The 63,433-nt window shown below is 36.8% G+C and overlaps 10 protein-coding genes and 1 long non-coding RNA gene across 22 annotated transcripts; 5 read left to right on the plus strand and 6 right to left on the minus strand.

Annotated features, from left to right (window-relative positions):
* Positions 1 to 1,149: 1,149 nt before the first annotated feature.
* On the plus strand, positions 1,150 to 2,978 carry LOC106346990 (protein ASPARTIC PROTEASE IN GUARD CELL 1). The gene has a single exon (XM_013786477.3). It carries the CDS (start codon positions 1,330 to 1,332, stop codon positions 2,827 to 2,829), a length of 1,500 nt encoding a protein of 499 aa, XP_013641931.1. The 5' UTR covers positions 1,150 to 1,329; the 3' UTR covers positions 2,830 to 2,978.
* A 7,977-nt stretch (positions 2,979 to 10,955) lies between these two features.
* Positions 10,956 to 15,665, minus strand: LOC106346998 (protein CASP). The gene is made up of 19 exons (XM_013786489.3): positions 15,404 to 15,665; positions 15,082 to 15,192; positions 14,815 to 14,993; positions 14,593 to 14,742; positions 14,316 to 14,404; positions 14,127 to 14,236; positions 13,868 to 13,962; positions 13,709 to 13,764; positions 13,433 to 13,598; positions 13,220 to 13,312; positions 12,954 to 13,082; positions 12,737 to 12,856; positions 12,478 to 12,558; positions 12,026 to 12,133; positions 11,785 to 11,928; positions 11,601 to 11,702; positions 11,441 to 11,520; positions 11,270 to 11,362; positions 10,956 to 11,181 (listed from the first exon to the last, which is right to left on the minus strand). The coding sequence occupies exons 1-19, from the start codon at positions 15,507 to 15,509 to the stop codon at positions 11,121 to 11,123; spliced, it is 2,073 nt and encodes a 690-aa protein (XP_013641943.1). The 5' UTR covers positions 15,510 to 15,665; the 3' UTR covers positions 10,956 to 11,120.
* Positions 15,666 to 16,698: 1,033 nt separating this feature from the next.
* On the minus strand, positions 16,699 to 19,712 carry LOC106347007 (aluminum-activated malate transporter 9). The gene is made up of 6 exons (XM_013786499.3): positions 19,147 to 19,712; positions 18,487 to 18,624; positions 18,133 to 18,402; positions 17,919 to 18,055; positions 17,694 to 17,840; positions 16,699 to 17,549 (listed from the first exon to the last, which is right to left on the minus strand). The coding sequence occupies exons 1-6, from the start codon at positions 19,532 to 19,534 to the stop codon at positions 16,851 to 16,853; spliced, it is 1,779 nt and encodes a 592-aa protein (XP_013641953.1). The 5' UTR covers positions 19,535 to 19,712; the 3' UTR covers positions 16,699 to 16,850.
* Positions 19,713 to 22,385: 2,673 nt separating this feature from the next.
* On the minus strand, positions 22,386 to 27,132 carry LOC106347018 (NADH dehydrogenase [ubiquinone] 1 beta subcomplex subunit 10-B). Its single transcript, XM_013786508.3, has 3 exons — positions 26,780 to 27,132; positions 26,664 to 26,708; positions 22,386 to 22,590 (listed from the first exon to the last, which is right to left on the minus strand). Exons 1-2 carry the CDS (start codon positions 27,066 to 27,068, stop codon positions 26,677 to 26,679), a joined length of 321 nt encoding a protein of 106 aa, XP_013641962.1. The 5' UTR covers positions 27,069 to 27,132; the 3' UTR covers positions 22,386 to 22,590; positions 26,664 to 26,676.
* Positions 27,133 to 31,730: 4,598 nt separating this feature from the next.
* LOC125577198 lies at positions 31,731 to 33,868 on the plus strand. 4 transcript variants are annotated; one of them, XR_007315564.1, is made up of 7 exons: positions 31,731 to 32,191; positions 32,289 to 32,350; positions 32,558 to 32,633; positions 32,760 to 33,070; positions 33,170 to 33,252; positions 33,416 to 33,492; positions 33,591 to 33,868. It is a non-coding gene; the product is annotated as an uncharacterized LOC125577198 (long non-coding RNA). The 4 variants fall into 4 exon arrangements; XR_007315562.1 differs by having other exon boundaries at positions 32,760 to 33,492; XR_007315566.1 differs by having other exon boundaries at positions 32,760 to 33,492; positions 33,601 to 33,868.
* A 647-nt stretch (positions 33,869 to 34,515) lies between these two features.
* LOC106379983 (NAC domain-containing protein 100-like) lies at positions 34,516 to 37,770 on the plus strand. Its single transcript, XM_013819823.3, has 3 exons — positions 34,516 to 35,644; positions 36,308 to 36,573; positions 37,045 to 37,770. Exons 1-3 carry the CDS (start codon positions 35,491 to 35,493, stop codon positions 37,531 to 37,533), a joined length of 909 nt encoding a protein of 302 aa, XP_013675277.2. The 5' UTR covers positions 34,516 to 35,490; the 3' UTR covers positions 37,534 to 37,770.
* A 413-nt stretch (positions 37,771 to 38,183) lies between these two features.
* Positions 38,184 to 42,306, minus strand: LOC106347029 (CRM-domain containing factor CFM3, chloroplastic/mitochondrial). Its single transcript, XM_013786518.3, has 8 exons — positions 41,383 to 42,306; positions 40,596 to 41,064; positions 40,376 to 40,506; positions 39,563 to 39,907; positions 39,318 to 39,474; positions 38,908 to 39,200; positions 38,752 to 38,811; positions 38,184 to 38,648 (listed from the first exon to the last, which is right to left on the minus strand). The coding sequence occupies exons 1-8, from the start codon at positions 42,289 to 42,291 to the stop codon at positions 38,496 to 38,498; spliced, it is 2,517 nt and encodes an 838-aa protein (XP_013641972.3). The 5' UTR covers positions 42,292 to 42,306; the 3' UTR covers positions 38,184 to 38,495.
* Positions 42,307 to 42,402: 96 nt separating this feature from the next.
* On the plus strand, positions 42,403 to 44,850 carry LOC106347039 (protein SAWADEE HOMEODOMAIN HOMOLOG 2). Of its 4 annotated transcripts, none has more exons than XM_013786527.3 (9): positions 42,403 to 42,609; positions 43,015 to 43,100; positions 43,193 to 43,238; positions 43,350 to 43,545; positions 43,653 to 43,728; positions 43,821 to 43,872; positions 43,965 to 44,108; positions 44,197 to 44,316; positions 44,398 to 44,850. In XM_013786527.3, the coding sequence occupies exons 1-9, from the start codon at positions 42,556 to 42,558 to the stop codon at positions 44,653 to 44,655; spliced, it is 1,032 nt and encodes a 343-aa protein (XP_013641981.1). In that variant the 5' UTR covers positions 42,403 to 42,555; the 3' UTR covers positions 44,656 to 44,850. The 4 variants fall into 4 exon arrangements, with proteins under 4 accessions (XP_013641981.1, XP_013641987.1, XP_013641996.1 ...); XM_013786533.3 differs by having other exon boundaries at positions 44,401 to 44,850; XM_013786542.2 differs by having other exon boundaries at positions 43,659 to 43,728.
* A 668-nt stretch (positions 44,851 to 45,518) lies between these two features.
* Positions 45,519 to 47,849, plus strand: LOC106366771 (VQ motif-containing protein 20-like). Its single transcript, XM_013806434.3, has one exon. It carries the CDS (start codon positions 45,860 to 45,862, stop codon positions 46,721 to 46,723), a length of 864 nt encoding a protein of 287 aa, XP_013661888.3. The 5' UTR covers positions 45,519 to 45,859; the 3' UTR covers positions 46,724 to 47,849.
* On the minus strand, positions 47,601 to 51,643 carry LOC106347077. 3 transcript variants are annotated; one of them, XM_048738354.1, is made up of 7 exons: positions 51,437 to 51,643; positions 50,858 to 51,086; positions 50,348 to 50,752; positions 49,948 to 50,265; positions 49,531 to 49,868; positions 48,691 to 48,944; positions 47,601 to 48,368 (listed from the first exon to the last, which is right to left on the minus strand). In XM_048738354.1, exons 2-7 carry the CDS (start codon positions 51,046 to 51,048, stop codon positions 47,778 to 47,780), a joined length of 2,097 nt encoding a protein of 698 aa, XP_048594311.1. In that variant the 5' UTR covers positions 51,049 to 51,086; positions 51,437 to 51,643; the 3' UTR covers positions 47,601 to 47,777. The 3 variants fall into 3 exon arrangements, with proteins under 3 accessions (XP_048594311.1, XP_048594313.1, XP_048594308.1); XM_048738356.1 differs by having other exon boundaries at positions 48,691 to 48,941; positions 51,437 to 51,609; XM_048738351.1 differs by having other exon boundaries at positions 50,858 to 51,098; positions 51,321 to 51,551.
* LOC106379991 lies at positions 51,420 to 60,567 on the minus strand. 4 transcript variants are annotated; one of them, XR_007315569.1, is made up of 5 exons: positions 60,349 to 60,567; positions 53,098 to 53,568; positions 52,927 to 53,013; positions 52,481 to 52,592; positions 51,420 to 52,247 (listed from the first exon to the last, which is right to left on the minus strand). XR_007315569.1 is itself a non-coding variant. In XM_048738377.1 (4 exons), the coding sequence occupies exons 2-3, from the start codon at positions 53,560 to 53,562 to the stop codon at positions 52,933 to 52,935; spliced, it is 546 nt and encodes a 181-aa protein (XP_048594334.1). In that variant the 5' UTR covers positions 53,563 to 53,568; positions 60,349 to 60,567; the 3' UTR covers positions 51,420 to 52,592; positions 52,927 to 52,932. The 4 variants fall into 4 exon arrangements, 2 of the variants coding, with proteins under 2 accessions (XP_048594334.1, XP_048594335.1); XR_007315570.1 differs by having other exon boundaries at positions 52,481 to 52,612; XM_048738377.1 differs by having other exon boundaries at positions 51,420 to 52,592.
* Between the last annotated feature and the right edge of the window lie 2,866 nt (positions 60,568 to 63,433).

Consider the following 63,433-nt stretch of genomic DNA (forward strand, 5'->3'; position numbering starts at 1 on the left):
TAGTTTAATTTTTTTTAAATTATAGAAAATATTTTTATCTTAAAATTTTATAATATTAATTAAGATATATTTTAGTATTTTATAATTCCAACTTAATTTTTTATTGAATACTTTTATTTTTGTATTTATATGGTTTAAAAAAAAAGAAAAAAATTATCCTCGTTCTAGCTTTTGAATTTATGAGGTTTATAGCAGTTTATAGCGGTTTAAAGTAGTTTATAGCAGTTTGAGTGATTGTTACAAAACAACAACAACCCTACCAACCGCAAAAGCTGTGTTTGCGGGTGGTAGCGGAAAAATTAGTCATACTCTAAAACCATTGTAGTCAAGATTCTCCAAATATTTTGTAAAATCAAAGAAGTTATTCAATCAACCAAACATGTCAAAACTGGAACAAACAAACAAAATCTAGTAGAAACGGAAGTTTTGTTAAAATTAGATTTACTATCTTACTAATTTCTCTTCGCATGCCTAGTAATGGCACAGTCGCCCTAACTGAAGCATCAATTATATTGTCTGTTCGTTTCTTTTCTTTGCAACCTTGCCTTTGACAAAGGGAAACTTTTATTATTGCGTCTTCATTATAATGTTCTTAAAGTTGTATAGAACTTAAAAGTGATTCCATATCATATATAAGTATATAATAAATCGTTACTGATTTTACTGCATTAATCTTGTTTAGGGATAAAGTAAAGTGAATAAAGAAAATGGATATAATAAGATGAAACCAGAGATATAAATGAAACGCAACAACCAAGGCCAAAAGGGTGCGTTACCATTAATTCAGGGAAAGCGAAATAAACCCAACTCTCGTCTAACGAAGTAAACAACTTACCCACTTCTCTCATTGACTACCATTTCAACCTAATCCAGAGTCCAGAGAGATCAAAGCCATTGATGGCTAATAGTATAAAGATACCCCAATGTTTAGTCGAAGTTATGTACAAATAAATAATTATTAATTGCAAGTAGTCACACATCTCTAGGACAGGTCCAATCCCTATCAACTACCACCTACTACACATGTCCGTACACTTATCTGCTGTAATTTACTAATTTGTGTTTAAATTCTACCCAGTACAATTATACTCAACTATGCAGTATTGTATCAGTATTAATGTTAGTATTTATGATTTTTAAAATTATATAAAAAGTGATAATGTGAATCCCAAATAGTTACATAGATTTATTGACGTTAGCTTTTATAGCCACAGCAATTCTGGCGTGACTCCCTCCGCAACTTTTATTTTAATTTTTCTCCTATAAGTATTATTAACATTTCTTTCTCTTTTCAGTCTTCCACTTTAACTCATTACTTCGCCGGAAACAATGGCTTTCACTCCATTGTTCTCTCTCCTCTCCGTCATCACTCTCTCTCTCCTCATCACCACCGATGCTTCCTCTCGCTCTCTACTACCTTCACACGAAACCACCGTCCTCGACGTTGTCTCATCTCTCCAGCAAACCCAACACATCCTCTCACTCGACCCGACCCTTACCTCACTCACCACCACCACCTCCATACCCGGATCCGACCCGGTTTTCCTCAACTCATCTTCCCCACTATCTCTCGAGCTTCACTCCCGCGACACTCTCGTCGCATCACAGCACAAGGACTACAAAAGCCTAGTACTGAGCCGACTCGAGCGAGACTCATCCCGAGTCGCCGGAATCACCGCCAAGATCCGATTCGCCGTCGAGGGCATCGACAGATCCGATCTCAAACCCGTTTACAACGACGAGACCTCATACCAACCCGAGGATCTAACGACCCCCGTCGTCTCCGGAGCTAGCCAAGGAAGCGGCGAGTATTTCTCCCGCATCGGAGTCGGAACTCCGGCGAAGGAGATGTTCATGGTGCTCGACACCGGAAGCGACATAAACTGGATCCAGTGCCAGCCTTGCTCCGACTGCTACCAACAATCCGACCCGGTTTTCGACCCGGCTTCGTCCTCCACGTTCAAGTCTCTCTCTTGCTCGGCCCCACAGTGCGGTTCTCTAGAAGTCTCCGCTTGTCGCTCGGACAAGTGTCTCTACCAAGTTAGTTACGGAGACGGATCTTTCACCGTTGGAGATTACGCTACCGATACGGTGACGTTTGGAACCAACGGTAAAGTAAACGACGTCGCTTTGGGGTGTGGTCACGATAACGAAGGCCTCTTCACTGGAGCAGCCGGTTTACTCGGTTTAGGAGGTGGAGCTTTGTCTATGACTAATCAGATCAAAGCGACGTCGTTCTCCTACTGCCTCGTTGATCGTGACTCGGGGAAGTCCTCGAGCCTCGACTTCAACTCGGTCCAAGCCGGAACCGGAGACGCGACGGCTCCGCTCCTCCGCAACAGCAAGATCGACACTTTCTACTACGTCGGGCTCAGCGGGTTCAGCGTCGGCGGTCAGCAAGTCTCCATCCCTTCGTCGGTGTTCGCCGTCGACGCTTCGGGAGCCGGAGGAGTGATCTTGGACTGCGGAACCGCCGTGACTCGTCTCCAGACTCAGGCCTACAACTCGCTGCGCGACGCGTTCGTTAAACTCACCGCGAATCTCAAGAAGGGGACGTCGAGCATCTCGCTCTTCGACACTTGCTACGACTTCTCGTCTCTCTCCACCGTGAAAGTCCCGACGGTGGCGTTTCATTTCACCGGTGGTAAGTCGATTGATTTGCCGGCGAAGAATTACTTGATCCCTGTGGATGACGCCGGAACGTTCTGCTTTGCTTTTGCTCCGACGTCGTCGTCGTTGTCGATCATCGGGAACGTGCAGCAGCAAGGGACACGTATCACTTACGATCTGGCGAATAATCTTATCGGATTGTCAGCGAATCAATGCTAAAAGCAGTGGATGATGATGATTAATAGGTTTTACAGTTCTATCAGTAAAACTCTTATTAGTTCTTGTTTCTTTAATATGGATTACAAAATCTTAAGTGTGAATGTTTCCTTTATCTTTTTTTTTAATTAATCAGTAGTTATTTTCGGCTATTTATCGATTAATAAATAGGATTTAGTTATTATAAGTTTGAAAATGCTGTCTGAGGGAGAAGCTTTTAGTTATTGTTTGATAGTTTCTTGTCTTTGTGAGAAAGAGCATGTCAATTAGTTAAGTTTATATAAAAGCAGGGTCTTATTGTAACAAAAAAAAAGTCTTTAAAACACTTTTGTTGTGGCCCCTATCTTTTAGTATATTTTAAACTGTTGTCTGAATCTACCAACTGTATGAAATAGTCAATGTGAAAGTAAAGCTCTCTTTTTTCTGGCTCGAATGTGAAAAGTTAAGCAATGCTAGTATTTAAAGTTACATGGAACTGTGAGTGAATCAGAAAATCTATCCATTCACTGACTGATTATCGATTAAATAGTGAGGACAACTTATCCACAAAAAGACAAACTTATATTATTGTCTACGATAATTTAATTTTTATTTTGGTTCACATTAACTACGTAAGAAATTAAACAAATTTTGGGAAAATTATGACATTATGTGTGCGTAAGATCACATGCAGAAAGCCACGTCTTGGTACGATAGACAAGGGTGGACTTTTAGGATTTATTTTGCTTAGCCATTTTAGCGACTATAGAGTGAGACATGTGCATATATGAAGTCACGGGTGAGTTAGTTGGCTCGCTTCTAGTTTCGTCATTAAAGTTATGGTGCTGTTTGTTTGCTTACCCGAGTGATCGATCTGGATAAAAATGTGATTCGAAAAATCGGAAACACACATTTTTCCGCCAATCAAAAAATACATTTTCCTGTCAAAACCGAAAAAATGTATTTTTCCGCCAAAACCGAAAAAACGCATTTTCCGTCAAAATCAGAAAACTGCAGAAACCGAAAAACACATTTTTCCGCCAAAACCGGAAAAACGCATTTTTCCGCCAAAACCGGAAAAACGCATTTTCCCGCCAAAACCGAAAAAAATGCATTTTCCCGCCAAAACCGAAAAATGCATTTTCCCGCCAAAACCGAAAAATGCATTTTCCCGCCAAAACCTAAAAACACATTTCCCACCAAAACCGCAAAAAATATTTTCCGCCAAAAACGCGAAAATGTACATTTCCCGTAAAACCGCAAAATATATTTTCCTGCCAAAATCGCGAAAACAAAACTTTTCGTGTCAAATCCGCAAAACGCACTTTTTCGTCAAAAACACATTTTCCGCTTAAACCTCAAAACGTATTTTTTTCCGCCAAAACCGCAAAAAACATATTTTCTGCCAAATCCAGAATTACGTATTTTCTGCCAAAACCGTAAAAATACTATTTTTCGCCAAAACATAAAAAAAAAAAATATTTTAGTCATTTTATTAACAAGTCCACTTATATATAGATGCAAGTTAAAAAAAACAAACATAGCTGCATTCAGATGATTCATCTAGTTGCACGGACGAAATGAAGAAACGAACAACACCCAGATAAAGCATCTGGATAAAACATCTAGATAGACCATCTGGATACATCTTCCAGATGTACAAACGAACATGACCATATCCTTATGACCTTTGTTTTTATTTTTTCTTTATTTCTTCTTCGAGATTTTTTTCTGCAAATATCCTTTTTTGTCAACGTGTAAATATCCATTTTCCTTAAAGAGTGATTCACATTTTACAGTGGTGGAAAATACGGTTCACTACTACACTATATGCGGTGGTATCTGTCAATACCAGCCCTAACTACAAGAAGAAAAATATTGGCTTCCGGCAGCCACAATAATAAATATTTTATCGGCCACAAAATTATTAAAGCTCTGTTCGTTTAACGAACGCGGAACAGAGACGCGGCGTCATAGATTTGTTCATAAGTTTTCCGGTGTTGCCGCTGAAGAGAGACGCGGCGTCAGAATAAAAGAAGCTTTCCGGTGTTGCCGCTAACGCCAAAAAAAGTAGCGACCATTATTCCTCATTTCTCGCTCCTCTGTGCGACTGAAAACAAAAGATTTATTCCTCTGTTCTTCTCTCTTTCCCTTTGGATACTCCTTTTTTCATTCTGAATTTTGAACTCTAGCCGCTGCCGCAGCGTTCGTTTAACGAACAGGGCTTAAATGAACTTATTAGGTGTGATTGGTAGTGGCTGTAGGTGCTGTCGACAGTCCCATTTATTTTTAGAGCACTAAATTCACAGCAATCAAGCTTTAATAAAAACTTCAAAATCATAACTTTTGAAATAATATACAACTGTACAAGTGTTCTATAGAGTCAAAAATCTAGAGCACTTTTTTGGAGTATTCCATAAATTTATATAGCAATAAAATATAAAACCACAGCAAAAAGTCTATAGATTTTTTTCTATAACAAATTTTTCAAAGTTACAGTATTACCAATCGGACCTATTATTTGTTGTTGGCAGGGCCGGTCCGTGGGGGAAGCAAAGTAAACTGTGGATTAGAGCACAAAAAATATTTTATTTTTTACAGCTAATTTTTCCATTAATTTTTCTTTTTTAATTCATCCACCTCATTGATGTACATAGTTTTGTTTCGATTAGAGCATCCATCAGGCCTGGACCGGTGCTGGTTGTTAGAGATGCTGGGTTCATTTTTTCTTGACCTCTGTATCTGATATAAGCTAAATTCTGAGTTTGACAAAAAAATTATAGTAACATTTTAACAACTTCAACAAAGCCAGATCGTATTTAAAATTAGATGACGTGAACGGTACCAGTGACGGTATAATATTCTTGGACTAATCATCGTATTTAACTTAATATTTGCATGTGTATGTTAGATCGATCACTTTATATGTATGCCAGTGCCGTGTCTAGGTGTTTGGGGACCTAAGACTAGAATAAAAAAAATTCATAATTAGTAATAAATATATGTTACATAAAATTTTACAAAAAATTATGTATTTAATATTTATAGATTCATATAAAAAATTGAACATATTATTTCTTAAAAAAATACAAAATACATAGTTTATTAAACTAAAAATGCAAGATTTCAAATTATCTATGAAGATTTTATAATTATTTAACTAAATATGTGCTTATTTAGATATGTTAAACGGTAAGCTTATAAATGTATTTAGTAAAAATAAAATCATACAAGCTAAAATTATAATTTAAAGTCTAAAAATTAAATAAATAAAGTAATAGTTTTATGAAGATAGATGATAAATTAAATCTAAAAGTCTAAAATAAGTCTAAATAAATTATTGTTTAAATCCAGAACTAAGAAAAGTTTATATATACAATATAACCAATTTAAAGTGAAATTAAAATGGAACTCTTAAAACGTGTGATACAAGTTGGGGCCTAAGGCAATTGCCTTTCTCATAACAAGGTAAACTCGCCTCTGATGTATGCTAGCTATATAATACGTACTAGATTAGGTTAATGTTGAAATTTCACAAACATGTTGGAAAAAATTCCCCAACGCTTTTGCTAATGAAAGTTTCATGGTAATTACTAATTAAATTGTAAGACTGTTTTTATTTGTTTTTATCAAAAAAAAAGTTGTAACTGTTCTTTAAGTATACCAACTATATTAATGTTCTAGCTAGTCATCCATACCCATTTTAAAAAGTTTACCAATAGACATAGTGTCGTTATGGGCATTGAGAGAGCTGAGTTAATTAATATTCATATGAAATGCTGCCTGCATAATTTCTATGAATCTTAATTAACTCACCTCTCTCAAAGCCCATTTCATTATGCCATATGAATGCTGTCTACACCATTTATGTCTTTAATATTAAAATCTAATCATATTAAGGTTAATTATAAAGCCCAAAGAAGTAAAATAGTAGCTACATCCTATGAAAATTTATAATAATGATCATTTTTTTTCTCAACGTCAACTTTCATTTACCAACAAAGTGAATACATATTGCAACCACAAGATTAAAACCCAACATACAAACGACGAAATCTAGTAACATCCATAATCATTTAAATAGATTTTATGCTACCTAATCTAACCCGGTGCTGTATTTTCCACCACAATGAGCCGAGTACGACCGGCTCTTAAGCCCTAAAAATTTGACCCCACATTACGAAGATGGAATGAGAACTATCGGAAAGTGAAACCTGGATCGGATCCAATAATGATCTGCCTCGTAGTATCCTTAGAATTTGATTTCAGTCCTTGTAGTAGTAAATTTTTGCCGAAGGCGCATTCCAACCAAAAATTCAATCCTTCAAGCTATTACATCACGACTCTAAGCCAAGAACTGAACAAGACAGTCTGGACTGAAAGGCGAGCTTGACTTCAGCTAACGAAAGAGGAGTACCAAATCGCAGTATCGAAAAGTGCAAAGCTCGTACCACAGGTCCAACCCTGGGCTGACACCAGCGCTTGGATGTACGGCTCCACCGCGCTCACCGGCAAGGTCCTCTCCTCCGGTTTGACAACGCCATTGTCAAGTTCACTGCCACGCGACAACTTCGGAAACCGAAAAACCTCTTTTTGCTGCCTGTTTCATCCCTTCTCCTACAGCCTCACCGCCGCCAGGGACGATTATCCATGTTGGAGAAGCCTTCATCACGCGCCGAACGTCGAGAAGCTTAACCGAAGATCTCAAAAATTGAAAATTGGATATGTCAGAAGCTTCAACCCTAAACGCCGACTCTCGCCTCCACCGTGGCGCCTTGGGTCTCACCGCTCCTCCATAAGAAGCCTGGAGCCGACTCCATTTGTCGTGAAAATTTTCATAGGCGGCCGCGACAACACATAACAACAAGTATATTAACCGAGGAACATGAGGAAAAGGAAAGCAAAGAGAAAATGAGAGAGAGAGAGAGAGAGATAGGAGGTGTCGCCTCCGGTTATGATACCCGACCGCCAGAGCTAGGGTTTGTGCTCCTTCGGTGTCTTCAGTCGCGAAGGGAAGAGAGCGTTCTTATTCTTTGCGTTTTTCGCCAAGTTTCTTCTCGAATAATGAATATTTAGTCTCAAGGAAAATATTTAAGTTTTTTGTTTTTGAAATTTTTAGTGTTATACTAAAATTGTACACCAACATAGCACAATTTAATAAAGCGGATCATTTACAAAGATTTACTGAATGTTCAAGGTTTTCTTGGCTTAAAATCAGATTTGTATGTAACAAATTCTGGATTAGTTTGATTTATAGTGATGTAGTATTACTAGCAACTATTGATTGCATAGAAGTGATGTGTATAACTATCACCAAATTTAAGCGTCCAAATTAGACACAAGGGACAGGAAAGTAAAGGAGCACCGTTCCCTCGTGGTCCCCATTACGCATCCGGGCCACTGGAATCAGTTTGTCGGCAGGATCGTAAACCAAGAGTGACACGACACGTGTCAGTGTAGCCTTGCGGATGATGAGTTACAGTTACTTACCGATATTAGTTGAGAACTTTCACATTAGTCACGTGGATATAGTTACATAACGCTACATATTAGTACTATAATACAACTTACTTATCATCCAAACTGAAATTAGCCGGTAGAAAATGTATATATAGTTTGTAATTAAAATTCAAACTGATTCATTTTGAAATATGTTCTATCTGAACATGTTCCCTTAGTTAGAATTGAGTCAAATTATATACTTTTTATGATGATATTTTTTATAACACACAATGTTATCCTAAAATTACATATTTTTGTCTGTGTGTTTGAAAAAGAAAACTCTTTGGATTTTGTTTCTTTTTTTTCTTTTTATTTAAAAAGTTAGAAGGGTAGTAATATTTTTTTTATCTTGAACTAAGATATTTTATTATAAAGTAAGACAATTTGGATTTAATAACTTCCTTTTCATTGTTATTAAAAATGTACGTATAAACAATCTCGGAGACGTTTTATCCAAATGATACGCAGTTTGAATCACTTATTCTAGTGTATATATGTCGACATAGTAGTAGTATTCTTAGAAACACTAATAACGTTGGGATTGGTAAGAACTAAAAAGACGTCAATCGAGTTTCACTAAATGTTCTCGTCTTCATGATGTGGCCAGTGGCGGAGGCAGAAATGATTTTCAAGAGGGTCAATAATATTACCATACGTAAATGATCAAATGGAAATGTTTATTGACTACGTGCATAGAAAGTGTTTAGACTTAGATCATGAGGATCATAATACCAAATTATCTATGAAATGTGATTTATATAAGCATAAAAATTAAATTTGTCAAAAGTCACATGGGTCGATTGACCCCCCTCATGTCAAGCTGGCTACGCCACTGGATGTGGCTATATATACTATGCAAGTATGCATCAATCACTCCTCACTTGTTGGGAAAAGATGTCTTGGAGTCTGGACGACGCTAAAAACTCGATAGTTTTCGACGCCTTCATTTGAGAAATTTCTAAATGATACTATCTCTGTTTCTAAATACATGATGTTTTAAAGAATTTTGATGTTCTAATATATAAGATGTTTTCATTTTTTAGGTAATTTTTTACTTTATTAAAAACTGTATAACTAATCATATTTAATAATCTAATTTGTAATTGGTTGAATAACATTAATTTATAGTTTTAATGATGTTTTCTAGACAAAAAATAATTTTTTTAATATGTGTGTTTTTACCTAAACATATTAGAGCAGACGCAGTGGAAAAAAGTTCAGTAGGTTTCTCATATATAATATTAAAGTGCATATTTATGTTTTATTTGTTTTGACTCAGTTAAGTTTTTGTAGACTTGACAAGTATAGATTAAAACCTCATCATTACTTTTGTATTACTTTTGTAGTATCTTTGTAAAGAAGCGCTTCAAACAAAATGTCTTTGTCTTTCTTACTTTTTTAATTTTTTTCCATTATATTAATCGATAAGTACTCATCGACGTATCCTCACTAATGATGCTTTTATATTTAAGAACATATGGAGTATGAAAATAGCTTCTCAAATAGTAAAAATCTCTTATACTCTCTCCGTTTTATAAAAAGTGTCATTTAGACATTTTGCAAATATATTAAAAAAATAAGTGAAAAATATTTATGTTTTCATTAATTACAACTAATTAACTAATACTAATATTTGAGATAAACAAATTTATTTATAAAATCAATATATTTTGCAATTAATATTTAACTGAAAATAATTATAAATTACATTAAAATTGTAAAATGATACTTTTTATTTTATGTAACAAAGAAAAAAAATGATAAAATGACACTTATTTAGAAACATAAGGAATATATACTTAATAGCTTTCACAATACTAGAACATCTATAAACTACTAGGCAAACAATTATATGACCAATTGCTTATGATAAGCAAAAATGAATTTTAGTTTATCAAAATATGAAACATTTGGATAGATTACGAAACCTCAATCTAATAATTAATCAATGGCATAACTGCGAATAAAATATACAGAATGATTATTTTTAAATACGAAAAATTGGGAACATGCAAAGACAACAGAACGCGACATTAAATACGTTTTGTGTAACTGATTTACGTATTAAATAGTTTCATGGAATCCATTAAATTCCACTTACAAGTTCCAAGATGCACATCGCATTGGATACTTCTTCTCGTGATTAACTGATTACTCTATTCACATTGATTTTTTTTACCTAGATCTCGTTTCTATTGACATTCTTCTTCTTGGATGAACATATATGTATATATGTGTGTATGTATGTATGTATGGAGGATACACACTTACAAACACACTTTTTATAGGGCCTAAGCAATTATTATATCTTTCACATCTAAGCTTGAGGGGAATGGACTTGTTTTAAAGGGTGATGACGAGTAATTATGGAGGACCTTATTTGTCAAAGCAAAAAAAGAAGAAGAGAGGATTGGCTTTTTAATGTTTGTAACTAAAACATGGGGACTGAAAATGAATGGCATTTCATTGACAGATACAGAGAATAACCATACTTGTTGGTTGTTAACCAAAGGTGTGACGGATGGAGAAGACTCGTTAAAACTTGAGAGTCGCCATGCATGACTTTTATTTCTGTTTGCCATCTTTGTCTGTGAGTTTTCACCTAGTTACTTTTTTTTGGTTAATGTGATCGTCTGTATACCGTAATATATAAAAGTTCAGTATTTTCTTAAACTTTTCTATGGCTTATATGTATGCAGTGATTTGTATCCCTCTGTACAAAATATTTCATAATCCAGCCTTTTTCTTTTAATGCCCAGAAGACGAAAAAAGACAGAGACAAAAGAGAGACGAAAAAGTTAAGGGATGAAAGATTAAAAACCGCGAGGAAGGTTTGTGGTTGTTTCTGTGACTGGAGTCTCCTCAGCTCCATGGCTAAAAAGAAAGAAACGAACATCAAAATCAAACAGATATCGGGGTTACAAAAAAAACAAGAAACAAAGATTTGGTGGAGTTTTTTTACCTGAGATAGCTGAGAGCAGACATACGGTAGAGACAAGTGAAGACAAGTACATGCAATCCTATTGTGTAGAAGAAAGCAAATGTCCTCGCATACCTGAAAATTAAACCCAATCAGCCCCAACATACATCTTGTGATGCATTTAATTCTGAATATGAAGAACGAGTGGCTTACTTGTTTCCTAGAAGGAAACGGCCACTGCTTAGTGTAATCCGATCTCTAATTCCCAAATCTTTGATCCGCTGCTCTCTTTCCTGTTTCAACACACACATACACTCGAATGGTTAAATACTAAGTAAGTACGGCTTGTGAAGACAATTTCTTTTTGTTTTACCTTTTTCGAGAAAGCAGCAAATGGGTTGATATCATCCTCGTATATCTTCTTGTATTTAGACTCCACATCCGAGCTGAATCCACTTTCCACATCTTCCACATACTGAAGTTGGAGGAAACATTTCAATCAACCATGTGACAGACAAGTGTAAAAAAGGGAAATGTAATGTCGAACAGAAAAATACCTTTTTGGATCCTCGTGAAACAACTTTATCGTGGTTATAGTCTTGGACATAGCGGATTTTGCCATAGAGTTTGACGTTGTCTGCTTTGGTTTTCTCTAATTCGTCTGTGAGAAAGCCTATCTTCTCTTTTAATCGCCTTATTTCCTGTGCAATATCAAGAGACCACCAGAATATTCAGAGAGTTTAACCAGGAAATAGACAAGACAGATGAGAGTGAATCTTCCAAGTGCACTCCTGTTACCTCTTCTGTTTCCCGCAACCGTGCTCGGAACCGATCTCTTTGGCTGCAGATAACTTTCAGCATTGAGCTTTGATCTTGATCTGACGGTACATGTTTCTGATCCATAGGCTAATAAAAAAAAAGAAAACCAAAAAAAAATGATAAGAAGCAGTAACTAGTGATGAGTTTATTATTAGGTGAGGTATATATGAAACTTTCATCAGACATTTTGGCACCGAATTTTCAAGCATATATGTTTTCCTTCACGACATAAGATAAAAAAGCAGAAAAGCATACAATTTAGACCGTTTAAAATTATCTACTAAAGAACTTATAGCTATATGTTACTGGGTTATCTAGATTCTAGTTTTGATCCTTTGATCCTTTCCCTTTTTTTCGAGGACTTTTATCAGATTCAAGAATGTTGCATGAGAGACTACATGACTCATATAAAAAAGGTCAATCAGAAGTACCTCAGACTGCTCAGCCACACCAGCTTCAGAGAACTCCCACTCATTAAATAGAGCACCTTTTCGCTCTTTTGAACTGTAACCCTGTGTAACAAGTAGAGGAGGTTTAAGTGTAATCAAAGTGATATGGTTTTCTACTCTTGAGTTACCACATATACAGTATTTTTTTGTGTATAGCGTGAGAAAATCCTCATAATCTTAGAAACATAAATATAAAACACAAATACAAAGAAGAACAGTGAGAAGAGATACTCTTACATACCTTCAAAATATCATCCTCCAACTTTTGAATCAGTCTTTGCTGTTCATTAACCTTAGCTGTTAGTTCTTCTCCCTTGGCTTCAGCCTTCTCAAGCAAGGAGGTTTTCTCAGAAAGTTGAACCTGTGATAAAAAGGGGCTTAATCGACCAATGACATTGACTTGTGCATATTCATGTCACTGAATAGAGAAAGAGCAACGAAAAGACTTAATTACATACCTTTAATTGAGTGACCTCATGCTCCATTTTTCTGTTTTTATCAAGAAGAAGCGACTCCATTCTGCTCATCTCTTCACCGGTGGTAGCAGCATCCCAGTCCTCGGCCTCAATTGAATTGTAACCTACAGCCTAATTCGCAATAACACCATTACACTCTACACAGTAATATTATTACGAGGAAAAACATAGGCCGGATCTGTGGCAAGAAGCTAAATAGAAGTGTGAAAATAAGTAAGTACCACAAAAACACCAGAAATGACAAATACCTGCAGAATTTTCACTTTCTTGCGGAGATCATCAACTAATTTTGCTGATGGTCTTTCTTGAAGCTCTTTGTTCATCTCTTCAATGATAGTATCCTAGTTTAATGCAAAAATGACGGCATGCTAGCATTAGACATGGAAAGCGACAGGAAACTAATTTTCAAAACAGAAGTAAAAATTCTCAGTATAAACAACAAAAGATAGCACAACGTTCACCTTTTTATTGAGCAACGAATTCAATTTCTTTATCTCGGCAACATGATCTTCTCGCTCATTTGCTAAAGCTGTCTCAACATTGTGAATCTCCATGTTAAGTTCTGATATAATCTTCTCTTTTGCAGTTAAGGAATTCTCCAGCATACTATTTGAATCTACATTATCACTGCAGCGAACGAGCACAACAAAATACGAAATCAAAACAAAGCAAAAACTTGCGACTTATTTAAATGTATGTGCCTTGTTAAATGGACATTCAAGTGTCAACTACCCCACCTATTCTTGTTCTCAGTATCTTCATTGGCTGTTTGCAGCTGAGATCGTAGATGTCCCTGTTACAAACCAACAACCAAATTATGGCGCAAAATTCCCCGGTTTATCTTGGGCAATTCCCTTAATTCAAACATGCAATTTAAAGAGCATTCTGTGAAAGACCTTTTCCCTCTCAAGTGAAAGGAGTCGCGTCTGAGCACGCTCCACTTCATCCATCAATAGACTAAGTTCAGATTGCTTTGTGGCTTTTTCTTCGTCTGATGTTAGTCATAAAAGTAATGTGTATGAACAAGACATGAAGGAACAAATAAATAAGAAAATATAAATTAAAACTGATAAGGTCTTAGAAGACTAATCATGTAAAAGAGACTATACCGATTATGAAAGCACAAAAAATGATTCATATATTATGAAAGCACACCTGATTGAGCACGAAGTTCAAAAAGTTGGCTCTGTGCCAGCTCATGCAATTTTTGCATAGTGGAGACACTGTCTTTTGCTTGCCTTAACTGATCTTGCAAAGCTTGCTCCCTGTACAAAAGGTAATGTTGGTGATGGCTCCAAAACTCCAAAACACCTCGAATCATTCAGGGAGGAAAAACCTTTTTACCTATCCTTTAAAAGCTCCAACGTTTTCTGATTTTCCTCAGCCAAGTTTCGTTGCTTGATCTCAACAACCTCCTTAATTTTTTCTTCCATCTGAATCCAAATAAAAACAACACGACATCAATGTGAATATCTTCAACAGTTATCATTTACAAGATCACAAAACAGCATTTCTATTAGGCTGGGTGTATTAGTTAGGTTAAGCATTCAAGGAAGCTAAGATTTACTGACAACAGTCACATTAGTTTAGAACACGCGAAAAACAAAAAACAAAAGCTGACCTGCTGCTCAAGCTGGCGGTTCCGTTCTTCTAGTCTCCTTATTGTGGACTGTTGATTTTTCAGATGAGTCGCTTCTGTCCTAAACTCCTCAAGTTCAACTTTCATTTTCCGATTCTCAGATTCCACTTCAGATAATTTACGCTCTTGCTCCTGAAACACAGCAAATAGTAAGTTCAGTTGCATATCATTTAGGCAGTTTTCAAAACATGTCCGGAGAATTACAGCAATAGAGGCAAGAGCAGGAAAGGGATCTGGTGCTTCATAGAGTTTCTGATAAATGTTAAGGAAAGCATTCTCCCCAAACTTGGCCCTCTTGGTAATATTATCTACTTCTTCTTGATACCCCTTGAGCAAGGAGTTAAACATACCAAGTTTGTCCTCAGCTGATGCTTTTTTGAAGTCTGTTATCAATACAAAACCATATAACACGTTGTTAACATCTCCTATATCTTCAAAACAATAATAACGTAGGATATAAAAAAAAGGTACCCCTGGTGCTCTCAGCAAGCTTCCGCCGATTCTTCTGGCTGTTTTCTTGATTCTCAGCTATTCGAAGCCCTTGCTCGTCAAGCAGACTTTTCTCCTTCTCCAGATCAAATTCTGAAACATATGTTTTTAAGAGACTGGTGAAATCATTTAAAGCAGTCAGCTGAAACTTTCTCAATCCGATCAACATTGCCTTCTCCGGAACATCTAATGGAAATATTCATCACGTCTCTAGTTTGATTCACACTCACTAACTAAAAATGGAATCCAAAATTAAACCTAAAGCAAGCGAATAGATAGCTCGATATATGAATCTGGAACAAACCTTTCCAGAAACTGGTGACGACGGGAATGGGAGAGGAGGAGGAAGAAGAAGAAGACGGAGGAGGAGTTGTTTTATCTCTCTCTGATCCATCTGGTACGGCCTCCATTATCCTCGTCTTCGGATCCCGATCTCGCTCTCTGAAGAACAGAAGTACGACTTCAGTGCGCGAAGAAAGTTTCTGGGAAAGTGATTTCTTCTTCGAATCAGCAAAGTGAATTCTATGAATGTTTTTTTTTTTTCAAGTTCGATCGGATCTGCACAGAATTTTGGTGGTAAAATAGTAATTTGCAATATGAAATTTAATGGGCCGATTTGTGGGCTATTAAAAGGCTCAATTATATGTCCAAAATATTTTCCAGCTTCACCACAAAATGATGGAATTTTTTTTTTTTTGGCATTATTCATGCTTTACCAGACGAGTAAATTGTGGTTAGTGAATTCAATGTTTCAGACTACTATTTAGTATTTACAAATTAATTATGAAAATTTAGTTGTGAGTTAATCTTAAAAATATGTAGCATATTTTCATTTTATGTTTCCATAAAAATCTTACACCCCGAAACACTTGCACAGTATATGATACAGAGGCGTGCTTACCATGGTTTTGATAAGGCTTCTGCCTTAGGCCCCTGCAAAATGTGCAGTTTTTAGGGCCTCTAATTTTATAAAATTATTTTGTAGAGCTAAATGTATAGTTTAGGTAGATTTTCACATGATTCTGAATTTGACTTTTGTTTTCGATGAATGTTTTTATTCTAATAAATTTCAAGATGTATTATAACTAAAATGCAATGAATTAATTGAAGAACTGACATAGTATAACTCACAGTTCTGATTTTAGTTTTGCTTTTGTTACTTATTATAATCCAATTTTTTCCTTACCAAAAATTAGCTATTTGTATTTTTATTTATACATTATGATAGTTTGATGAAATAGATTATAGAAAAAATAAATAATACGTTTTAACGTACATATTTTTTTTATCTATCATCATTTTTTTTAAACGACAAAATGTTCTATAATTTATCTACCATTATTTTTATTCAATATTTTTTATTGTTACTTTTATTTTTATTATTTTTATTATTTTATTTAAATGATTATTTTTATCTTTTTAAATACCAAATCATTATTTAAACTTTCTCTAAAAATACCAGTTTTCTACTTATCATTTTAACCTTTACTTTTAAATTACAAATTAAAAAAATATTTTCTTTTTGTTACATATTGTGAAAAATATTTTTAAAATTCGCCTTGAGCCCCTAAAAATCCTCGCACGGCACTGTTATGATAATAAGGGTTAAAAACGCCTCTGCTTGTTTACCATTATTAACTAGTTTAGCTGTATAGGTTGGGTTACTTAGTTTACAATTAACAGTTTAAACTCTATTCCCTCTCGCGCGTTTCAGTAAAACGCCTCCGAAGCGAATTTTCAAACAAAAGACCTTACACACCGAAACACCGGCGCATCTTCCGGCCAAGCCCGACGCTCTCTCCGTCTAACTCTACATCCGATTCCGACGTCACAATCTCCGGCTCCTTGAAATTAGCTATCTTACTCAACTCCTCGAACGCGTAGACCACGGTCTGCAACCGAGCGACAAACTCTATGAGGAGCGATGCGAACGTCGCCAAAGACAAGGCACTCGCGCTCTCGTACGTCTCCGTCGTCTCCAGCAGCTGGTAGTTCCCATTCGTCGTCTCCGTATGCGTCGGAAGCACAAGCCGTGCAGGCCACGATACCTGTTTCGAGAAAGTAGGTCTGTGATTCAACGGCTCGCGGTGATTCTTCTCTCCCCAGCTCTTTGGTATCTCCAAAACCGCCTCGCTTTGGGACTTGAAGGCGTAGATGGGAGACTTGTGGTTCTCTGGTGGATCTAAATCTTCCATGGAGAGTAGCTCTTGAGGCTCTGACCGTGATCGGTTTCCGATCTCCCAGCGCTCGGAGTTGACGAGAAGGTAAGACTTCTTGTCGATCTTGTGTTGTAGTTCTTCGGCAGCTAAGTGGACTTCGAAGAGCATGTCATCTGGTCCTAGCTTCTCCATCTTCTTCACCTTTTCGCCGAGCTCTCTTAAGAGCCTGGCTCCTTCTACGCCAACTTTCTGAAGCTCTTGTCGGAAAACTTGTCTCCTTTCTTCAGGTGCCTGTGAAACGTTTCTAAACTTTGAGCAACTGTTTTGTTCTCTTACCCCTAAAAGCATCACTGTATTGAAAACAGATGACAAAAGTGCGAATCTTACTCAGATACGAGGAGCAATGAAGCTAGAGAGAGAGAGAGAAAGTGTTACCTGGATTTCTGAGAGAATGCAGCCGTGCAATGCCATCACAGTGAATGCACAATGCTTGAGAGCGCCACTGAGCTTGACATAGTTCTGCCATGGGTAGTTAAATGTCCTGTATGGTCCGTGTGGCGGCTCCCATATAGCAAAGCTCATCTTAAAAAAAAAAACAAATTGATTCACAGACAAGAAACAATGTAAGAAGAAACATAACGTTTTAATGATGAAAAATACCAGAGACTCTTCTTGGCTAGTAGACTCAATAGCTGATCTATAACCCTTGTAAACCGGATCCTCAGAGGCTTGGTACGTGGAGATTTTGGATGGGACTCTCTCGTATTCAAAACAGTGGAGGTATCCATTCACACAACCTGTAAAACACCAAGTCACAGACAATATTAGTCAATCTTCTCCAGACTCAAACGCTATAAACTTTATGAGTACTGACCTTCAAGGGAAGTAGCTACATTCATAAAATTCTTCACAACCAAGTTATGAAGATCCTCACCAGCCCATATAGGATAGATAAACATATTAACCCCTAAACTAACACCAGCACCAAGAGCTATAAGCAGAAACCGGGAGATAGCCACTTCAATAAACTGTCCTGTTCTGAACCCAGAGATGAGAATGTAGCAATACGTGAGCAAGAAAACCCTGAAACCATACTCATAAGCTTTCATCGCCGGATACAGTTTCATGAAAGTCGCAATGAACCCTGAAAACAAGAGACGCCTACTATCAAATCACAGATAGAAAAAAAAAACACAAAACGAATGGTATAAAAGAAGAGAACACACACCAATGCAGAAGATACTAACGGTGCAGAAGAGCTCTTCCCAGTCTCCAGCCAGTGTGGATAGCTCAGCCATTCCAAGTGCAAGTCCTCCAGCTGATAACGTCCCAAGCGCTCGGTTAAACCCTTTGCTTAGAGTTGCTCCTATCATAACCAAAAAACAGTTATCACATTGAAACAAACGACTTGTAAAGAAAACAAGCCAGATCCAGATTATTCCAATTAGTTTCCATACGAATAAACTACGGGAATGATTGGTTGTGGGCTGTAGATGCTCTGGACAGCCAAAATTTAATCTAGAGCTATATTTCAATATTTGTCAACCAATCGAGCTTCTCTACAGTAATGAAAGGTAGAACAAATAAATCTACCGGATAAATTCTACAATAAAAAAATATAAAGCTACAGTTCTTACCAATCATCCCCAGACGACTACATATAGATTCTTAAAATTCGGGTTTATAATAGGCTTCCAATATAAAAATAATTAGCTTATAAATTGACCATGAACTTTTATATATTAGTAGTTCATTAGTTCTGGACATTCTTTTCACATATACTTACCAACTTAAACATTGAAACAATTATTAAATAATCAATATAAATATTTTTAGTAACAATTTGGAACCGAGGAGGCTCGCAATACCTAGAACCAGCCGTCCTTACCGATTGTAAATTCGAAGACGACGACGACGGTGAGAATAGCCCAAACCGAGTAACGGCTGAGATCCGGATTAGGCTCCTGGTAGAAAATCAAAACCGCTACAATCGTCAGAGCAAGGCCAATCTTGGCGGAGAAGACGATCTTCCTCGGATCAGAGACTCCCATCGCCCACGCCTTTCTCGCCACATCTTTAGCGTCCTCGTACACTCCGGAGATTTTACCGGAGATGTTGCCGCACGAACAGCAGCAGCACAGCCGCGTCCGTCCATGACTATCGCCTTCGAGAAGGTCGTTGGACTCGATGTCGCCGAATCTCAAATCGGAGAAACCGTTGTTGGAGAGAAGTCGCTCGCGTTTACCGTTTCGGAAGGAGTCTAGCTTCGCCGCCATTACTGAATCCTCGGAAAGAGAGGAGAGAGAGAGGGCGGTTACTTTAATGGCGGAGATATTATTGATTCTGACGAGAATCGAAACTGCTTTTAAGTGATGGTGGGGGGGTGGTGGTGTGGTGGCCCTTGCAAAAGGAGAAGTGTGAATGGGAGAAAAGAAAAACTGAATAAAAGAGATGGTCCACTAATACGAAGCAAAGTGACGACGTTTTTCAATACTAAACTCTTATAATATTTATGTGGGCGATAATAATTCTTACTAAAGACGTTTGTTACGTGCGTTACGTCACGTTACGATTCTTTGTCGACATTCGATTTGCCAATCTACTTACCTAAAATAGTATGTGTTGTTATTGTCATTTTCCTTAATCTTATTTTATAAGCCAACGCAACGCATAAAGAGAAAAACCTTTCTTTTATCATCGACGCCATTGTTGCTAATTCAAGAAGCTTTTTTTTTTTGTTTAACACAAGCTAATTCAAGAAGCGAAGCAGAGTTTTCTATATATAAAAGAGAAGTTAGGCAGAGAAAACAATTAGTAAGATAAGTATCCACCTAATCAATTGAAAAGAGCCTTAAAGAAGAAATTATCCTGTTCTGGGAGTGACAAAACCTGCAATTGTGTGATCAAAACATGATGATATTTTTGAGTTTTAGAGTGTTTTTTTTACCATATATGAACCTCTCTTTTTTTTTCTTTTCTTTTTTATTCAATACCATATATGATATGAACCTCATAAACCTAATCCACAGGAATTTCAACCTCCATCTCCCAAAGACCTGCCACATTGGAGATGCAGTCATCAGAATCCTATACTAAAAGTATCAGTCTGAAAAAAAAACAGAACATTATGTATGCATTCTGTAATAATGATGATGCTACAATAGTAACGAACAGATATGATATACCTTAACGAAATCCTCGAGTGTTAAGAAAAGAGTCATTGGTGTACCCTGTCATTGGTGAAAACACTTGTTTGCTGAGTTTCATACTATATAGGGCCTGTTTGTTTCTCCATTTGAATGAGTCATTTGGATGAAGATGAGAGTTTTGTTTGTTTAGACACTAAAAGTACAACTCATTCAGATGGATCATCTGGATGACTTTTGGAAATTTAGGCTTAATTTTAAAGTCCATTCAGCTGAACCAATTTGGATCATTTGAATGGAGATGGTTCATTCAAAATGGTATAATGTCTATTATGCCCCTAATGTAATTCACAGATTACAAACCTAAACATAATATCATTTTTGTCACATACGAAAACTGACAAAACTACAAAAACACGTTTTTCCACGAAAACCTAAAAACTATTTTTTCACGCCAAAACCCCAAAAACGCAATTTCCCGCCAAAATTGCAAAAACACGTTTTTCCGTCAAAACTGCAAAAAACGTATTTTTCCACCAAAACAAAAAAACGAGTTTTCCCGTTAAAACCGAAAAATCTCGTTTTCCGGCCAAAACTGCAAAAACGCGTTTTTCCGCCAAAAACGTGTTTCCCCGCCAAAACCGCAAAAACGCGTTTTCCTGCCAAAAACGTATTTTCCCGCCAAAACCGCAAAAACGTGTTTCCCCGCCAAAACCGCAAAAACGTGTTTTTCCGCTAAAACCGCAAAAACGCGTTTCCCGCCAAAACCGCAAAAATATATTTTTCCGCCAAAACCGCAAAACGCGTTTTCCCACCAATAACGAAAGATCTCGTTTTCTCGCCAAAACCGAAAAATTTCGTTTTCCCGCGAAAACCGCAAAAACGTGTTTCCCTTCAAAACCGCAAAAAAACGCGTTTTCCCGCCAAAAACATCCTTTTCAGCCAAAACCGCAAAAAACGTGTTTTCTCGCCAAAACAAAAAAAATCTTGTTTTCCCGCCAGAACCGAAAAATTTTGTTTTTCCGCCATAACCGAAAAATGTGCTTTCTCGCTAAAACCAAAATCTTTTTTTTTTCCGCCCAAACCGCAAAAAGGAACGTTAATTTTGAAATAATTCTAATGTGAATATATTAAACTCAATAATTAAATGTAACATAGTTAAAATTAATATCAAACATATGATTAAACCAATACAAGGGTATTTTGGTGATTTGTTTACTAAACTCATTTGAATGGAAATGAAAATAAAAAAACAAACATAAAATCCATTTAGATGATTCATCTAGATGAGCCATGTGGATGAACAAACAAACAATCACAAAAATCTGAATGGATCATTTGAATAGATCATACAAATGAATCATTTGGATGGAGATGACAAATGGTGAAACAAACAGCCCCATATTGTGTAGCATTGTTCAAAAAACGTAATCATGTGAAATCTTGATGAATGGTAAAGTAACCCGAAATCACATGCATTCATACTATATACTGTGGAGAAGGAGATGCGTTAGCTGTAGCTGAAGCTGATATTATGGTGAAGGAAATTAGAGACGTGAGACTGATCATTGCGTACATAGAGTTCTTGCAGAAGAACGTGGATGAAGCATTGAAGAGCTACGAGCAGCTGACTAAAGAGGATCCAAAGGGATTCAGACCATACTTTTATCGTGGTATGATCTATAGCTTCCTTGACAAGAACGCTGAAGCGAAGGAACAATTTGCGAAATACAAAGAGCTTTTCCAAAGATATCTAGGATGAAGCTCCTAATGGTGAAGATAACTGATGACAAAAAAAAAAAAAAAAAAAATGACAAAAAAAAAAAAATGGTGAAGATAACTGAGTTGAGTCAGAATAGCTCTCAATCATCTATGATGAATAAGACACATAAGCCAAACTGTTTTTCCTAAGAATTTAAGCTACAGTTTTTTTGGCAAGAAAGTAAACAAACTAGCCGGAAGCCCGGAACAAAGAGAGACATGAAAAAATGGACTTATTTGGGTAGCATAATGAAAGACTAATGTTGAGTGTAGTTTCTTCAATACATTACTGAAGCTTATAAAACCCTTCCATGTATCCGCCAGTCCAAAGACTGACATGTTTCAACAAAAAGAAAAAGAACAAACAAGAGCAAATCTGCAGAGTCCAAAGACCTTTTCATGTCTTGTATTAAAAGCTCCGTCACCTGCAGAAGCAATACAAACACAAAGAACATTAGGATCACTAAGCTCGCCATAAAAGTGAAAACAGTAGCTGTTGTCAACAAGGACTAATAAATATTAATCACAACGATGCAAAGTTACGCATAGTTTATACACAACGACTTAAGAGGTTTTCACCTAGACTAGACACTTAGAGATGGGTCCAAAACATGTTTCACCCCTAAAAATATTATAATACATACAATTGTAAACTTAGCACTGTGGTAAAGTATGAGAACATAGCAGATTGGAAACTATCAACCACCAGGGAAATTCCCAAATACCTCAAAATAGAGCCACTCCAACATCTCATCAGTGAACTTCACAAGAAATATATACACTTTGGACTATATGATAAGAGCAGTATATCCAAAGGAGGTAAATGGTCATTGACTCTTGGCTAGATAAGAGCAAGTAACCATAGTTAGCATAAAGTAATTATGGTTTAGTTAATGGTTTTGCTTTATAATAACGTGAGAGTGTGGAGGGAGAGGTTTATCGAGAGTTTGAGTGATTTCAGAGATGAGAGAATGTGAGATATCTCTTGATCTGTAATCGTTTCCTCTGTAATTCCTAAGTTCAAATCAATATAACTAAGCTTTTCTTATTGATCTCTGTTTTTGATCACAATTGATACCTAAAACGTATCAAATTGGTATCAGAGCCGTTTGATTCCGGTGACCCATGTCGACGGAAGCGGAAATTGATCAAGTGTGGAACCAGATGCAACAGGGCGTGAGGAGGATGAGACCGTTGGTTGTGGAGCAACAACCGGAAAGGGACATGAGGTTCCCGAAGCCGGCCGTGGTTGTCCAAGAGCGGTGTAGCAGATCCTCATACCTGGAGCGGATGGAGAAGTACTGGACCGAGCGCTGGGTCGAAATTGCTTTGGCGGGTGGTACCTCGATGGAGGAGATAGAAGAGATCCGAGCCTCGACGAACTATGACAGGCCGGTGAGGACGTTTGAGGAGGAAAGGAAAGCCCGGCTGGAGATGCTGGAAGCGTGCCGTCGCATGATTGAACGTGAGGATGAAGAAGATGCTGCCAAGAAATCACTGGAGGAAGAGACGTTGGCTGCAGAAGACTCGGATCTTGATCATGTGGAAGGATCCTTGAAGAGTTTCTGTCCGCCTGTGGAACCGATTAAGCTGACGCTTGAGAGGAGGAATGAACTTCTGAATGATCATCAAATGGCTTCGCAAGGGACGCAAGATGGTGAAACCTTAATCTGTTGGGATCACAAAGTCGAGCCGTACTTTGAGAGAGGTAAATATGCGAGAGAGGTGCTGCTTGTAACCAAGAGGAAGAAGTGTGCCCACCAGGTGTTCGATCAAATGGCTGAGGGGAGTATAAGAGTAACAAGGAAGAGAAAAAGATGGAAAGAGATTAAAAGGAAGAAGTGTAGACCTCGTACAAAGTCAATACGGTTGCTGTCAAGTGGGGTGAAGTGCTATGTGATGAAATTTACTGAGGGAAAAGGGAACAAATTGACACATGCTGAGATGACGAAGCATGGTGGTCAAGTCGATGGCAAAAAGCTCCTGCTATTGAAAGTTACAGAAAAATGGAAGAAGAAGAAAAGGTTCAAATACAAGTCTGGAGCGGTGAAAAATATGCATCGTCAAACCAAACGAAACACATTTGGAAGGCTAATGAAGTGTTGCAAGCAACAGATGAAGAGAATAAAGCTTGTAGAGAAGCTTGAAGGGCTGCTGCATAGATGTAGAAAAGTGTTGAGGGCGCTTGCAAAATGGAAGAAATGGAAGTTCAAACAATTATTCAACAAGTTGAAGGGAACTAATAGGGTAAGGTTGTTTGGTAATCAGATTTCTCTCCTTGGAACTACTGAACTTGTGTGGGATTCTTTGAGAAAGAACTTGAGCATAGAGTGTGACAGAAATCATTTTGGGAGAGTCTCCTTGAAGAGCAGAAAATGGCTAAAGCTAAAGATGGGGTGTGAGCTGCTGCGAGTTGCCTATAGGAGAAGGAGAGCCAAGTTGAAATACAGGCGTGTGGGCTGTGGTGAGCCTCTCTTGCTGATCACAACAGTGTGGACAAGGTTCAAGACTAGGAAACAAAAGGCTAGATACAGGTACAGGGACAAGCACAAGATCAGTAACAGATGGTCTTGGAATCTTGGTGTTTTCTCATTAAGCTCCAGCATTAAGCTCAAGGATTATGAAAGGTATCTCTGGAAGTGTTGTACGTACAAACTATGGAGAGAAGTTCAACTCAGCTTCCTGCTCTCTACAAAGAGTAATTACAGAAGTTTTAACCTGTGGAAAAAAGGGTGTAGACGAGTGAAGGGGGGTTCCATGGTTCTTGAAGGGTTGTCTTGGTGGGGAATTGGGATGAAAGATAGGAAGCCAGAAGTTGGAATACTTGCTTATCGTATTGGAATAGGAGGATGTGCAGTTTCTAGTATGGTTAATGGTCAGACTGATCTGGAACTTGACTTCAATGCTCTGCTGCGAGGAGTTGCTGAGATGAAGTTGTATTGGGTGTGCATTAAAATGGGTGAGGAGAATCCCATTACCAGCATTCATAATCAAGGCCCTGGTGAGAACTGCACTGTCATCATGGAGACTACTTATCCAGAGATCGCAGAGATTACCATAAGAGTGATTCTTAAGGGTGATCATAATAAGTTGACAGCAAGAAAAAGACGAGCAGAGTATCAAAAGCAAGGTTCAATCTTTGTGTATGTTGGGAGCCAAGAGATGTTGCAATCAATCTGTGGGAAGAGAAGGCCTCTAATGGCTGTGCTTGGAACAACTAACAGGGAAGGTCGCTGGACTTTAAGTGACAGCACAGCTGCAGCCAAGCACAAGGAAGAACGGCTACTTCCACCTACTGATGCGGATCCTGAACTCGAGAGAGTTATTGGTGAATGGCCTAAGAAGCCATTTGAGTTCAACCGCATTACGTATGTACGGGAAGCACTTGATATTACTCCCGAAAATACCCTAATGGACTTGAAAAGGGTTCTGCGATCCCCAATGCTTTCTTTTAAGCAGCCCTTGACGACTAGATGTGTGGCGGGTTCTGATGGCCAGCAGCAAACAATTGGACCAGTGCAGTGGATAACGTGCGAGAAGAACAAGGACGTGAGTGAGCTTAAGGCATATGGGCACCAATGGCTGCGAGAAATTTTCTGGTATGGGATAAGAAAGATAAGCAGGCTGATCACAAATTACAGGAAGTGGAAAAGGAAGGAGGGCTGTACACAACTCAAGAAACTGAAACAGGGTCATAAGGCAGTAAAACTCTTGGGTTTTTACTTGTGGACTTGCTTTCAAGAAGAGAGTACTGAGGTGTTGAAGATGTCTGGGTATGGAGCAGAAGAGAAGCAAGATGCCAAGGAGCTGAACATTATTGGACAGAAGATTGTGATTGAGATCAGTCATTTGAAGAATCTAACCTACGGGGAGGAAGATCGCATCAACTGTGATAGGCTGCAAAGATATGAGTGTGTGTGGGAGCTAGGGGATTGGAAGCTTGTTCCTTGCTTCAACCTTGAGGACAAGGTTGAATTCAAAGGGGGAAGTATTGATAAGAGCAGTATATCCAAAGGGGGTAAATGGTCATTGACTCTTGGCTAGATAAGAGCAAGTAACCATAGTTAGCACAAAGTAATTATGGTTTAGTTAATGGTTTTGCTTTATAATAACGTGAGAGTGTGGAGGGAGAGGTTTATCGAGAGTTTGAGTGATTTCAGAGATGAGAGAATGTGAGATATCTCTTGATCTGTAATCGTTTCCTCTGTAATTCCTAAGTTCAAATCAATATAACTAAGCTTTTCTTATTGATCTCTGTTTTTTATCACAATTGATACTTAAAACGTATCACTATACTTTCTTTCATAACAGCTATAACACAAATGGTTACTGATCACTTAGTTGATCTAACAGACAAAGATCAAACAAAGGCCTAACATTTGATTCACTGGTAAGTGGTAATATATTTCTTACATATTTTAATTTAACAAACAGATGAAATTTAAAAAAAAACGAATCTTTCAGAAACACGAACCATAGCACATAACCAGTTACTCACCTCAGATTAATCATTATTCAGCTTCAACGGCCTCAGGCTTAGGGCCTGCATCCAAACAAAAACGATTCAGCAAAGCATCATTCACCAATAAACAGATGAAACAAGATAAAACTCACCGTGGAGCGACATAGGACGGTGGTCTTTCCCCCATCCGACGCCGCGAGTGGAGTCGAGGTACTGCTGGACGAGATGACGGCATTTCTGGTAATGGTTGACTCCTTCGACGCGGTAACACCATTTGACCTTCTCGCGCATGATCTTCGCCTTCTCGATCTGGATCCACTTCTCCCGGACGATGTGCTCTCTCATTTCCATCATCGCCACCGGATCCTTGTAAGGATTCGCCGGATCGAAGCCATCCGGCGCCGTCTCTTCGAACTCCGGCAATCCCTTCTTTCTCCCCATTGCTTCTTCTTCTCTCACTCGTCTTCGTGATTCGCTTCTGGATTGTAGTTGGTGACTTTGCTGTTTAAAAGTACTTTTGGGCCTACTTGGATCGGCCCAAACTTTAAGCCCATCTTCTAACCAGTGTGTGATGGAAAACATTTTAAAATGGTTGATCGTATATATCTATAAAGTGAATTATGTCCTTAGCTTAGAGAAATATTATTGTAATTACTGTACTACTAAATCTATACTATTATTTGCGAAGTAAGTTTTTAGAATCGAACTTTCACGTTAAAAGTTAGACTGGTTAATGTCGTTATTACCCTTAATAAATAAAACATATAAATAAATTAAAAATAAAAACAAAATTTTAATTTATTTAATTAGATAATTGATTAAAATTAATAATAGTAAGAATTATCCAAAATATGAAAATATAATTAAAAAAGATAATTTCTATATATATTGTATTGTTATCTGAAAAAGTCTTTTAGTGAAAAGTTAAAATAAACATAAATTATATAATTAAAAATAGAATATTGTGTTATTTTAAGATTTATTTTAGTATAATGAATATAGAGTACAAAGAACTTTTCAAAAATTTATGAAAATGTTTAAACCTGCATCGCAGGCAAAACACCTAGTTATTATAATATATGGTGTAATATAGTTTAGAAAAAGAATCATAAATGTATCAATTAAGTTTTATATATTTTCAATAATGTTGAATGTTTTTTTACGAAAAAAGTAATGTTGAATGTTACTTGAGAAACTTCTGTTTGTTGTCTTCTCTACGACAAAATAAGAGAGAAAATTACTCTTCCACATAGATAATGACAAAACATACGATCTTTACACGATCTTTCAAGGTTTGTAGAAAATCAACCCGAAAAAATGAAATCTAACGCGTAGAGTGTAGACACATTAAAAGATTTTGTGGACTCCGATCTGATGATTTTAAATTAATTATTAGGTGATCGTTCGACCTGATTATATCATATCTTAAATGTAAAAAAAATTATTTAGGTAAATAATATGCCAATTGCAGGGTATGGTCGATTCAGGAAGCTACATACTAAATGACCATAAGAGAAAGAAATTCATGTTATACTATCTTTTACGTAACCATCAGCATATAAAGATTAATCATTCAATCCCATATTGATTAACTTTTTGTTTTGCCAACAAAATCTAGTATACTTAAAACAGTATTAATTTCCCAACCATCGAATATAGAATAGATATAAATCATAGCTCATGGAGAGAATTGTATGCTCTAGGAACTCACTCATCTGCCTTTGAATTAGTTGCGTTTGAAATATATTTGAATAACGAAACTAAAAAGAACGTTTTACATGTTCAAATTGATCGAAATGGTTTGAAAAACATGCTATTGCCTTGGTGCAACGTGTTGCAAATACCATTTTTCGTTTTTGAAGAATCTACATACATTCTATGACCATTTAATTTCAACGTTTCGCACTCTGTATGTAATGCAAAAAACTGCATCGAATACTCATTAGTCCTTTAGTAGTATAATTAATATCATCTTTGTCTGTATGGATATGTATCTTTACAAGCTTCATCAACATATATAACACTTTCATTTGTCATTTGTTTCAGAATTGGTTTCTTTTGGCATGATTGGTTAACCTCTTTTATTGTATTTTTGTTTGTACTTCCTCCCACAATTGTCCTTTTGTTTCTGCAATTCATAAATTTTCATGTGGATGATTATTTTTATTCATACATAAAAATGTTATCATTTTAGTTTTCTAAATATACCGCGTTATCTATGAACATGTATATTTGGTGTTTTTTTGATAATTTCTAAATAGATAATCCATGTTTATATAGAGTGAAATTGCTCAAAAGAATCCATATGCGCTGAAATAATAGATCGGCCATGTTTGTAACAAACAAATAATTGTAACATTCAAAACAAAACATGACTAATTATTGATTACTGATTTTCCGTGTGTCTCACATCAACTATAGTGACCGTCACAATTTATTCCATGAGACTGCAAATTCATGTTGACTGGCACCATGCATATAATGGTAGGAAAATTGTGATAATCCACTAGCCGTTTTTAGTCTATAAGATACACGAGTCATGAATTGTATCTATCATAATAAGGAATTACAAGAAACGTTCTACAGAATATATAATGCTGTATTTCAGTTTAGCGGTGAGGAACTCTTAGGCTTTGGATTAGTAATATCTTGAGGATGGGATTGTATTTCAGTTTAGCATCTGTCCTTCACTTCTCTGTATTTTTCTTCTTTTCTGTGTAGTTTGGCTCTTATCATTAATGAAAACTCTTTATTTAAAATAATAATAATACATATACAAATACAAAAACTTCTTAACTACATGAATCGTTTATTTACAACGGAATGGTATACAAAATCAACCATTTCATATCGGATGACACATTTTTTGTTAGGGATAGTAATAAAAATAGTTATTCTATATATTTTGAAGTGAGCTACAACAATAGTTAAAGAACCTAACAGCAAATAATAATAATAATAATGCTATATTTTTTTGGTGTTAAAGTACAGTGATTTATTTATCCATCATCATCTACACAGAAACCAGTTCTTCAGATTTTTGTTGTTGCTAAATGTTCTTCAGATTTCTAACCACAAATATAATATTTTTTAATTAATTAAACTAGATTATCATATTTCATTACTTGACATAAGATATCTTTTTTTTTCACTTTAACATGAGGTAAAAAGATATATGAGTTTTTTTGTAACATATATATGAGTACTTACATTTAAGTCTTTAACATAGGTTATCTGTTTTTTTTAGCATAAGTTAACTAGTGTTACTGGCATGTATATACGTGTGCGTGATTCTAGAATGCTAGAAGCCCGTAAACAAGGAAGGTACAAATATGCAGAATAATATAATCAGTTGTGAAAGTTTTCAAATGGTAGGATTGACATCCTAATACATATTTATGACTCAATATCTCTCTATAAAACAGAAAAATCTCCCAGTAAATCTGCTTTGAATAACATTAATTAATTATTTCCGTGTGTTTATAATGATATAATACTGATCACATTCCATTAGGTTGGTGGGATCTTTAACCACCCTTCCAGAGTAATTATTTTAAGTTTTTAACCTTGTCTAAAATAATGAAAGTTGAAAATAAGACCCGCAGGCTTGCGTTGTATAAAAGGATTTAACCAAAAATTCCAATGCGAATACAAACTTTAATTTATTTCATTGAATGGGTTGAATAAAACATAATCTTACGGAAAACAGATATCGTTTAATAAAATAAAAAAACTATTCTACATGCTAATAAATAATAATCACATATATATATTTTGCTTTTTACTCCGTTTGTGAGTTAACCTAAAAACGAAAAAAAAAATCATTTGCTTTTTTTTTGTTCCACTACAATTATTACAAATTGAGTTCATTTGGGAGAATAAAAAGAAGAAGACAAGTTACCGACAGCACCAAATAAACTATGTGATTTCTTTTGTTTTCCGGGTATAGTTATATGAAAGACAAATATACGATCTGGCATTTTTATTTACTACCAATCAAGAAATCGAGTCCAACAATTCAATATTTTTGTTAACACAATAACACCCGACAAATGTGGAAACATTTGCACGAAACAATTTAACGTATAGACGTATAAGAGCATCGATCGCAAACCGATTCGTTCGTATAATTTTATAAAGGATGTTCTATATCCATATACATGTTTATTAGTATAACTAGATTCTGACCCGTCCTTTAAAGGACGGGTATATTTTTTGTTTTAATTTTTTGAAAAATTTAATTTTTATATTTGTGTTATTTTGTAATCATATCATGTTTAATATTAATTTAATTTATACACTTGTCTCATATGCATTTTAGAAGTTATTTTAAAAGTTTATTCCTAAAATTTGCAACATATTATATTTTCTTAATAGTTACATAACAAAATTAGTCAAGAATATTTATCCAAAAAACCGACTTGGAATCGACCCAAAAATCAAAATCTCATACTCTGTTAGACCTGGCCTATATACTCGAATGGCTCTTATACTGTTATATCCGAATACTAATATCAAATCCAACCCGCACCGAAAACCGAATAACTTTTTTTAAAAATGTTTGAAAATTTTAATTTTTAATATTTCTATTATATATATATATATATATATATATATATATGTAAATGAGTTAATATGGTCTTCACTAACTTTAAATTAAATCACATTTAATAAATATTTTTAGTCGAATAGCCTATTTAGAACCTGTTAAACTAAATGAGTTTATATGAATATTAATTTCTATTCAAAGTCCACTTATAAAAATTTAATGTCATTAATAATCCATTTCACGAGTAATAAATATAATCGTAACTACATTAATAAGAAAATATAATATGTGATGGAATTTCAAAGGGCGGATAAAATTTATCATTGTCCAAGTTTCCGTTATTTTTTTGTGATGGAATATTATTTATGAAAATGTAACATCAGTAAATATATTTTGAAACATCACATGTATTTATCCCTAAATAATAATGTGATCGAACAGTGTATTTGAAAACATATATATTTACTTTGGGTTTGTAAAAACTCCATATAATTTACAGGCCTCGTACTTATATCCATTTATTAAATTTGGGTTTGTACAAACTGCATATCCTACTATATAAAAGGGCTTAATTTTGAGGCTTCTTAGGAGTGCCATCTAGACAAAATATTCCCAGCCAATCAAACTGCCATGTCACTACAGGCTGGGTCTCAAACCAATTTAAAATTCCGGCCCAAATTTGCCCCATTCCGGCCCAACCTTAATTATCCTACTATCTCCTTTCCTTAACCCTAATCTTCCACTCTACCAAAAGGCCATCCCCTTTGTCGCCGATTCTCTTCGTCCTCTCACGTTTTTTGCTTTAAAGACCCATTGTTTAAAGAAGCAAGCGACAGGGATGAAACTGTTTGCATTCCCACATCATCTGCCCTTAGATAAATCTTCATCTTCATTCTTTCTCTCTTTCACGTTATTCACCAATTCCACATAAACACAGCAACCAATGGCTTCCAGAACTACGAAATCCTCCGGCAAGTCAAATGAACCAGGGTTCATTGCTCCTTAGTGTAAACAGGTACGAAAGTCACATGTTGTCAATAAGCTGAGATGAGGCTTATTTTATGTTGTAACAAATTATATTTCTATTTTAATGTGGAGTTTCATAAAATCAGTTGTTGCAGGAATCGAAGTTTTTTGTATATTTTGGAACAAGGAGATAAAACGTTTCAAAGAGGTATATAACTATTGATCCTTTCATGAAAGAAATAAAGAAAACTAACCTAAATGTAGTTTTAAAGAGTTATGGAATCTGTTTTTTTTTTCATTTTTTCTCTTTTGGCTGTTTTTATTGTTGCTTCCTCACTAGATAGATGTAAGGATGCCCCATTATCTGCAAATTCTTTAAAAGATTTTGAACTGTTTTTGGATCTGTCTGAATCAGGAGAAAGAAGTAAAAAAAAAAGAAACTTCCATGAAGTATATAGAGTCCGATGGAGTTGTTGATTCTCTCACCAAAGGTATAGTTTCTTTCTATAGTCCACCATTATCTATTGCTACAGTTTTTTTGGCTGTCGAATAGTTTTATCTATCTTTGACAAATAATTACATTTGTAATCTTTTGTATGTTCTGGAACACAATACAGGCTTTCCAATGTTGTTCTGGTTGCTTTGAATGGGAAGAAGGACAAGCCTTCATCTACATTAGAGTAAGTTACTAGACATGTACTTTGTTTCCAACTGCAATTTATTAGTTTCTAAGAGACTACCATAATCTTTAATCCAGCTTCTCCCGTTTTAGTGAACCAGGTGCCAACTTTTATGAACTAACTCCCAATTAAAAAATAGGTCTAAGAGTAAATCATGTCCTCTACAAAATTGATGGAAATTTGGGTTTAGTCTTTCATCAAGTAGCTCTAACAGGGATCAAACAAATTTCGGCCTCTCTTCTGCACAAGTAAGAAAGCAAAACCATTTCATGATTCTTCTTCACTCAAAATATAGCTTAACCTTTACATTTTTGCTTGCATTTGTCTCTTTTTTACTACTTCATTAGTCGATGTTTATATCATGACTTTCTGAGGGATGTTTGATGCAATGTTTAGTGGGAAAGGTAGCAAATCCCATCGTTCGAAAATGGTAACTTCTAAACTTACCATCCCTATTCTCAGTAGTTTTATTGTATGTGGTGTGCTAGCCTAAAAACTTCATGCTAATACTGATTTTTTCTTAGTTCTTCGAAAACAATAACAGACAATGTAGTTTTCTCACGTTTTATATATTGCTGGTTGGCTTGCAATAGCATTTACACAGACCATGATTGGATAGATGCTGGAAGATGTTCCAACAGGCTTTGCAGTTGGTTTGTTCTGCTACGTGGTAATTGTGCTTCTACAATCTTTTTCATATATATATAAATAAATACGTTAGGTTTTCTTAGGAAAACACATGAAGTGATGATTTCCATTTGGACTAAGTTTTATGTAGGGAAAATGGGGACGTGGAAAGGAATCTAGGGCTTCGTTGCAGACTCTCCTTGGAGATGATGCTGAAGTCTTTAAGCAACCAACATTATCAGAAGTATTATTCACTATTCATCTGTGAACATGCATGAAGCTTTGTTTTTTTGAGCAACCACATGAAGCTCTTTTTTACTTTTCACAAGCCATTTTAGATGCACCCTCGAAATAACAATAAACTGCTTGCTTATGATTTTTACTCACGTTTCTGCAATCTAATTTTTTCAAATCACCAACCACCTTGATAAACTTCAAATTGACGCTCATGTTCATGTTTTTTTATTAAAGCATCCCACTTACGAAACATAAAAGTGCTGCTCATGTTCATGTTATTTACTTCCCTCTAGATTCTTATTTTCTGAATGTTTAATTCATGCAAAAACCACGGTTCAAAAACAAGCGAACTGGTTTCTTTTTGTACCATGCAACCGTATAAGTAGTTTCAGTGTTATTCTTTTTTTTTTTAAAAACCACAGTATATACATGTGGTTGAAACACGAGCAAAAGGAATAAACAGAAAACATTGACTAATTTGAGTAGTATTTACTATGACACCACCATCAAATCATCATAAAATTTAGAGGAAGAATCAGAGTTAACTAACTAAACTTTCCTTCAACATTTCACGTTATACCCATAATAATAAGCAGATAAAAAAAACTCATACAAATAATAATTATTAAATGTTTTCCCATATAATTGTCTATGGACTTTTCGTATCAATCATACAAACATTTTTATCTTTTTTTTTTTGCAAAAGAAATAAATACATTTTCAACATATAATCCGCGCATAGCGCGGACCCGGATCTAGTAACTTATAAACCTGGTAAACCTATGTGTTATGTATATTCATTTATATATATTGTAACCGTCACTATGTATCCGGAGTAGTGGGGGTGGATTCCGCTTACTGAGGAAATAAAATCTCGTATATTATCAAAAAGTGAACAAATATACGAACAGAATATATATTGATAGGTGGATCCAGTGCCTAATACACCAAGACTAAATAGTTGGACACAACATATATCAATGGGTCATGATCCTAATTTAATAGTATTGATATATGGCTGCGAGATAAGCAAAAAGACAAGTGTCAATAGACAATAGGGCAAGGTGAATGCAATGTTAAAACTGGAAGCATTTTCTCCATAATCGCTATAAAATTTAAAGATAATATAACAGTTATATATAAATTTTGACGATTAGTCTAGATTTAATTAGGTTTATAATTTTCATATCATAATAAATAGCTGATATGACCAAAGAATGGAGAAGCCATGCACGCATGTTCACATTGCATTGGACACTAGGGTTTCTTTCATGGTTGGTAGAATTGGGTGAAGTTGGTTGGACAAATCTCACAAAAATCCATTACACCGAAAAAAAATTATAATTATGCAGATATTAAGACGGATATTGTTTTATAGACAAAGTAGTGTAGTCTAAAAGGAACATTAATATATACGCCGACAAATAATTTATTAGACTCTACAGTTAACATATAAGCTCATGACTACGTAAGTATATATGTTAAATCATAAAAAATGACAATGTATGCGTGGATGAAATTACCTTGAATTGTCAAACTGTTAGCTGTAATAAGAAACAGTTGAAAAAGACTACCGCGGCTGCTTCTCCCTCAAGGTCAGTATTTGGTAGTGTACACAAATCATTTTCTAATTTTAATATATAGTTTAGTTATATATGTGATATATTAATTATATAAACCCCATCTATGTCACAGTATTGAAAATCTTTTTGCTGTCAATCATCTTTGTTCTCTTCAAGGGAGCCAGAGAGGCCTTTTTATTTGCTGTCTCTAAATTATATTTGTCAATAGAGAATACAAAGAAATGGAAGAAAATCTTCCTCCAGGGTTCAGATTTCATCCTACAGACGAAGAGCTTATAACACATTATCTTTGTCGGAAAGTCTCCGATATTGGATTCACTGCTAAAGCTGTCGTCGACGTTGATCTCAACAAGTGTGAACCTTGGGATCTGCCAGGTAACTATACTTTGATCATTCATATACTGATATAACCTACTTTTGTGTTTTATAGCTTTAGTGTTCGACTGCGTTTACATAATTTCCAAATTAATAGTTTAGTTGTGCAATAATAGTAACAAATGCATAAGATTATGTGAGCATGCTTCCCTTAATTCTATTGTTTTGTCTACATGGATTTCTTACAATAATTCTATAAAAAAATATAATAATATTAAATGTATAATCAATCATGTCTTTTTTTTCGAAAATGGGCATTCTATTTAAAAAGACAAAGTATATAATCAATCATGTCTTCGGCAAATAAGATCGCTAGAAATGGACAAATCATACCATTTCATAACAACAAAGACATACCATACGTATCTATAACAATATATAGATACATGCATCATATACCAATTAATATAACTAATATGTATGAAACCATAGATTTGTTACTTTGATTTAGTAATCGCATATGTTATACATATAGGTGCATCTAGCCTACCAATAATGGAGAGTATATACATTAAAAAAATTCTCTAGCGAGATGGCGTATAGTTTGGTAACATTAAACATAGATTATTATATTATTGTTATCCAAAAAATGTTAGTATTCGTATATGTTGCTCAATGTGATATAAACTAAAATAATGTGCGAATACTTGTGCTTATGTGCAGACAAAGCTTCAATGGGAGAGAAAGAGTGGTACTTCTTCAGTCTACGAGACCGGAAATATCCAACCGGTTTAAGGACAAACCGAGCAACTGAAGCCGGTTATTGGAAAACCACTGGTAAAGATAAAGATATATACCGAAGTGGAGTACTGGTAGGGATGAAGAAAACCCTAGTTTTCTACAAAGGAAGAGCTCCAAAGGGTGAGAAAAGCAATTGGGTTATGCATGAGTATAGGCTTGAGAACAAACAACCCTTCAAACCCGCTAAGGTAACATATACATTCACAAAATGCTAAGGAAGTTAGCTGAACCTTATTATTTTTATTAAAAAGGTTAAAAACTTAAATCAAAGTTACAATTGTTTATTTATATTAATACATTCAGGCTTTTCCTTGCCTAATTTTTATAAGAAATTATTAGCTCTCACTCTTAATTTAATTGACAAAACTATATGTATTATATGCATTTTAGAATTTCTAAAATGTTTTTGGACCATGTGTGTTATTGACATGCCCAAAACTAGACATGTATCATGTATGCATTCAATTTGAAGATAGGCAACCTTATCCACCTAAAAAATGGATTCACTTGCCGTGCTTATCAATAGTAAATAGTTGATATTGGTTTCAAGAAATGTTTAATAGAGTTTCGTTTATACAACATTTTTTTTGGTGTGGATATATGTACATGAATACAATATACATGATCTTGAATAGTATCATATCACCTTAATTTTCCAGGAGGAATGGGTAGTGTGTAGGGTTTTCCAAAAGAGCACAACAACAAAGAAACCACAGGAACAACAACCAGACTCATCTTTTGGATCTCCATGCGATGCAAACTCATCCATGGCAAACGAGTTTGAAGATATCGAGCTTCCAAATCTGAACTCAAACTCATCAACCGTTGATTACAATAATATTCATCAACAATATTCTCAAAACAACGTTTATTCCGACAATACTACAAGTACGGCTGGTCTCAACATGAACATGAACATGAACATGAACGTGAACATGGCTAATCTTCCGGCTTGGACAACAAGTCTACTTGGTCCGCCTTTATCTCCAATCAACTCTTTGTTGCTCAAGGCTTTCCAAATTAGGAACTCTTATAATATCAATCCTTCTCTTCTTCAACAAGGAGTCTCCAATGTTATGCAAGATGGTTCGAGTTCATCTCAGCCGCAACCGCAAGATGAAGCGTTTAATATGGACTCCTTGTGGTGAAGAGATTCAAAACCACATATATATTTGAATTTCTTATTAACTAGTTTTCATGTAATCTTCATCAATTTCAATTGTATCACTAATTATACACACATAGATCTTCTAATGAGGTCAAGTAAATTAATTATAGTGCATCTTTTATGTGAAATAGTGATAGTATGGAAAAGTTTACCGTATATGCCATGTCCTTTCATGTTTATAGGTTATATCGACTTTTATAAACCAAGTAATGTCTTATACATGTCCATGTCCTTTCATGTTTCCCATACACATAGATTCTTACCCTCACAATAATTATTTTTCCCCACATTTGAGCCTGTAAAGTACGAGCATAGCTGACCCCAAAACATCCAAACAGTGGAAGCTGATTCGTTTTCTGATTAGTGTTATTTCTTGAAGTGTCTTGAGTTAAGGTTTGAGCTGGAGTGTATATTGCCTCCAAATTTACTTGCTGCTCGACTAAGAGCGTGTGGGATGAGAACATGAAAGACGTCAAGTTTCATGCATATTCACAAAATCAGCGGTTGTTGTGCCCTTGCCATCGTTGGTTTGAAAGCAAAGCTTCAGAAACTCTTCAATTGCTGAGCCAACATCAAATAGAGATCAAAACTGTCACCAGGCTTGGTGACAAAGACAGACATAGATCAATATACATTTGTTAAATACTTAATTAAATTGGTGTACAATAAATTGACAGAACATACAATTTTTGTAATAGATATAAACTGATGTGTGCTTAGTTCAAAATCTTCATGATTCTCATATCTATTCTTCTCTGCGACAGGACTAAACTGCTCTTTGTTACTCAACACTCCGGCTCCTGATTTTGAAATCTCCACTTTCTCTTCTTTTCTCATCAAAATCCATTTCTGTTTCTTAATCTCTGACACACTCAGAGATCATGCTCAGCTACAAGCCTACAACCTCCTGAGTCCTGAGACAAACTGATGCACGCCTTCTCCTTAGCGTAACGGAGAATCAGCTTCCTCTAAACTAGAAATTGTAGATTCACCATCAGCTTCGTCCCAATCACTCTCATCATCTTTCTCCTCTTCCCCGTCGTCATCATCATCATTCTCCCATTCGGATTCATTGTATGACGGGTTTTTCGCAGTCTGCAGGAATCAATTAGTGAATGAAGTAACAGAGCCGCAAATGCATGCGTTGTGAAATTGTATTAGATTGGAGATCCACAGTTGAGGAAGCGAGACCACTTACAAGTTCGTTCTGCATTTGCTCTATTGTTTTCTCCAGTTCAGAGATATGCTGACTAAGTCCCTGCAACAGTCATCACATAGAAGTTTCCATAAGCAAAACGCTGCGAACAACTTTGAGATATATAGAATGCAATTTTGTGTGGAGAAAATTTCGAACCTCGTGACGTTGCATTGCAATGGAACGTTTCAACGCTTTTGCTTTTGTCAGAAGATTTCTTGGTCTCAAGCTAACCGGCCTCTGGTAATTCTTTCCACGGTAATAAATAAGAGCGAATCCTTTAGGAACCTTTTCTATTGCCACAAGAACTCCACCGCTCTCGTATTCTAGTAACCGAGCCGTGTCTTCAACAAACGCAAGACTCTTCTGTTTTGATATAAGCTTCACCAGTTCTCTGTGCTTCCAATGCAGATGCATATTCTCGATCACTCCATCGAAAACACCACGGATACCTGTTAATTAGGTTCATCGTCCAACAATGAGACATTTGTTCGATTCTATTACAACCTCCTCCCATTCACTGCAGCCCTAGAGGAAACTGATGGAATGATCAAGTTAACAGGACTCACCTAAGGGTAAGTATGACTTCATTTTCAATCCCACTTTCCGGAACATGATTCTCTCTTCCTCAGAGATAACCTCTTGATCATAATCAGGTCCGTTTGGAATCATGGAGGCTTCTATTTTGGACAACAGTTTCTCTGCTCTATCAAATTTCGATTGGGACTGTCACAAACCAACAGAGAAGTTAAGTACAGTAAAACGACTTTACAAGTTAAAAACTAACAACCAGAAAGCAAAAGGTCTAACTTACAAGGTCTAGTTTGTGCTGAATTCGTTTAACAACTCTGGCACTCGCGATCCTTGAAGCTTCCTCAATCATCTTTTCTCTATGGTCCGGAGTTATCTCTTTTCCCCATCGGGCTTGCGCCTCATAAAACTCGGCTAGAGTGCCAGCTTCCGCTGGTACTTTTTCTCCAACAGGCTGAGTAGCCTCAATGTCTCGAATTCGTACCTTCTCTTCAACATCTTGAATATCTTTTGTTAATTCTCGTCTTTCCGCCAAAGTAGCCGCCACACTTGATGGAAGGAAGTCCTTCCCACGGTATAATACAATGTAATACTTGTTTCTGAGCAGCAATACACCCCCTGTCAATGTCTATAGCAAAAAGACAAGAAATAAATGAAGAAACTTAGCCTTCTGCCTGAGACTTTTCATCTTTTTTTTTGCTACTTAAGCAAATGGCCACGCAGATCCTCCTCAAGAGATTTCCCGAGTGCTCAGTAAAAGCTCACAGTAAATAATACACATGCATGGATCTTATATTTCTTATAGTTTCCCTATTTCTTATAGTTTAGATATTAACATCCAAGCACAAGGAATACTCACTATAAAATATAGAAACATTAGGTTAGGAAGTAAGTAAAACACTTCTTGAAATTTTTAATTTCTGATTATAAATCAATAGATTGCCATATGAATATACTCCTAAATATTCATACAAAATTTGAGTTTAGGGGGAACGGCATATACTATGTTCTATCAATTTGTGAGACCGTGTTAGTAATCATCTCAGCAGTAAATATCTCTGATACCTGACATTAGAGAAAAAAAGAAAGGAAAGACCTTTATCTCATCCGACATTAGTTTGTTGTTTGTATTCTGGATACCTCGCTTCACGGCGATCTTTGCAATCAGACTTTTCTCCCAGAGCTTGAGTATAGCAGCTGCCAATCCTTGGTGATTTCTGTTCCTACCTGTAAATTGCAGATTCAACACTAAAACTCGGCACACAAAACAGAACCCTCCGAGAAAAATTCAAAGTAAAAACTAGAAAGCATCTTACCAAGAGAAAAATGGCAGGGGAGAGTTTTACCAATCTTCCTGAGATTTGTCATTTCGGCATTGGTCAAATTCGATCTCATCCCAGTAGGAAGAAGCCTGAAAGGTGTTTTATAGCCAGGAATTGTAGGAGGTAGTAAGTCAGCGTTCACAGGTAGCACACCAGTACCCCACCACTCGTGAAAACGTGGCCCTAAGCTGTCTAATAGACTGTTGAATTCAGCTTCTTCTTCTGTCATACTCTCCTTGCGAATCGGGTTTTTGACAATGGGATCTTTGATTTCCGGAGGTGCATTTTGATTATCTTTGGCATGTCTCGCTTCATCATCAGCAGAAGACACATCTGGAACAAAAAGAGTTTCTTCAGGTCTGGCCATTTGGTTAGAGATCACATGAGGTCCTTGATAGTCAAGCCCACGATAAACCACCATTACACTTCCTGCCCTCCATATCACCATTCCACCAGTTCGACGCTGCCAATTAGAGTAAACCCAATCAGTTTCTTATAAACCTAAAATCTAGACATTCATCTCTTGCAAAGTATTGTTCCTTTACAGTCAGCGCTCAGCTCCATCTCTAGTTCTTGTTCACCTAAATGATATGCCTTTTGCGAAGTTCCTACTGTTCTAATAATATAACTATAACCATTCTATTACAAAACTAAGTTGAGAATATGTTCTTCAAAGCTTCCACTATTGTCCCTACAGAGATAATGTCTCTCCCAATAGATCATATAGCTAATCTAACTTCATGTTATCTCTTGAGATATGCAATGAAGTATAGGAACAGACCTCAACTATCTCATGAGCCGTCTTCATGTCACGAGCAAGCACTTCATGGAACTTAAGCCTCACAAGCTCTTCTTTCCTCCAAGTATCATTAATCTTCTCCATCACCGCTTGCGTCAGCCCAGCTTTCGGTATATTAATCTTCACCCTCAGATACATCCCCTCCCCTCTCAGCCGTCTTAGCTCAGAATCCTCAACCGTAAGCTCCGCCAGTGACGGAGCTCTACTACCTCTCCTCTTCTTCAAAGCCACTCCTCCATCTCCTTCAATCCTCTCCGCCGCATGTTCCTCCTCGTTCTTCTTCTCCCATGGCAGTGACACATCATCATCCTCAACTTCACTCTCTTCTTCTCCCTCAGCAAGGATCACATCAGGCCTCACCCACTCTCTCTTCAACAAATCACCCAATCTCTCTTCTCCCGTCACCGTCTTCACATCCCCACCGTCTCCGTCGTTATCTTCCGCATCCTCCTCCTCGTCAGAAGCTAACCCTAAGTTCCGTAACCGAAGAACGATCCTCTCAATCGCGCTTTGTCCTCTATCCTTCTCCACATACGGCGAAGGGATTTCACCTCCGCCGTTTCGTTCGTTCGATTTCTTCGCGGCGGATGACGACGGAGGCCACTTATCGATCCAAGGAGGATTAGGTTTAGAGTTCCGGTGATCTAATCGCCGGTTGTTACGGCTCCCGTTGTTGCTGCTACGCTCGCTCGTGCGGAGCGAAGAGAATGGCCGAAGAACGCGACGCGAGGGCTTCGCCGCGGAGAGTGAATCGAATAGCAACGCGTGAAGCGAAGGAGAAGAAGAGTAGCGTGAGGTCGAAGTCAAAGGAAGAGAGCTTCTCAGTGGCATTTCTGTAAATTTAGTCGCAAACTCGGAAAAATATCCCAGGGAACTAACTGTCTTCGCCATCGTTCGGATACTATACCATGTGGATAAGATTTTTCCTCTTCTTCTTCTCGGTCTCATAATGGGCTTAGTTAATGGGCCTTTTAAAGCCCGTTTGTTGTGAACTACTATAAATGAAAATAAAATCTTCGGGGCGGATGAAAATTTATGCTATCCGGTTTCGTTGTCCTATCGAGTCACATCGGCCCTGCGTGATTCGCCGGAAATATTAGTGAGATCTATTCGTTGTTTCTATTTTCGCGCTTGTGTTGGTCTGACAAACCTAAGATGGGTCGACCTCCGAGTAATGGCAGTCCAGCGTTCCGATTCAACCTCGCCGAGGTAATTGAATCTTTGATGGATGTTCTAATTGTAAAAGTTATGTGCTTTCTGTTGCATGAAGGAGGTTTTCGATGTTTCTGTGTTGAGACTAGTTTCTGGGTGATGTTTGGTTTGCTTAGGTTTAGGGTTCGTTAAAGGGTTTTTACTCGATTAGTTTTACTTTCCTTTTTGTGAAAGATTTGTAATTTATATCAGTATGTGCCTTTTGGATTTAGATTCATAAGTTTCATGATAGGGTTTGGTTTACTCGATCTGATCATTTCGACTTTCCTTTTTGTGAAAAGTTTTGTAATTTCTATCAGTATGTGCCTTTTGGGGTTTAGATTCCTAAGTGGTTCTGTCTGTTTTGCTGTTGTTACAGTCTTATTTACTTTTTGGCTGATGATCTTGAATGTTGTTTATAAGGTAACGGAGATGGAAGCAGTATTGAAACAGCATAACACAGCAATGCCAGGTCGAGATACACTTGAAGCTCTTGCTGATAAGTTTAGGTAATACTATATATATATATACTCCTTCCTTGGTATTTTTAAAGCCTCTATTGTGTTGTGTTTATCGTCTAAAAAGTGGTTTGCTTTCTCAGTGACACTGTGGAGCGCAAGGGGAAAACTGTTGTGCAATTCAAACAAGTACTTGCTTCTTTACATCCATGATTCATTTGTTTTTTTTTCTTTCTATAGAGGATACGTTTTGGACTTGTCTTTTTTTTAATGGGCGTGTTGTTTTTTTATTTATCACAGATATGGAACTGGTTCCAGAACAGGCGATATGCTTTAAGGGCAAGTAGAAACAAAGTTCCTGGGAAGCTGAATGTATCTTCCATGCCGCGCAGTGTGGATCCAACAAACCCAATGAGGAACGTGCTTCCACCATCAACCGGTCCTAAACCCCCTCATATGATTGGGAATCTATCCGGGATGACACCTGCCCCTCCCGGTATGTTTATGTGTGACTTATAGATATTCTACTCGCAAAAATCAAAGCTTGTTCATTTGAATTAGATTGATGCGGCTTTCATAATCTGTCACTGCTTATTTCCTTAGCTCCAGGTGTCATGAGGAGCGGTTCAGACAATTCTTACTTGGAATTTGAAGCCAAATCTGCCAGAGATGGTGCATGGTGATTATTCATTCCCCTTGCACTGGCCCTTATTTATTTTTTGGCTGACTTGTGATACTTTTCTAATATGTTTCTCTTTTGTTTACTTACAGGTATGATGTACAAGCTTTCCTAGCTCATAGAAACTTGGAGATTGGTGATCCGGTAAAATCCCTAGCCGGTTTCCAGTTAACTACTTTGTTTCCCCTTCTTCTTTTTTTGTGCTTATAACATATAGTTTCTGTTGGGGATTGCAGGAAGTGCAGGTTCGATTTGCGGGTTTTGAAGTTGAAGAAGATGAATGGATTAACGTCAAGAGGCACGTAAGGCAACGGTCACTCCCATGTGAAGCATCAGAATGTGTTGCGGTTCTTGCTGGAGATCTCGTGCTTTGCTTCCAGGTTTACAATGAAGTTTTCTAAAGCATTCAGCGATAAGATGTCATGTGAGTTTTATCTCTGACTGGTCTTTTGTTATAAACATATTCAGGAAGGGAAAGATCAAGCCCTTTACTTTGACGCCACTGTTCTCGATGCACAAAGAAGGAGACACGATGTCAGAGGTTGTCGCTGTAGGTTCTTGGTGCGCTACAGCCACGACCAGTCCGAGGTTTGAACTTTCATCTCTCTTGGTAGAAAAGTCTCTTAGCAAAACCCTCCTCACTCACCTACTTTGGATATTTTATTCCAGCAGGAGATCGTCCCCTTGAGGAAGATTTGCAGGCGGCCAGAGACTGATTACAGGCTACAGCAACTCCACAGTGCTGCCAATGACTTTGCTAACTCCAAACCCGCTCCAGATGCGGCTGCAAAAACTCCTCTTCCACCATCCACCGCCTCAGTCCCCATTGTTCCACCTGATGTGAAAGATCCGAGCTTGAGCGCCGCTTCAGCTACTTCAGCTCAGCCTAGCTCCAATGCAGCCACTGTCCCAACTGGTTCTGCTTAGGTCATCAGCTATGTCCCCATTTGGTAACTATATTCACAGTCAGTAACTAGAGTCGTAGAGGTTAAACTTGGGATCAAGAGCTTTTGTAATGTTACAGAATCACCAAGTCATCTGAAACTGTATTGTGCACCTATTTATTTAATACTTCATGGATGATGGAATACTTATGGTTTAGTCAGTCCGGTTTGCTCATCATTTGTTGATGGTCATCATCAGCTATTGGTTACATAAACATCATAGATTGGTTTTGCTGGATGATCACAAACCACTTAGACTACATTGTCCAAAAGCTGCAAACACTAAAACAATAATGGCCTAAACATGGAAGTTGCAGCTGGAAAGAACCATGCCTACTAAACTGAGGTTTCCCTTACACCCACACACACAAAAACGTAGTTGAAATTTTCCAACAAGGAATGAATATAAGTGTATCATCACATCATTTATAGACAAGATCCACATATGTTTCATTGTTGAATTTTTCATGGTCATATATTTATAGCCTGATAAGAGTTGTGAGACATAAGCTAGAATCTTGAGAGTTGAGACACAGACCAATCCAAGCAAAGAGATGTGCTTCTATGTAAGTAATATTAAGTCAATGGGTCGAATTTCAAACGAAAATCTTTTCTTGTCCTCAAATGATAGATGACAAGAGTTAGGTTCAACTTAAATGTTGATTCGGTTCTTTTCTTGTCCTCAAGGAGCAAAAACGAACTTTGTTCCACCATTATAGATAACTGAGCTAACCATAAAAAAAACATGTGACTGATATTAAAAGAAGAAGAAAAAACATTAATAAACATGTGACTAACAATGAGATCCATAAATCTCTCGGTTAATTATCTACTTATCATCACGTTTTTTAAAGTTTACACCTGGATTTCAGCAATCTAGTGGCGTATATTTCTTAACTGTGGTAGCCTCAAATAAAAAATTCCTAACTAAAATTAACTAATTACACAAAGATAAATAAATAATCTCACGTGGCCTAATACATCCACTTAGAATACGCGCCAGAATACACGTGGGACAAGAGAAGAACGTTATAAAAGCCACTCTTCCTTCACACTTCAACATCTCTCACACAACACACACTAATACGAATGTCAGTTTGTTTTACTTTCAATAAATTTTTGGTTATGATTCATTTCTTTGTTTAAACAAAAACATCACTTCTTCAAATTTATTTATTTAATATTAAATGAACTCAACGTTCAACGACCACCATCACCTAAAGAGAGAGCCTAATGACAACTCCGGCGTCGGAATCATATATCCTCCGTCACCTTCTCCGCTGCTAAAACTAAACAAAGACTCCCACGTCATCAAAAAGCCACCCTCGCCGTCGTCTTCCTCCTCTACCGCCGCGAAGCCTCGCCAGCCGGTGATCATCTACACGAACACGCCCAAAGTTATACACACCAATCCTAAAGATTTCATGGCTCTCGTCCAGAAACTCACCGGAATGTCTCACTCCGAGGAAGATTCCGGCGGTAGCAGCAGCGCGGTAACAGATCGTGGAGGAAAATCAATCAACCGGAGTGTCTCTGATCTCACCGTTGATAGAAAAGTTAACCGGACTCGCTGCGGTGGAGGCGGCGGTGGTGGTGGCGGTGGTGGTGGTGGACATAACAGCTACAACAGAACCTATTCAGGTCCGGGAGGAGCTAACGGGAAAGGGATTTTCTTCAGCAATACTACTATCTGCGAAGATAGTGAATCGTCCTCTGTGATCACAACCGATGAGAACATGGGAGGAGGAGGAGAGCATGGACATGTTAACTCGTCGCTACCGTATTCAGCGGTGGCTGTTTCTCCATTTCCTCATCCTCCGCCACCACCTCCACCGCCTCCTCAGTCCATGTACGATGGGACCAATGGGATTAACTACAGCTCTTACTTCTCGACGCTTTTGCCGGTGAATCCAGCTGATAATTTTCTTTGCGGGAATCAAAACTTTGCTAACTTTGATGATCCGCTTTACTTCATGCCTAATATGAGGAGCTCTTTCTCTTCTTCTTCCTCTTCTGGGTTTGATGGCTTAACTGAGTTTAGAGATTTTTGACATTGTTTTCATCAACAAAAACAAAAAAAAAAAATACATTTTTGATTTTTTTTTATTTTTTTTCCTATTCAGGAAAATAAATTTTGTTCTATTTTTATTTTATTGGAGGTTTTGAGAATGAACTAATAAATTTTGGCATTAGTTGTGATCCCCTTTACGTTTATTTTATAGTCGAAATAATGCTTTATGTGATCATATGTTGTTTTAAGGTCATTTTAAAAGCGACTCTTTTAAAAGCACCCAATTTGGGAATTTCTTAAAGGGGTTTTCACCAATAAAACAAATAAAAAATGTAGAAAAAAAAAGAAAATGAATGTAGAATAGTGAGATGAATACTTAAAATATTTTTTTGAGAAATCCATTACACTTTTTTTTTTTGGAGAAATCCATTACACATGTGATGTCATTTTACATATATATTAAGTTACTATAACTTAGTATAAAAGAGTAGCCTAACCCCATACAGCGCAACAAGACGAGGGGATCCCATCAAACCAGTTACACAAAGAGGCAGAGAAACTTCAAGAAAATGCACAACTCACTCATTAACAAAAGATGATTAGTTTCTTAGTTTAGTCTTTAATTCTTTGGCATAACATGCCATTGACAACAATCTTACAAAAGATGTGATCAGTTTCTTAGTTTTGTCTTTTATTCTTTGGCATCATAATGCCATTGACAACAATCTTTTCATTTTAGTCCGATCTTTCAATTTTATGTTTTTTTCTTCTATTTTTGATAACTTAATAAATCATTCTATTTTTTTCTCAAAATTGTCTTTACCAATGGATGGTAAAAAAGGAAAAAAAAGTTGAATAATGTGAGTGAAATCTTTTTTCTGGCAGATATACTCTAAAACTAGCCGCTACAAACTCTCTTATCCCAAACATGGAAATACTTTTATTAATTTCAAGATTTAACTCACGATATTGACTCATAACACACAAAAGCACGAGAAAAAAATTTCCATGCATACATGTACATATATGCAGTAAATATAGAAGACATAAGCATATACATACTGTGCAACTATTAAAAAAAAACATCCCCTTACTCATTTTTTCTTCTTGGTTTCGTTCTTGTCATCATGTTGGAGGATCACAGGAGCTGCCGGTATACTAAACCACCACTCTCTCAACCGCCTAATCAGCCGCTCGGTGCTTGCTCTTCTTGGCGGCGAGTACCTTGTGAAAAGCTCCACAAACACCAGTAAAAGCAAGTAACGTCCTGGAACAAAAGCCAACATGGTAGCTGCAACCACCATAGCAACTGCAAACTTCTCGCTAGCCTGAGGGAAAAGCGAGAATAGTAAGGCTCGGAACTTGAGGAGAATGATGTTTCCGTCTTGAATGTTCTGTTCCAGCTCCGAGATCCCGTTCTGGACTGCTAAAAGCTGTTCCATCGTGCTCATAGGTGGAGGAGCGGTTACTTTCAGCTCGACCGTGAGCTTTCCTCTGCTGAAACATCTTGTGAGAACCATGAAGACTGCGGAGAAGAGAGATGCAAGAGCAAAGACGTACACAAGCCATCCTTTCCAAATTATTAAACTGGAGAAGAGACAGAACACAGTAGACTTCATAGGATCGTCCCAATACAACAGAGACAAAACCACGTTCCCTGTTTCCATTACCGGAAGCATCAGTTCCTGCAATAAAAAAAAAACAGGAGTTCAAAAAATCGGTCCTAAACGAAACGATTTTTAAAAATCGGTCTAGGCGGCTGCCTAATGAATTATCCCATATAAAACGAGTAACTACCGCCTAGCGATCTATTGAACATTGATAAACATTTTGAACATTGATAAACACTGTTGTCACTTGCAATAAAAAAAAAGGAAAACATCAGTTCCTACCATTTTTAAACAATCGGTCTAGGCAGCCGGCTAATGAATTATCCATATAAAACGACTAACTTTCGCCTAGCGATTTACTGAACATTGTTGATAAACACTGTTTGATTTTTTTTACCTTCATGACGGCTAGGTTGGTGTCAATTCCCTCCATCTTGACACCATTAACAGTCTCTTGTGCAAGCACTACCTTCTCGTAGTTCTTACGTGACTCCTTCACTGCTCTCTCTAATGGATTCACATCTCCAACCACTACTTCACCCACCACAAGACTACTCGTCTTCTCACTCGTTCTGCTCCTTGGACTCGACCCTCCAAACACCGAACCCAGCTGTGAAACCATATCTGAAGCTGAGGAGTGTAACGTCCCTGCTAAATAAAATTGCATATACATAAAACATTAAGTGCACACGCTTTCAACAATCACACTCCTAGTTACTATCAAGAAAAATACCATCAGTTTTTATTATTCTAGTAGGTGTGCGGGTTGAGGTAGGTCGGTTCAACATAAATTGTACCGAATTAACCCGAAATAAAGTTCAGTTCAGTATTCGGTTAGTTTGATTTTTGAAAATTCCTATCAAACCTTTTGATTTCGGTTATATTTTGGTTTAAATTTTGTTAAAATTTCAGATAAGTTCATTAATTTCGGTTAGCTAAGTTCAAATTTTAGTTAGTTGGATTCGGGTTTTTGCTTTCGTTTGGTTATAGTTTCTTTTTTGTTAAGAAACCGAACTAAACTATTGCCAAACTTAACCGAAAACCAAACTTTTTTTAAAAAAAACCTACCGAATCGAACCGAACTCCTGACCAATTGCCAAACAATTGCCAAACCCGAACCGAAACCGATTTTTTTTTAAAAAAAAACCTACCGAATCCAACTGAACTCCTTACCAAACTAACCAAAAATTTCAGTTCAGTTTGGTTCAAAATCCCCGCCCTAAGAAGTAGTGTAAACCTGTATCTTTGGATCTATTTGATCGATGAAGCTCTCTTGAAGTAGACATCTCAGCAAGCGTCTCAAGAATCAGATCCCCACCAGGAAGCTGATCACAGAGATTAAACGGGAGAAGATTTTCATAACACATGGAGTTTGTCAAACTGAGTTCTTGGATAGCTTGCACACGTATGATCCCAAGTACAGCCTTCGAGAGCGCTTCGTCTCTCGCCAAACCAGCGATCTTGTACTTGTTTATGTATCTGTGAACGTATAACACTTCTCGTATAACAGCGAGCCAGTAATCACGGCGTGTGTGGCCTTTAAGCTCTGGGAACTCCATCACCACTGGTTCTGATCTAAGAAAAGAGATTCAACAAAAGGGTCATTCACCAAAAAACATAGCATTTTTTTTTCAGTTTTGTACAATGGCCTTACAGAGAGATAGACTTGTAAGAAACGGCCTTGTCGAAAAGCCGAGTGCCCCAAGGACCGGTTAACTCCGGTTTAACTATTTGCTTTAGATCTTCAGATAAGTCATACCGCTTTGGTTTGTCGTAAGAGACAACCTTTAAGGCCTCAAAGTATAGCGAATGGTCTGTTAGAATCAAGCGACCTGGCCATGTCGACATTCCAACATGTTCGAGAACTGGTTGTGTAGTAACCGTCCCGTCTATTTCCAGAATCTTCTCCTTTCTTGGTCGAACACCAGAGAGGAGAGATGATTCAGACTGAGTCCTCATCTTCTTTATTGCTCTATAAACAAAAAAAAAACGAACTGTCAACAAAGTGTGATTCCAGAAACATGAGTTAGGCTTGTAAGGATAAGAGACTTTACCTCTCAAGTCCACATAAGTACTTGTCGTAAACAGAGAACTGGAGCCGACCACCCGTTGAAGAAGTAAGCATACCAAACAGATTTTCACATATAATCACATCAGCTATGATAGGAACAGCTGGTGCTATCCGAGAGAAGGCTTCTAGACTCACTGTTGCATCTTCTTCAACACTGAGCAAAGCCTGGCTAGCAACAGCTGGGACTTCCCAGACAAACATCATGTCGAAAGTTAAACGACGAAACTTTTTATCAGCTAAATGACCAGTGACTCCCACAGAGAGTGAAAGTGCCCTGAAACAACAGTACTCTAGAAAGTTCCTTGCAAATAGAGAAGGCTGCTTTAGAGATTCAGATGCCTCTTGTTTGAAACTATCTCTCAGGTCATTTGCAGAAACACCAAGTATCCTGCATCAATAGCATATACACAACTAGCTTATATTTGATGGAAGCCTATCTACATTATTCATACAAGACAACCTTTGTGAGATAGAGAGATGAAGGGGAACGTACTTAGAACACCTGCGGACAACGACATTGGCGACAGGAGAGAGCTCAGGAATCCAGTTGGTGCCAGCAGATGGAGATCTTCCCATTTCTTCGATCTCTTCATCGAAGGAGCTTTGTTTACCGAGCAGCCATTTGAAAGAAGAGTCTTTAACCAAACCTTCCAGCATGTTCATGGTTTTGCTCGACATTGGCATAGAACTTGGCCTTACCTTAGCCACCGACCTTGTTCTGTCTGAAACAATCACTCAATTGAGTTAAATGCAAACTTTATCAGCTGAAGGTGGTTGGAGGGTAGGTTTTGATAAAAACATTTTCCTAATTAAAAAGAAAGACTAATCACCTCAAATCTACAGAGAGAAATAAAAAAAAAGAAAACAGAGATTTTGACTATTCCAGAAAAATTAACTCTTTTTATTTTTTATTTCAGGAAGAGCATTTAATCAGATGATGATCTCAGAGAACCAACCTCAGATCTTTAAGGCTTTCGAAAAGATAAAGAGTGTTTCCCTCTCACAATCCAGACGCTTCGTTCTCGAATGATACGATCAATTTTAGGGCTTTTTTAAAAAAAAATCTTGATACCTCGAGAGAAACTGTATTCCAATGGGGGAGGGCTCTCTCAGATTCTGACTTGATCTAGGGTTTATCCAAAAAGACAACACGCAAACAAGAGAGAGAGAGCGACGGTAAGAATAAGGCCTTCCCGAATTGTTCTCCGCCTTGGTGGTGGTGGTCGCTCGTTAAGACACGGTCACGCGAATCACGTGATTGCAAAACGTGGTTTTTATCCACGTCAGCAGATACACGTCAGCATATTTAAACGGTTCGGATTGAAAGAAAAGACTTTTATCGTATATGAAGTAATCTTATCCCTCTACAGGTGTCTTTTCACGATTAGTTGTCGTAAACTTTATCCCGATCAAATGAAACAGGAAAAGATAAAACCTTTTCTAGAATCCACGAGGATCGAAGACGACGAGGTGAAAATCAGTGTAGAGAATGACTTCAAAGGACACCTTGAAGAATTTGAGGTTCAATGATTTTGATAGAGAGAGAGAATATTAAGTTGGGTAAGAAGATAAGGTTGTATGTTTTATAGATTTCTTCTATAAATGGCAAAAACTGTTTCACAAAAGACAAGACTCAAAAATAGTTTTATAAACCAAGAGAAATACAACGGAGTGTGTATGTTCCTGTTACATTAAACTCATCGTGTATGTTGATTCCGTATCTAAACTCTGCCTCATTGCTTTTCTTAGATCGATCATTCCTTATTATTATTAAAGCTTTAGATCATGTGATACACAGCTCAGTCATAATTGTACATTTTTGTCATGATTTAGATTTGATACACAGCTCAGTCATTCCTGATCAAATAATCTCCATCATCATCCTGCCAGAAACAACAGTATCAATCAGACAAAGAGACCCTAAACTAACAACCATATACCCATATTCATTCCATCAAGCAAAGAAACTTCCAAGGTGCTAACTTCAGAGATCATCCAATGCTAAGACCTTGCTCCGACACCGCACATTATCTCAGTCTTTGATGTACGATACTGATGTAATGTAATTAACACCGAAAGCTTCTCTTATCAGTAAAAAGTTGAAAAAATTCAAAACCTGAAAAGGACCCGCGAGTTTGCGTTCCTCCTGTTTTCATCTTGTAGCAAACACCTAAAGTTACACCTCCAGTTTCCAGCCTTGAGGCGACGATATCACCATCAGGATTTCTCTATGAACCACAATCAAATTCTGCATAAATCTTAGCAACATATATAGTAGTAGGCAACAAGAATACTAAATAGGGAACAAAGAAAGTTTGCCGAGAGCTGCATTATTTGATAACAAACAAAAAAAACAGCTTGAGATTACAAATTAGCTTTGGTAATGAAATACAACAGTTGTCTCTCTCTCTTTTACAACAAACAGAAGAACGTTAAAGAGACCAAAAGTGAAAATGGCTTCATTCACTAAAACTGGGCACATTGCTACATTCTTTTTCTTCCTTTTTACAACGGAAGAAGAATGTCTTGGGACTCCAAACAGAAGAAAGCAAGTAGACAAACCTTTGATCATGTTTCAGCAGCAGCCTCAGGGACGTCGTAAGAGCCTGCTGTTACTTCTTCTGCTAACCACAATCCAGGGAAAAGAGTCTGCAACCATTGAAAATTCAAATGAAAATTCAAATTGTGTTATAGAGGGGGAGAGAGAGAGAGAGAGAGGAGCTTTTTTTTTACATTCATTTGCTTCTGAACAGTTCTTGGTCTCTTCTTGGGCCTACGAGGAGGCTTTTTGCCAACGAAGGCAGTGAAATCATCTTCGATCTCTTCTCTCAACAAAGAAACAGAGAATTTCAATTTCTTCTGCGGCGATGAATCTCCTTCGTGACTACCTCCTCTCTTGACGACGACGCCAGTGATCCTCGTGGCCTCCTCATCTCCCGGCTCGTTGCAAGCAGCTCTCCTCGTCCTCAGATTCCACGGCCGAGCTGCTGCTGCATCGCCTCCTCCTCCGTTCCCCAAAGTCGAGACCTTTGGTGGATCGAGCCTTAGCTTCCCGTCTCCAGCGGGAGATCTGTGATCGGGAGAAGAAGAAGGGGGGAGCTTGACGCACTTGAGGAATCTCTGGTGACCCCATCGGAGATAAGGTAAGGTGAAGTTGTGGAGGCGCTTTGATCTCTCCGGGGGCGGAGGGAACTCCATAAGATTCTTTTTTTCGGAGTTTATTCTCAGACGCCCTTATTGGAAAATATCTATTCTCCATATCCCCTCTCTATTCTCAATACCCTTTTGTATTTGCAAACCCTAAACTAACCTTCCATTTATTTATTATATATCATCCACCTCATAACATTTATATCTTGAATTAAATAAATCAACCACCATCATGGCCCACAAACAACCTTAACCAATGAAATTGAAGATGGCCCCACATGTCTTCACTCTCCCACTGCTCCTCGTACGTACAGCTCTTCTTCTTCATTTTCCATAGGCGATTTTGAAGCTTCTAAAACAGGTATTTAAAGTTCGTTTTTGATGATTTTTTTTAAGAAATATCATTTAAATATAGCATATATCATGGGTAATGTTTAAAATATAAGATTTCATGAAAAATTTGAGATTTTAAGGACGATTTTGAATACTGTGTTAGTTGATATTAGGTTATTTTATGTACTTTTCTGATTAAATGTTTAAAAAAATATCATTTAAATGTAGTGTATATGATAGGTAATGTTAAAAATGTACTCATGAAACTATGTTTATGGGTTTTAGATGGAGATATATATATATATATATATATATATATATATATATATTTAAGTCTGTTTTTGATGATTTTTATTTGTTAATTCCTTTTAATCTCATTAAGATAGAGTAAATATCCGAACAAATTCGTCTTTAATAGTTTATTAGTTAGTGGAAGGACAATTTCTGGGTATTACAAAGATAACTAGTTTTACTAAGAAAAAATAGATTTACTGGTATTACTGATACTACTATGTTTACTAGTTCTACTAGTATTACTGGTATTACTTTGTTTGTAGATTTAAAAGAACTAGTATTAGCGAGAGAGGACTGTAGGGTGTGAGAATGAAATATTTGCCTTAATATTGATAATTTTTATGATAATTCCATTTTATTTCAGGAAAAATGCAAAATCCGCATTGCACAATCATTTGTTTTGATTACGGGGGATATTATATGAAAGATGGGGCTGAAATAAAATGGATATCAGGAGATGGTGAAGGTGAAGATGAAATTCACACGATTGTGTTGAAAAAATCAGTGGAGGAGGTGACATACACTTGTTTGGTTGAGCGTATTTTCAGAAAGATCATGGTAGATGAATCTAAGATGGAAGCGAGGATTAGTTACTTCCCAATGGTGTTGAATTCGAACAAGCCATCATATATCTGGAATGATGAAGACGTGTTTGGATATTTACTGCAAGTAAATCATGAGCAGTGTAGAAGTGTTCTACATGTGGAGTTCAGCAATGATATATACAAAACGAATGAAGAAGTGCAACTTTTAGAAGATAATGATGAAACTGATGCCTATGCCGGTCTATCCGATAGAGAGACTACTGATAGAGAGGCTACTGATAGAGATGCTACTGATAGAGAGGCTCCTGATACAGAGGGTGGTGAAGAATATGGTACTGATGAATATGGTACTGAGAGAGATGGTAATGATGGTGTGCTCACATTCTACGAAGACGTTGCGATGCATGAGAATTTAACCGAAAGAGATGAGCATGTGTTTGGAGATACAGAAGTAAGACCATCAGTTGAAGTCACACCTGTTGTTTATAAGACTCGGGATGATGGTATGGATTTGGTTTTAAACCAAGAATTTAGATCTAAGGAGGAAGCACAAGTTCATATTCAGACGGCTTCTCATCAGAAATGTTTTGAGTATGACATAATTAAGTCGGACAGAGTGAGGTATGTGATAAAATGCCGAGGAGCAAAAGACGGCTGCAAGTGGTTTGTGCGAGTTGCAAAGCTAGTGAACTCAGATCGTTGGACGGTTAGAAGTTACATCAAGCAGCATACATGTTCTGTTGTTACGACAAGAACACTGCCTAATAGAAGGAGAGGCACACCACAAATCGTTGCGGCTATGTTGGCTCAAGATTATCCCGGTAGTTTTGACACACCAGTTCCCACTACTCTGGTCGATTTGGTTCATCGTAGGATTGGTGTGCATGTATCATACCCAACAGCATGGAGAGGAAGAAGACAAGCTGCTAATGAAGTGCGAGGAAGTCCAGAAGAGAGCTTTTCTTTATTACACAGTTACATGTACATGCTCGAAAAGACGAATCCTGACACTGTAACTCGTGTGGTAGTGGATGAGGCCAACAAATTTAAGTATCTGTTTTTTGCCTTGGGAGCTAGCATAGAAGGGTTCAGCGCGATGAGGAAAGTCCTCATTGTGGATGCAACACACCTCAAGAATGTTTATGGTGGAGTTCTATTTGTTGCGGCTGCTCAGGATCCTGATCATCACACCTACCCAATTGCTTTCGGTGTAGCAGATGGTGAAAAAAATGATAGCTGGATGTGGTTTATGGAACAGTTGAAATCAGTGATAGGAGATGTCCCGGGATTGGTATTTCTTTCAGATAGAAACAAAAGCTTGATCAATGCAGTAGGTGCAGTGTTCCCTCAGGCCGCTCATGGGTATTGTATATGGCATTTGTCTCAAAATGTTAAAGGCCACGTCCGTAACCACAGAGACACTTGTGCATTTAAGTTTATGGAGTGCGCACACGCTTATACAGTGGCTGAGTTCTTGAACCTTTATGATGCTTTTCGCAGAAGGTATCCTTCTGCAGCGGAGTATCTTGACAAAAATGTTGAAGAGAGGAAATGGGCTAGATGTTACTTTGAAGGAGATAGGTACAATGTTGACACCACCAATTCAGTGGAATCTTTTAATGGTGTAATTAAGGAAGCAAGAAAGTTCACCTTGCTACCAATGTTTGATGTCATCATTGCAAAAATGGCTGAATGGTTTAATAAACATAGGAAAGAGGCAGCTGAGATACCACCTACACTAAAGCTTGTGCCTATTGTGGAAACAGAAATGTCCAAAAGATGTGTTGATGGAGGGTTTCTTGAGGTTGATGAGTTAAACAGTTTCCATCTTGAGTACAGTGTGAAAGGTAGTGATGGGAAGGTTTATACCGTTGATATGGCTATGTTCACTTGCAGCTGTGAGCAATTTGATAAAGACAAATACCCATGTGTTCATGCTGTAGCCGCTGCCACATTCATGACTGATAAAGCGGGAAGGGAACTCCATTTATCTGAGTATTGTACTAAGTATTATTGGGTTGAGCTATGGGCTTTGGCTTATCATAGGACAATATATCCTGTTCCTCATATGTCTGATTGGGTTATACCAGAAGAAGTTAGAGCACTGAAAGTACTTCCTCCGGATTATGATGTCAAGAAAGGAAGACTACAACAAACAAGGTTTCCATCAGCAGGAGAATCTCGTGGAAGAGGAAAAAGGGGCAAAGGGAGTGGCAGAGGAAAAGCCAGAGGCACGGGGAGAACCAGAGGAGAAGGTATGGCAGCATATTTTGAATGTGGAAGTGCTTCGGGTTCAGGTGTTTGATTGTGTTATTTGGACTACTAGGATTACTGATATAACTATGTGTTATTTGGAGTACTAGAAATACTGGTTTTATTATGTGTTATTCGGACTACTATGGTTATTGGTATTACTAAGTGTTATTTGGACTACTAGAATAACTGGTATTACTAAGTGTTATTAGGACTACTACGGTTACTAGTATTACTAAGTGTTATTTGGACTACATATGTATTAGTAGCAATATTTATGTTTAGTATATAGAATCAATATATTTTCATGATTATTATCAATTCGTAGACTAGTTACTTAGTAAATATATATTAAGACTATTTTTAATGATTATTTCAACAGTTTAAGAAAAACTCTTTTCAGTTTTCCAAAAATCTCTCTTAACTTTTATTGTTAGTGTATGAATGGTTAGGCCATAGTAAGGAAAACTAAAAAAATAAGTATTCCTGGCAAATATTTGATGAAAATGTCTAGTTTAATGATAAGCATAGTGCAAAAGCATCGGTTTTACTACTAAAAAGCACAATTTCTCATGGTTTTACTAGATAAATGTAAAATTTCTCAAAAAATTACTATGTGTAAGGTAGTATTACTAAGTCCTTGAAGCTTACCAAGAATTACTAAGTGTAATCAAAATATAATATCAAAATATATGAGAGCTGCACGTTTTACATGTGCACTTTTTATCCATGCTCGTTTTACATGTGGTTTGCATTTTACATGTAAATAGTTTTTAATTATTCCCAAATTTTTGAAGTATTTTTCCAAAATTTTGAAGTATTTTTTTAAATTTTTGAGCAGAGTTTTCCCTGTAATTTCGAGTTACCACACCTATTTTCCAAAAAAATATCACAACCAGAAACATAATATAACATTCAAAAGCAGAAACATAACATCCTAACAAGTTCAAGAAAAGCATTTTAGGCAGAAACATAACATCCTAACTTGAATAATACATACATAACATAAACATTTTAGGCCTTTGTTTTAAGCTTCTTCTTTGGCACTTCTAGCTCATCAGTCTTTCCCTCAGTGAAAGGAGACTGCACCCACCGTGATGGTTCACCTTTTCTCTTCTCCGGCAGCGGCGTACATGGTTTCAATGTAGCAGCAGTCTTTTTCGGCCTGCCTCTCTTCTTAGGTGCACCATCAACTTTCTTTTTCTCAGCTTTAGCTTTCTTTTTTGCAGTAAGATCAGTTTATATTCTTCTAGTTTCTACTAAAAAGAGTATATACATATACCTTTGTTTTTCCAAGAGCAGTATATATATCTTCTAAAGGATAACCCTTCATGCTACTCTTGGTAAACCGGCTCTTGCACATCCTAGGACAATCTTCACAGGGACTGTCTGCAGAGAGTCTAAATTTTTTTCCCAGCTTAGGAATACACTCAAAAGCCAAAACCTACCCAAATATTGTCACAGTATCAGATCTCTGGTTATAAAACAACTAATATTTTACTAAATTGTATGCTTTACCTGTAACGGAATTACAAATCCAGGAAAGCCGCATGCCGGGTGCACTTCACCCTTCAAAAGCTCCATCATATGCTTGATGTTCTTTACTGCATCCTCAAATGTTAGACGACCCCAAGGAAATGTTTTGCAAGCTTCCAAATCATCCACAACCCTTAAGATGAACGGGTCTACTGGTCCGGTATCCTTTGCCTGTCCTCTGATAACCCGACCAAGAAAGAACAAAACAGCCATCTTCAATCTATCATTACATGCCGTCTTCATAGACAACAACTTCTGCTCCACATCTGTTATGGTGATCTTCTTTAGTCCACCAAAGTAATAATCTACAAACTTAGTACCCCCGAGCTTCAAATATTTCCTCGGATACTCATGGCAGTCTAAGCCAGAGATGAGGGCATGCTCCCTCATAGAATAGCGGATGGGCACACCATTCACGCCAAACCATGCAACATCTTCTTCTTCTTCAGTACGAATGGTGCGCATCAGTAACATCCACATTGCTTGGAGCTTCAAGTATTTTTCAGAAGGCATGTGGAAGAAATGACGAAACTGAGGATGGCTTGTGAACCATTTAACTTCCTCCTTCAGCTTCTTAATCACGTCGACTGTGTCCTTCACAGAGCACTTGGTCTGAATCTTGCAAGTCTTCGTAAACTCAGTGCTCTTGAAATAAAATTCAAGGGGCTGCGGTGGTTGCCTTGCCTGCAACCATAATATATATATATATATATGTATTAGTCATTTATTACTACTAAAACTATTATACTTTCTCACAAACAATGATTAGTATAAATTGCAAAAAAAAATTACCTTAGATGATACAGCAGACATGTCTTCACTTTCAGAATCAAGTGAGAGCGAAACTGCAGTCTTTTCTCTCACTCGAGTACTCTCTTCATGGACTACATCTTCTCCAACCGGCTCATTCTCATCTGAGACTGCCTTTCTAGCTCTAGTTCTAGTGGAGACTCCACCGGAAAAACTAGATGGATTCTTTCTTTTTCGACCCTTTATTTTCTGTACAAGATGTTAATCAAAACAACTCAATTACTTTATATGCAATAGCTCAATAAAACTTCACCATGATTTTTATTTCTCCTTTTCTAGTAAAACCAAAATAATATTATACCTCAGAGGGTTCACACAGATCAGGAGAGAGATCATCACTATTGTTCCTGTCAGATTGCTCTTCCACATGCTCTTTTACAACAGGAGCAACGTTTTCTCGGGCTCTTGTGGAGTTCTCACTTTTCTTCTGAGTCGATTTTTTTCTTCCATGCTTGCCTGCCATTATCTCCTCCTTCCTCTGAACATCCAAAAATAAAATAACACAAACAACACACATTCATGTACAATCCAGAATAATTACTTTATGTAATCTAAAAACCATTCATTCAATCAAATTAATCTTCAATTTCCCCTAATTTTTATCTGACATAAATATCAAACAAAACGAAATCAAGGTTAAGAAATTACTTACAAAGATGAAGAATGTCGATTTGAGAGTCTTGATTAAAACAGAGGAAGAAGAAGAAAGGAGAAGAAACGATGAGTCTCGATTTAGGGTTTTTGTTGGAGAGAAGACAAGAGGGAGCCTCTTTGTCGTCGTTTCTGGGAATCAAAAGAAAAGGGGGGAGAACACGAAAAAAAGAGAGAGAAGAGAGAAGAAACTGAAACGCATCGTTTAAGTTTATGAACTGGGTTATACCCATATGTGTTTGGATGGGTCGGGTTTGGGTGGTTGGATTATGTAATTATCTGATTTAGTTAGGGTTGTATATGTATTTAACACGTTTTTGTATTTAAAAAAAAATAGAAAACAAATTATATTTTAATGATGGGAGAAGTTAGAGCTTTTCAAAGGTCCCAGGGGCGTCTGAGAATAAAGTCCCTTTTTTTCTCCTCTCTTTGCAATTTCTTCTGGTGAGCTTTCCTTTCCTTTGGAGCAACTTCAAAGTTTCGTTTTTTTTTTTTGGGTTCAAAGTTTCTCTGCTGTGTATTTATTCTCAACAAGTTTGCTTTTTATTCTCTTTGTTCGAATTATTTTAGGGGAGAGAGAAAGTTGGGGGAGCGATTGAAACGCTGTAACTTGATCCATCGTTTGTTTTTCTTCCGACTCGTTTAAGGTTGAGGAGGGTAAAACATAAAGAGAAGAATTACATTTTTTGGAGGGACAATATAGTTTGGTTAACTTAATTATAGAGTCAAAAAAATACATATAATAACATATCATCCCCACCAATTATACAATTACATATCTTTTTCTCCAAATTCTTTTCATAAAAACCACATAATCTGTTTATTTTATCTTTCAAATAGAATAAAATTTGATTTGTTCTTAAGCAAAAAAAAAAAGTTTTGATTTGTTTTTCAAGGAAATACTGACTATGCTATTTTGCGCTCTCGCTGCCTTTTTTTTATGGGCTTATTGGTCTGATAGCCATATTTCAAATATAAATGAAGAGAGCAACAATGATTTTGACGTAATTCATTGTCAGATTTTTTGGCTTGATTCCATCCGGTTATACCCTTCACCATAACAAATTGTCGGTTCGTTGTTATAAAGTGAATGACGTGGAGGGTTTGTCTGCCACAGTAACAATTACATATAATAGGGATCATTGTGCACAACTGTCTTGAACACGTATGAAGGAGGATATAAATCAAGAGTAGTGACGAACAGATGTGAAGGAGATAGAGTCTCTGTAAACATAACGGCGATCTGAAGATGATGACATAAATCATATTCCGATTGTATTGCTTTCCATACTACGTCACGTACGTGAAATGGTTTATTGTAAGTTCATTTACAATGGAGTGATGGTGTTCTCAATTTTAGAACCGTGATAAGGTGCATGATGAAAGTAAAATATGAAATGGTTTACATAAAGTCAAGCCGAGTTTAGTAAAACCGTCCAATTTAGACGATGAAACTTTCCGTTTGACATTAGTCAGATGGAATGTAATATATATTATGAACGTAACTAGATACATGTGAAGAATCTTCTTTCCATTCCACATGAACTACATAAAGTAGAATAGGTGTATGCACATGATCTAAAATAACCACTTACGTAGACGCTAATGTATACGGTTGTGCAGAGAAGATGATGTATTTTCTGCAGTAAATGGCCACTAATGGATTGCAGCTATTCCATATAAAAGATTAGGAGGAAGCCACGTAAATAGACGGAGTTATTAGAGATGTTTTACTGTGCAGAGTTAAACAAGTGGTGTAAATTAGAACGTGTACCAATAAGTGTTGTATTCCATCTAATTACCACTGTAAGTCCATCTGAAGGAATTCAAAAGCAAGAAGGTGAAGAAAGCAAGGATTACCTAATTTGAGGGAACGACCAAGTAATTTTCATTGCTATTATTCTAATAAATCGAGTTTCCCAATTACACCTCAACCCCTAAATACTAAACCATAAACTCTAATTAATAAATCTTAAACCTAACTATAAATCATAAATCCAAATATAAAACCAAAACCCAAATAAAATGAAAAAAAATAAATAACATAGTACATATCGGAAACATTATGATATATCTATAATTACATGAAAGAAGTTAATGCTGACCCCAAACATACTCCCTCACATTCTAAATGCTTAACCAATGTCAACCCCACTTTTTCATAAACTAAACCCAAATTTTTAAAAGCCTGTAAAATGCATTACCATTCTACATAAGGCATATAGAATAGAAATGGCAAAAATGTATTTGCAATCTAAAGATCATCTTAACATATTTTTCAAATGCTAATATGGTCATGCCTTCATGGAAGGTGGTAATGCTTGTCCCAATGCCAACTCCAATTGTACATAAACTAAACCCTATCAACTATCACTAAATCCTACATAAAAATATAAATCCTAATCCAATGTCAACTCCAATGTTCCATAAATTGAACTCTATCCACTAATCACTAAACCCTATATGGAAATATAAACCCTAATCCAATGTCAACCCCAATCTTTCATAAACTAAACCCCCAAGTATATGCATTTCCATACTACATGAGCAATAGAATATAAAATGTTACAAACGATATAGCACAGTACATATATATATTGTTCAAATTTTGAAGTGTCTATGATTGTAGGGATAGAGGTAATGCTTACACCAAATCCAGATTGTTGTGGGAAAAGAAACGAAGATTAACGGCATTAGAAAAAAGAGGTGGAAGAGACAACATCATTTATGTATCATTCCCATTCAACATCACATTGTATTCTGTTTTATTTGATGTCATAATAAATATTATTCTATTTACATTCAATATATTATTTCTCTTTACAAAATCATATACAGACTAATATAAACCACATATAAACACCCTTCCAATTCATCCATGACAAACCTGAAGAACAAAATGAAAATGAAGACACACGTTAGTTTATAAGTTTGAAGGAAATGACATCATATGAGATATGCTACTAGTATATGCATTACTTTATGCTTAAGTTAAATGTTTAGTTGTGTCAATTCCAAATAGCCTATGCAAGTAAAGAAGTAACATGTGCAACTAGAATTGAACCATCTGATATAATATATAATTTATAGATATGGAATGTAACAGTTGGTCTGATGGAATGGAAAGCGAATAGTATATTACTTCTGATATGATTCTTCAGAAATAGCAGAGGAATGGAATGACACATAACGAGTCTCTAAAACTAAATTTTTCATTTCAAATAGCACATGCTCCATAAGATATTCTATTTCACACAGAACTAAACTTGTTTTATCGCAAAAGAGACTTTTCATTCCAAAATCACTATCCCCCCTTCATAGTGAGAAAATTTTAACCCTAAATCAATTGTTTTACCTCAGTTTACCAGATCGGGCATGCAACAGAAACAATGAGCTAGATTTATCAACTTAGAATACAGTAGGTCCGAATCTATTCCAACTAGGAGAGCTAACATAGAAATAACAGAATCTATGGCACAAACAGAGAACTTACATAG

This window comes from Brassica napus, chromosome A1 (assembly GCF_020379485.1).
Source record: "Brassica napus cultivar Da-Ae chromosome A1, Da-Ae, whole genome shotgun sequence".
Classification (NCBI taxonomy): domain Eukaryota; kingdom Viridiplantae; phylum Streptophyta; class Magnoliopsida; order Brassicales; family Brassicaceae; genus Brassica; species Brassica napus.

Coding starts and splice junctions, on each gene's coding strand:
- LOC106346990 (XM_013786477.3), top strand. CDS start 1,330: ATGGCTTTCACTCCATTGTTCTCTCTCCTCTCCGTCATCACTCTCTCT.
- LOC106346998 (XM_013786489.3), bottom strand. CDS start 15,509: ATGGAGGCCGTACCAGATGGATCAGAGAGAGATAAAACAACTCCTCCT. Junction 14,405..14,592: donor ACCGCCAGCTTGAGCAGCAG/GTCAGCTTTTGT, acceptor ATTTGGATTCAG/ATGGAAGAAAAAATTAAGGA. Junction 11,521..11,600: donor TTGCTGCTTTCTCGAAAAAG/GTAAAACAAAAA, acceptor GTGTTGAAACAG/GAAAGAGAGCAGCGGATCAA.
- LOC106347007 (XM_013786499.3), bottom strand. CDS start 19,534: ATGGCGGCGAAGCTAGACTCCTTCCGAAACGGTAAACGCGAGCGACTT. Junction 18,403..18,486: donor CGTTAGTATCTTCTGCATTG/GTGTGTGTTCTC, acceptor TCTTGTTTTCAG/GGTTCATTGCGACTTTCATG. Junction 17,550..17,693: donor GCATTCTCTCAGAAATCCAG/GTAACACTTTCT, acceptor AACGTTTCACAG/GCACCTGAAGAAAGGAGACA.
- LOC106347018 (XM_013786508.3), bottom strand. CDS start 27,068: ATGGGGAGAAAGAAGGGATTGCCGGAGTTCGAAGAGACGGCGCCGGAT. Junction 26,709..26,779: donor CCGTCCTATGTCGCTCCACG/GTGAGTTTTATC, acceptor GTTTGGATGCAG/GCCCTAAGCCTGAGGCCGTT.
- LOC106379983 (XM_013819823.3), top strand. CDS start 35,491: ATGGAAGAAAATCTTCCTCCAGGGTTCAGATTTCATCCTACAGACGAA. Junction 35,645..36,307: donor TGAACCTTGGGATCTGCCAG/GTAACTATACTT, acceptor GCTTATGTGCAG/ACAAAGCTTCAATGGGAGAG. Junction 36,574..37,044: donor AACCCTTCAAACCCGCTAAG/GTAACATATACA, acceptor TTAATTTTCCAG/GAGGAATGGGTAGTGTGTAG.
- LOC106347029 (XM_013786518.3), bottom strand. CDS start 42,291: ATGGCGAAGACAGTTAGTTCCCTGGGATATTTTTCCGAGTTTGCGACT. Junction 39,475..39,562: donor TTCAGCACAAACTAGACCTT/GTAAGTTAGACC, acceptor GGTTTGTGACAG/TCCCAATCGAAATTTGATAG. Junction 38,649..38,751: donor AGCAAATGCAGAACGAACTT/GTAAGTGGTCTC, acceptor TGATTCCTGCAG/ACTGCGAAAAACCCGTCATA.
- LOC106347039 (XM_013786527.3), top strand. CDS start 42,556: ATGGGTCGACCTCCGAGTAATGGCAGTCCAGCGTTCCGATTCAACCTC. Junction 43,729..43,820: donor TCTGCCAGAGATGGTGCATG/GTGATTATTCAT, acceptor GTTTACTTACAG/GTATGATGTACAAGCTTTCC. Junction 44,317..44,397: donor ACAGCCACGACCAGTCCGAG/GTTTGAACTTTC, acceptor ATTTTATTCCAG/CAGGAGATCGTCCCCTTGAG.
- LOC106366771 (XM_013806434.3), top strand. CDS start 45,860: ATGAACTCAACGTTCAACGACCACCATCACCTAAAGAGAGAGCCTAAT.
- LOC106347077 (XM_048738354.1), bottom strand. CDS start 51,048: ATGCCAATGTCGAGCAAAACCATGAACATGCTGGAAGGTTTGGTTAAA. Junction 50,266..50,347: donor TACTTATGTGGACTTGAGAG/GTAAAGTCTCTT, acceptor TTTTGTTTATAG/AGCAATAAAGAAGATGAGGA. Junction 49,869..49,947: donor TCTTACAAGTCTATCTCTCT/GTAAGGCCATTG, acceptor CTCTTTTCTTAG/ATCAGAACCAGTGGTGATGG.
- LOC106379991 (XM_048738377.1), bottom strand. CDS start 53,562: ATGGAGTTCCCTCCGCCCCCGGAGAGATCAAAGCGCCTCCACAACTTC. Junction 53,014..53,097: donor CTGTTCAGAAGCAAATGAAT/GTAAAAAAAAAG, acceptor CAATGGTTGCAG/ACTCTTTTCCCTGGATTGTG.